General features: G+C 41.1%; 2 long non-coding RNA genes across 2 annotated transcripts; one reads left to right on the top strand and one right to left on the bottom strand.

The window, feature by feature from the left end:
• Positions 1-21,420: 21,420 nt before the first annotated feature.
• On the bottom strand, positions 21,421-38,826 carry LOC121637551. The gene is made up of 3 exons (XR_006009866.1): positions 38,813-38,826; positions 23,184-23,191; positions 21,421-21,494 (listed from the first exon to the last, which is right to left on the bottom strand). It is a non-coding gene; the product is annotated as an uncharacterized LOC121637551 (long non-coding RNA).
• A 31,753-nt stretch (positions 38,827-70,579) lies between these two features.
• Positions 70,580-71,544, top strand: LOC121637548. Its single transcript, XR_006009863.1, has 3 exons — positions 70,580-70,700; positions 70,983-71,044; positions 71,469-71,544. It is a non-coding gene; the product is annotated as an uncharacterized LOC121637548 (long non-coding RNA).
• The last annotated feature ends 545 nt before the right edge of the window (positions 71,545-72,089 follow it).

Raw genomic sequence — 72,089 nt, forward strand, 5'->3', positions numbered from 1 at the left:
TGACATGTTTGTATGAGGAAGTAGGAAATCAATTAATGAAAAAAAGTGAAATATAGAAATAAAAGTTTTCTGTCCAACAGCAATTAGGTATAGCAGCATTGCATCCCTGTCAATGGGAAAGTCTTTTATTAAAAAAACATGCAGAATACACAATGCAATTTTATCAATTTAAGGCCTAACACATCAGACTGAGTACAGTAGTTCTGAAAAACGTGGTGTCAGTGTCCCCAATAGTCTCTGTTCCATTACAATTCATTTCAAACTAAGGGTTAACCCTAACCCAAAAAGTTCAAACTGTTTCAACATCTCACCAACAGAATTTATCTGAATTGTGTCTGACAACGCACACGTCTCCAGCATGTTATGTACATGATGGAGCTGCTAATCAAGGCAGACATACGACAACTTACAACTCAATGTTTGCAACATAGTTATCCCAACAATTTAACCACTACATTGAACTACTAAAAGGAATAATAATAATAATAAAAATAAATGAATAACCGTTTGTATTTATTTTAGGACTTTTAGTGCTTCCCTTACCAAGCAGCCTGTCAAGTTTTTCTTTTCAGCAATATAGAATGTTGGTCAAAATATCATTGAAATTGCTAATTTGCTAATAAAAATAATAATGATAATAACGATAATAAAAAAAAAAATAATAATAATAATAATAATATCATCTTCAGATGTCAAAATAAAGTATAAAATATTAAACAACACCCTGTGAATGGATCATCTTATTAGAGACTGACTTCACTTGATCATGTTGTTCCTTAAATTAAAGTCTTATATTTCCTGCTGTCAAATCCAATTACAGGTCTACCTGCACTTTGACCTTTACACCAACCAATCAAATCATGTGACCCTTCAGAGTTTCATCCATCAGGCAGCTTCCATGGAGGTCATGTTCAGGAGGAAGAAGAAGCTCCGCCTTCGTTATTTCATTCAGGTCCCATCAGTAATCAGGTCTGTGTTGTATTATGGTCTTTTTTAAAAACAAACTCCAATTAACAAACCAACAAAACCAAACCACACTGTCACATCGGATTATCCGAAAAACCTCCCCTCCTCCTCACACATTCACACTTTCCCACATCACATTTTGGTTCGCTCCACCAGCCTATTTACATTTTTATTGGCCAATTATCTTGCTCTCTCTGCAGCCTGTCTGGGAGCAGGATGCTCAGAAACAGGGGATCTCAGCCATTCTCTAATTGAAAGACTTTCTGAGGATTATTGAGAGGTCAGAAATAAATTTGTTTTGAAAAATCATGAACAGAAGCCTTTTCTCTCTCTCTGCTAAAGAATATTATTTTTTCCCCCAGCAGCCATTTATCATTGCAGGAGTTATTTTTTTTCTCTGCTGAAGCAAGAAGACTTAGTATGAATGCTTTAAGTTGGAAGTCTTAAACCATCAGAGAGGGAAAGGTACTCCTACAGACAGTGGGATTTGCAGGAAGAGCCAGGTAGCATGTGGCCGGGCTGCAGCAGTCTACTAAATGTCGTCTTGTCTGATAATATTTGGGGGATGACATGCACAGCTGGAGCTGAATCTGATGAAAAGTATATTTAAAGGGAACATTTTTTCTGTGTTTTTCAGTTACTTATACAGTGAGAAAGTGTAAATGTTTGTTTTTAATACGCAATATTTAATTATAATGAAGGAATAAATTGATAAAATTTATGCATAAATCTCTAAACAGCTAAATGTTCCAGCTCCACATGTGAGTGAACAACCTGGAAAATTGTGGAAAAAAAAGCTTCAGTTTTAGTCCCACCGAATTATAACTGAGAAAGCCACGTATGATGTTCGATGCTAAGATTTGAGCAGTTTAAATCTCATCACGTCTCCAACCTACATTAATTCTGCTCCACTTGTTTTATTTTAAATCTAAACAGCTGAATCTTTTAATCACAGTTTAAACCAGTCTGTATCAGATATAACTTCAATACCAGTATAAACCAGTATGTAGAAGCTGTTAATCCCAGTATAAACCAGTCTGTAGCAGGTGAAGCTTTTAATCCCAGTATAAACCAATTTGTAGCAGCTGAAGCTTTTATTTCAAGTATAAAGCAGTCTGTAGAAGCCGGACTTTTAATCCCAGTATGAACCAATCTGTAGTAGCTGAAGCATTTATTCCCAATATAAAACAGTCTGTAGCAGCTACAGCTTTAATGCCAGTATAAATCAGTATGTAGAAGCTGAAGGTTTTCATCCCAGTATGAACCACTCTGTGGCTGCTCACGCTTTTAATTCCTTTATAAACCAGTCTGGAGTAGCTGAACTTTCTAATCCCAGTATAAACCATTCTCTAGAATCTTGAGCTTTTAATCCCAGTATAAGCCAGTCTGTAGAACCTGAACATGTTAATCCCAATAAAAACCCTTTTTTTAATCCAAGTATAGACCAGTCTGTAGCAGCTGAAGCTTTTAATCCTAATATAACGCAGTATGGAGAAGGTGGAGCTTATAATGACAGTTTGAACGGATCTGTATTAGGTGAAACTTTTCATCCCAATACGAACCAGTCTGTGGCTGCTCACGCTTTTAATTCATTTTTGAACCAGTCTGTTTCAGCTGAAGCTTTTAATCCCAGTGGAAACCAGTCTGTAGCAGCTGAAACTTTATTCCCAGTATAAACCAGTCTGTAGAAGCTGTTAATGCCAGTATAAACCAGTCTGTAGCAGCTAAAGCTTTTAATCCCAGTATAAACCAGTCTGTAGCAGGTGAAGCTTTTAATCCCAGTATAAACCAATTTGTAGCAGCTGAAGCTTTTATTTCAAGTATAAAGCAGTCTGTAGCAGCTACAGCTTTAATGCCAGTATAAATCAGTATGTAGAAGCTGAAGGTTTTCATCCCAGTATGAACCACTCTGTGGCTGCTCACGCTTTTAATTCCTTTATAAACCAGTCTGGAGTAACTGAACTTTCTAATCCCAGTATAAACCATTCTGTAGAATCTTGAGCTTTTAATCCCAGTATAAGCCAGTCTGTAGAACCTGAACATGTTAATCTAAATAAAAACCTTTTTTGTAATCCAAGTATAGACCAGTCTGTAGCAGGTGAAGCTTTTAATCCCAGTATAAACCAGTCTGTAGCAGCAGAAGCTTTGATACTAGCATAAACCAGTCTGTAGTAGGTGGAGCTTTTAATCTCAGCACAACCCAGTCTCTAGTAGCTAAAGCTTTTAATCCCATTAAAACCCAGTTTGTAGCAGCTGAAGCATTTAATTCAAGTATAAACTAGACTGTAGAAGCTGAAGCTTTAATGCCAGTATTAAACAGTCTGTAATAGCTGAAGGTGTTAATCCCAGTGGAAACCAGTTTGTAGCAGCTGAAGCTTTTAATTCAAGTATAGACCATTCTGTAGCAGCTGAAGGTTTTAATCCCAGTATAAACCAGTCTGTTGCAGGTGAAGCTTTTATTCCGAGTATAAACCAGTCTGTAGAAGTTGGAGCTTTGATGCCAGTATAAACCAGTCTGTAGAAGCTGAAGTTTTAATCCCAGTATAAACCAGTTTCAAGCAGCTGAAGCTTTAATGCTAGTATAATCCAGTATGTAGAAGCTGAAGGTTTTCATCCCAGTATGAACCAGTCTGTAGCTGCTCACACTTTTAATCCAAGTATAAACCAGTCTGGAGTAACTGAAGCTTTTAATTCCAGTATAAACATATTTGTAGCAGGTGAAGCTTTTAATCCCAGTAGAAACCAGTCCGTAGCGGCTGAAGCTTTTAATCCCAGTACAAACCAGTATGTAGCAGCTGGATCTTATAATCCTAGTAATATTATTCACTATCCCTTCCAAAATAATCCAAAGTACCTGATGGTATTGTAATGTTCCCTAAATAATACTAAGCTTCTTTTTATCCTTTATAGCAGGGGTTCTTAATCTTATATTCAAAAGTCCATATCTACTCTCCATTGGAAACCAGAGGTCCAGAAACTTTTGCAAAAACACATTTACTCATCAGACTTTTTCACTGTATTTTCTTTCATGTATAACAACATACAAAACTATGATAATATTATTACAATCTTTAGCAGACGCTTTTATCCAAAGCAACTTACAGTGGTTAGGTGGTTAGGCATCAGTGTTAAGGGTCTTGCCTAAGGACCGAACTGGAAGATGTTAATGTTCCTCTCTTTGCGGAATCGAACTCTGGTCTCTCGCATGGGAGATGGATGCTATAACGATGATAACTTCAATAAATATTAAATACAAAATAAATTCACCACATTTTGGTAAAAATTAATTGACAAATAAGAAAGGAACAATGGTCAACATAAACATGAACACCTGAATACTATTTTTATTATTTTTCATATGTTCATATTCATATAATTTAACTTCTTAACTTCTAGTAATCTTTAATTTGGACCTTTCAGACATTCTAAGTTCACATTTCTACTTTCTGTTCATCTATTTTCTAGTGTTGACACAACTTTTCAAAGTAGGAAGTCTCATGAAGCAGTAAAATGTTAAAAATGTAATATCCCCTCTGCTGTTCTGGTGTCGATAAAAATAAGCCTGAGATTTTCTGTCACTATAGATGGCTCTATATGAGGCACTCATTATCTGATTTAGGTTATCCTGTTAGTTTGTCCACTCTAATGTAGCCCCTTTGAGCTGTGATGTACCTCAGAGAACCATACTGGGTCCGTATTGGAGGGAAGCAACAGCAAGCAACAATTGCTACTGTGGTAAAAGAAGGGTGTGATGTGCTGCAGATGGCCAGGGTAAAGACTCTGTCCAGTTATGTGAGTACTGCTCTCGATGCACTGTGTTGCTAAAACATTATTGAGAGAGAACCAGATACTGTCGCCAGCTCACTTTACAGGGCCACCTCAAGGAAGACTCATTGCAGAGCCAGACCGCGTCACCAGTACCTGACAAAATGGTTGATACTCCGAGCCCAGTGGTGCCACACTGTTTTAGCATGACTTTTTAGCATGATTAACAGTACTGTTTTAATGGTTTTAGCAGTCTGGTTGGACTTTTATGGATTTTCTTTTGAACTTTCTTTAGGGGATTTTTTATGTATGGTTTAATACTTTTTTTTAATCCTTCTGTGTCAATAAATTTGGTCAAATAATGTTTTTGCCTCCTCTTGGTATTAAAGTGTTGCTCTCTGCTTGGTCCTTTTAACCTCTGGTTTTAAAATAAGACTTTGTGTGATCCAGTCAGGGTCACAGAAGCAGACACCCTCTGTACCTTTAACACGAAGCTTCAAATCTTCCTTTCTGATCAATTTGATAGTTACATTTGGTTTGGTGACCCTTAAAGCCCATTTATGCTCCCTGCACATACAAAAAATAGGTACGTCTGTTTCAAACATCACTGTTCTCATACTTTCATGCGTCCTGTTCATTGGTTTGGTTGTTAGCCAGCACATCCACCAGAGGGCAGTGGAGGGTTCAGTTTAACGACGAGTTCTGATGTCAGTTTCAGACACCCACAATAACAAGATCATGATGTCCATTCTCAGAAAGAGACAGAAAAAGAGGCAGCACAGTAGACAGCAGTGGTCTGCGCGGCCATTAAATATATAGTAGTATCTCCTGTGTTCCTTTCGCTGGTAGAGCATTACATGGCCCTGATCCATTCTTTGCTCCTGCTGCTATAGGCCGAGGCTGCTGGGCAATGTCCCATGATGCAGTGGGATCGTCTCTGCTCTCTTTACTCTCCATGCAGAAACACATGACAGTGTTGTTCATTCATTTGTGTTTCTCTTCTTCTTTCCCAGCAGGAATCCCTGAATTAGCGTCCTGCTGCTGGTTTACCCCTCTTTCCTGTCCTCTCCCACCCCCAACCTGGTCCAGGAAGATGGCCATCCTTCCTGGTTCTGATTGAGGTGTTCTATCCTGGTACTTGTTCCAATGGACCTAGAAAACCAGGTGGTTACATAAACAATGGCCATATACAGTGTAGATAAACATAGCATCCATTTCTAGATTAAATAAAATTTATTCCTGTTAAACGTTTAGTTGAAAGGGAAGGAAGCGGAATGGTAAAGAAATCGCAGTTTGGATATATTTATTAGCTTTTCCTAGCTTTTATCATCCCACGTTGTGATGCTCTCCCTGGTGAATCTATTAGTATCAGTAAGGAGTGCAGATGGAGAGCCAGAGAGAAGAAAACATGCAAGGCAGTGATAAAGCGCGATTGCTGGCTGTGGAGATAAGTGGACAGAGTTTTCAGCCATGAGAGCAGCACAGACGAGAGGCTCTCGGGGAAAGACGCATGCTGCACTTAAGAGCCAATTACCCACCATGTACACATCTCCTCCTCCTCCTCCCTCTTCCTCCCGCTATCTTTCCTCTCTGCTGTCCAACATGGCACTCATCTTAGTTTAATGACCCAAGGGGGCTCTCACACATGCATCTCTGCATGCACACACACACTCAGCCATATCTGCATGTGTGTGTTTGCCATCCTCTAATTTCTTCTTTACTGTCTCTGTTCTTCAGCTACCTCCTTCACACACACACCGGACACACACTCATCTTATTTTAATGCGTCTGAAGGGGATGCACTCAGCTGCACAGCAGGGGGGCTTCCCAGCAAGTCACGAAAGCTCTGAAAACATACACTTCTGCTCACGCTACCACCACAACACACACACACACTCCTGCAGACATGCCTGCAAGCAGAGAGCAAAGCACAGAATTAACAAAACTCTATCATCCTCATAGATCAATAAGGCACAGGGGCTGATTGGTGGATCATAACGGGGCCAGCCTCTGTCGCAGGATCGCAGTGGAAAGTAGAAATAATCCAAATTCCATGACTGGGAGTCTGAAAACACACTAATAGACCTACCGGTCCCAGACTGGAACCGCTGCCAGAGGCCGCCCCAATCCAACAGCCTTCTCAGGGCACTCTTACCCAGAGCTCTTACCATCACCAACACCTGCTTCAATTATTTACACAATTCTTACTTTTATTCACTTTCTTTTAACAGCAGAATTTTGTCTAAGTGTTGTCTAAGCTAGATTAGCTTTGTCACAATGAAGCCCAGTTTTTCAAATACAAACTGGTTCACGCCCATTCATAACCCTTTACTAGTTTAGTATTTATTTAATAACTAAACCAAATCCACTTCCAGTTTAACAGTTAAAACTTGGACATGACACAATACGATGGAAATCTGATCAATAAAATTTTGAATAAACATTCAAATTAATTAAAAGTTTAAATTAAATGAATTGTAAATAAAATACAATTTATTCAGATAAAACATTAAATAACCACTTGTGTATTAGAATAAACATCCATCCATTTCCTGCCGCTTGTCCAGAGTTGGGTCGCAGGGGCAGCAGGGAAACCCAGACTTCCGTCTCCGGGGCGCTTCCGAGGCTTTCCCAGTTGTACCGAGAGATGTAGTCCCTCCAGTGTGTCCTGGTCTTCCCCTGGGTCTCCTTCCGGTGGGATGTGTCTGGAACACCTCACCAGGGAGGCGTCCAGGAGGCATCCTGACCAGATGCCCGAGCCACCTCATCTGGCTCCACCGTATGTGGAGGAGCAGCGACTCTACTCTGAGCCCCTCCCAGATCACTGAGTTTCTCACCCTATTTCTAAGGGACAGCCTGGCCACTCTGCGGAGAAAACTCATTTCGGCCGCTTGTATTCATAATCTGGTTCTTTCAGGTCACTACCCACAGCTCGTGACCATAGGTGAGGGTAGGAACCTAGATCGACTGGTAAATCCAGAGCTTCTCCTTTTGTCTCAGCTCCTTCTTCACCAAGTCAGACTGATGCAGAGTCTGCATCACTGCAGACGATCCACCTGTTGATCTCCCACTCCATCCTCCCCTGACTTGTGAACAAGACCGCGAGATACTCCTCCACTTGGGGCAGGACATCATTGCCAACCCAGAGAAAACACCCTTTTCCGGCTGAAGACCATCGTCTCGGTTTTGGAGGTGCTGATTCCCATCCCAATCGCTTCACACTCGCTTCAGCTGCAAATCGCTCCAGTGAGAGCTGAAGATCATGGCCCAATGAAGCCAACAGAACCACATCATCCGCAAAGAGCAGACACCCAATCCTGAGGCCACCAAACCGGATCCCCTCAACACTTCGGCTGCGTCTGGAAATTCTGTCCATAAAAGTTATGAACAGGATCGGTAACAAAGGGCAGCCTTGGCGGAGTCCAACCCTCAATGGGAAATGAATCCGATTAACTGCCGGTGATGCGGACCAAGCTATGGCACCGGGACCAGAGAGCTTATACAAGGGGGTCCGGCACTCCATACACCCACAGCACCCCCGAAGGGACATGGTCGAACGTCTTCTCCAAGTCCACAAAGCACATGTAGACTGGTTGAGCGAACTCCCATGCCCCCTCCAAGAACCTGAAGAGGGCGTAGAGCCACTGTTCCACAATTGGGACGAAAACCACACTGCTCCTCCTCAATCCAAGGTTCGTCCACCCAACAGACCTTCCTCTCCAGGACCCCTGAATAGACCTTTGCACGGAGGCTGAGGAGTGTGATCCCCTATAGTTGGAGCACACCCTCCGGTCCTCCTTTTTAAAAGAGGGGGACCACCACCCCAGTCTGCCCGATCCAGGGGAACTGTCCCCGATGTCCACATGATGCTGCAGAGACGCGTCAACCAAGACAGTCGTACAGCATCCAGAGCCTTAAGGAACTCTGGGCAGACCTCATCCACCTCCAGGGCCTTGCCACTGAGGAGCTTGGACCTCAGCCCCAGAGATGAGACAGCCAACACCAGGGTCCCAGACTCTGCTTCCTCATCGGAAGCAGATTGAGGAGGTCTTCAAAGTATCCCCTCCACCAACCCACAATGTCCCAAGTTGAGGTCAGCAGCCCCCCATGTACACAGTGCTGATGGAGCTCTGCTTTCCTCTCCTGAGCTGCTGGGTGGTGGACCAGAATCTCTTCAAAGCCATTCAGGAGTTATTCTCCATGGCCTCTCAAAACTCCAAGTTTTTGCCTTAGCAACTACTGAAGCTGCGTCATTCTTAGCCTGCCGATACCCATCTACTGCCTCTGGAATCCCACAGGCCAACAAGGCCCAATAGGACTCCTTCTTTACCTTGAGGGCATCCCTTACTGCTGGTGTCCACCAACGAGTTCGGGGGTTACCACCACGATAGGCACTGACGACCTTATGGCCACAGCTCCGGTTGGACATCTCAACAATAGAGGCATGAAACACAGCCCACTCGGACTCAATGTCCCCCACCTCACCTGGGACATTGTTGAAGCTCTGCCAGAGATGGTAATCGAAACTCTTTCTGACAGGGGACTCTGCAAGACATTCCCAGCAGACCCTCACAACAAGCTTGAGTGTGCCAGGTCCGTACGGGATCCTTCTCCACCATCTGAGCCAACTCACCACCAGGTGGTGATCAGTTAACAGCTCCGCCCCTCTCTTCATCTGAGTGTCCAAGACATGCGGCTGCAAGTCTGATGATACGACTATAAAATCGATCATTGAACTGCGGCCTAGAGTGTCCTGGTGCCAAGTGCACATGAGGACACTCTTATGCCTAAACATGGTGTTTGTTATGGACAATCCATGATGAGCACAGAAGTCCAATAACAAAACACAACTCTGATTTAGATCAGGGGGTCCACTCCTCCCAATCACGCCCCTGCAGGTCTCGCTGTCATTGCCTATGCGAGCATTGAAGTCCCCCAGCAGAACAAAGGAGTCCACGGAAGGAGTGGTCTCCAACACTCCTTCCAAGGACTCCCAAAAGGGTGGGTACTCTGAAGTGTTGGTCAGTGCATAAGCACAAACAACAGGAAGGACCCATCCCCCCACCTGAAGGCAGCGGGAGGCTACCCTCTCATCCACCGGGGCAAACCCAATGTACAGCACCAAGTCAGGGGGAAATGAGTATGCCCACAAGTTCTGGTGACCCACGTCTAGGCAAGGGAAACCTGGATCCACTGATTTGACTCATCATAGGGGTCTACTGAGCTTTGTCTGGTTCCTCCCCTAGAGACCTGACCCTAGAGCCATGGGTCACCCTACCAGGGACATAAAGCCCCCGACAACATAACTCCTAGGATCTTCAGGATGCACAAACTCCACCACGGGTAGGTGGCTGCTCAGGGAGGAGAAAAGAAAAATAAACTTCTTTTAGAATTTAACAGTTCATAGTCAGTGACACGATGGGCATTTTCTGCACCGGTATCTCACTTTCTTTTCTTTTTCTATGTATTTCTGTGTATTTGTAGCCTTGACTAAATGTGAGTGTGACCGCTGAAACTGTCACATTACCACCACATGTGGCCCACAAGGAAATTACCGCAATCCATGTACACATAGACTTACCGTATTAGGACCACTTCTGGCCCACAAAATACTAGCCATAATCAATGTCCAGGCCAAAAACTGACATTTGGCCCATGTGTGGTCCACTGGAGACTTGATATAATCCAAGACAGACTGGGAAGGGCCATCTGGACCATTTCTGGTAACTGATTAGTTATGGAGAATGCCAGGGTTAGGTTTAGGTAAACCTCCTAACCCTAATGTGATTATTAGCATTTTCTCCACAATGCTGAGATAGTAAAACACAAAAGTTTTGTTGGGTTCTGGCTTCTTGTTTCCATGGTAACAGAGTTTTGGGTGGATAAAACTGCAATGAATTGCCAAAGGTCTCCAGGGTGAAATTTCTGACAATGCAGGATGAGTCCTGTCAGTGTGAACAGTAAGTGGAATCTTTTGGCAACAATGACATATTTCATGTCATCTTGTACTTGCACACTCAGACCCTCTTTAACCCACAAAAAGCACAACAACAACAATGGCGGATCTCCGTGTAGTGTTTGAGCTGCTACATCTTTTTCCTTTCTTTGTTCTGTTGAAGCAGAACCGGTGTCTGGTGGAGTATTTACACCAGCAGAAAAGACATAGAGGTTACACACTCGGGATAACTAGTGGTTGACACGTAAAGCTTCTGTTGTTTTGTTTTCTATTCTTATGAGGATGCTGTGAACACCTGGCTATGCTGTTGCAAAGTTTTACTGCCCACTAGAGGCCTGGCATTCAAACTACATGGTTTCTGGTCCTCTTTGCGTTTTCTCCTGCACGCGGATGGTTTCCATTCAGCTGTTGTGAAAATGCTTTTTTAAAATTTTTTTCAACAATGCAAAGAAAAGTATTTGTGCTTCTTGTGGAAATGTTATACAATCAGAATCTTAGAGATGCTGCTAATTCTAACTGAGATTGAATGAGCCATTAAACACTTGGCAAACAGCTGCTTCCTCCAACACAAACACAGGTTTGTCTAATTGACATAGATGTCTACCTTCTAGTACCAGGTCGTCCTCTTCATCAGGACCGCCTTCTAGTATCGGGTTGTCCTCTTCATCAGGACTGCCTTCTAGTACCGGGTCGTGCTCTTCATCAGGACCGCCTTCTAGTACCGGGTTGTCCTCTTCATCAGGTGATCTTATCAGATCTGTTTCCATACCAACATTAAACTGTGACTGACCTATATCTAGAACATCATGAGACACCAGAATTCTGTCTTTTTAAACTTGACTGAATGACCTCGTCACAAATGTTCATCATTTCTTCCTTTGGCGGTGCATCCTCCCTTCATTAACATTTCATTGATTGTTAAATAAATAAATAAAAATAGCAGAATCGTAGGATTTTTGCTTTTCATGCTGGTAGAAACTAAACTAAAAAACAAAAATACTTAAAAGAATCTTAGATTTTTAAAGCCAATATATATATATATATATCTTCTTGGATTTTCATTCACTTCATGAAACTTATCAAACGTGTCAGTGAAAAAAAACACTTTTATACAAGGAAACTTCTTGATGCAGAGGCATAGACTCACCATTTCCAAATGAGATGAAGGTGGAGATGGAGGTTCCAAATTGTGTTTCTTGGAGAAATCCTTTACTTTAATCTTTTAAGGTTTCCAAGATCTGGAAACATTCTGTAAATGTTCCTGAAAGTGCAGCTGCCCTGTTGGTTTAAATGATCTTAGATCTGTAGTGTTGACCTCTCCTGTGATGAAATCTTTTGAAAAGATCATTAAGAAAGAAATTTCATCCCAGGTAGAAAAGTAGGTGTGGAGAGGTTACTCTTACATTTGTTGTTAAAACACATGGAAGGCACCAAAACTCATGCCAGAGTTTTGTTTGTGGATTTTTCATCCGCATTTAACACTATGCAACACTGTTTATTGGTCGAAAGGCTTACTGACTTCAAGATTCACCCTAATTTGATTGGCTGGATTCTGGATTTTCTTACTAATAGGTCCCAATGTGTGAAGGTGAATGGCACGTTTTCTAATGTGCTTCCATCTTCCACGGGTTCTCCACAGGGTTGTTGTCGCTCTCCACTTCTATACATTCTGTACACTGACGAGTGTCGCAGTAATGTTAATAACAGATATATTCTAAAGTTGGGTGACGACTCGGCCATCGTTAGCCTTCTTGATGAAGGTGAGACAGCACATGGGCAGGTTGTGGATGATTTTGTGAGCTGGTGTGAAAACTCTTTCCTCCATATAAATGTGTCCAAAGCCAAAGATATGGTTAACGATTTCAGAAAGTCTCCGTCAAACCCCCCGTCTACTTTTATTAAAGCAGCTGCCATCGAGGAGGTAGACAGTTATAAATATTTAGGTGTGGTTCTTGACAATAAATTATATGTTGAGTCTCACATTGACTTAACCTCAGAAAAGGTTCATAGGAGGTTTTTCTTTTTAAGAAAGACGAGGTCTTTTAATGTTTGCACTAAAATGTCTCTTTTATGAAAGTGTCATTGAATCGGTTTTATCTTTTTGTATTATTGCTGGTTCGGGAGTTTGGCAAATAAAAACCTCTTGGGTCGTTTAGTGAAAGCTCCTGGCAAATTTTCTGGATCCCAACAGGAGGCCTTCTGGCCTTTTTTAACAAAACTATGGTGAGGAAAGCTCATCTATATTAAACTTCCCTCTCCAGAATGAGTTTATTTTATTACCTTCGGGCCGTCGCTTCAAGGCCTCTTTTGGGAGGAAAAAGAGACTTAAAGTGTCGTTTGTCTCTACTGCTGTTCATCTACTTAACAGTAATGGCCTAAAGTGACAGAGTTGTTTGTTTTTAGCTGTGATTTTATTTAACTTGTTTTAAGCTCTTTTATTGTTTTGAATCGTGTGAAACTCTTTTTGACACATGCTGCTGGTTCTGATTTTGTTTTTTGATGTTTTGATGTGATGTCTCTCCTATGTGTGTGTTCTGGCTGCAAAATCAATTTCCCGCTGGGGACAATAAAGGAATTGAATTGAATTGAATTGAATTGAATTGAATTGAATTGTTCAGGCCTGCATGTGTACAGAGTCACAGCTAGGCCAGTACAACTTGTCCATAATCCTGATTGGACACTGTAAACAAACTGGCTGGATTTAGATTTATATTATACCAAAATCTAAAGGTTATCAGCTGTGGACAATAAAGAAACAAATGAATAATTAAATAAATAAAAAATGGTTCTTGGAGTTGCCAGAAACATTTGAGTCACTTAAAAAGGGAGAAATCATCCATGTCCAAGAGACTAAAGGGGAGTACGACCTCCGTCATGCTCTGTTTTATATCAAATCCTCCAACTGCCTCAGAAAGTTTTGTGGCGTTTTTAAAGCAGAATAGAATGCTGATTTGTGATGCTGGCGGCGGCATCATGGCCCAGAGCTGCAGTAACAGCTGTTTTATCACGAACACCCGGGGTGCATGATGAGATGCTTAAAGGTCACTGTTATTCTGTAATAACAAGCAGTTCCCCAGAGTTCCACCACACTGGATCTGTCAGCAAACACCAGACTTGGGCTGTTCAGGAGAACAGAAGCAAGGCTTAAATAGCTTAAATAGGTCAGTGGGCCTTTATCAACCTGATGCAAACAAAGCTGGATATTAGATATTACAGGTAATCATTCTCCTTATCAGATGCTAACCGCTTGTTATTGCTGTCGGCTAAACAGCAGGAGTAGTGCAAAGGATGTCATTAAGTTCTGGAAGAAATTGTCTGTATTCATACCATGAAACTTTATTCTAATTGTCCCCTAATAATCAGTAACAATCACCCACAAACACCAAGTAAACATGAGAAGAAGCACTTGCTTGCTTGCAGAGAAGAAAACAAAGAATCAGAAGCGAGTAAAGCCAGAGCTGTGCTGTGTGAAGACACTGTTTTCTGGTGGAACTTCTATGTGTTTTTACAAAAGCTTTTATAAAGTGTTTTAATGATTCTTGTAAAGGATTTGCTCATTTTGGATGATTGTGTATTTATCAGGACATTTCCCAGCAGCCTTGGACTGTATGGTATTTTAAAAATAGATGTTGCCTACATGACATTATCCAGTTGTGCCCTAACTGGCGTTTCAAACATATAGAGTTTAGGATCTAGCTGCTGCTGTCTTGGTCTTTTACTGGCATGGAAAATACCTCTAAATAATATAACATAACCATGGATATGTGATAATACACTGCTTAAGTCTTTACATTTTGCAATGGTGGATCCTAACCAAGTTGTAAAAAGGGTGACCAGATCCCAACTCACCAAATGTGAGATGACAACTACATAAATGTGGAAGTGAGACTTCAATGTATCAAGATAGTCTAAAATAATTTAAAAAAAGAAAAAAAAAACCTTTTAAATCTGCCCTTTAGCTCTAACAATTCTATCAAAATGAAATAAATATAATATATATATTTGATTTAAATTCTATTTTCTAAAATTAGCAAAGAGCAATACCTTTAATACTGTTTCACAGTTTCTCTCAACTTACCACACCTTTACTACCAGTGCTCCTGCCGGCGAGACGTTCTGACAAATCTGACAGTTGTAATGTTTTTACGGATTTTTACAAATCTTTTACTTCTTTTTACCAGCACTAAAGCCTTTTTAAAACATTGCATTTTAAGCTATTGTTACTTTTAAGCGTGATTTTAATTCAGAAAAAGGTTTTATCTGGCTCAAGTCCTCGACTGACCTGAAATGGCTGCCTCAGCGCCTGTTCACTACGACATGGAATCTACAAACACTGACAAGCAAATTACTCACCTGAAAGAGGATATCCGCAAGCTTACTGATGAACTTCGATCCAAAAAAGATGAGCTGCTTGATAGTCTACTGGACCTGGCCCACCAACAGCGCTCCATACATATTGCCTCATTAAAGGCGGCTCTCCACGATACCGTGCAACGGGACCCAAACACATCACCACGTCCCTCTTTGAGCTCCACACCAAAATAACTTTGGTTCGAGGTGGTCTGCCGCAGAAAGAAGGACGAAGGTGGACTTGCTCTCTCCAACCGCTTCAACACAGGAAGGGCTGATCGCTCCTCCACCCAGCTGTGATCCAGTGAAACAAACAGATTGATAAACACTGCATCATCTCTGGTCCACTTCCTTCACACCATTATGGAGACATCAAGTTCAGCCGCATCCACCAACTTCACATCTGGTTACTGTCACTCCATGAGTATCCCATACATCCACAACTTCACCACATTCTACAACAGACCACATCTTTTCAAACCAAACTGCTTACACCCAAATCATACAGGTTCTCATACATTGATCTCACCCTCCGCTCCAGCAAAGCTTTTTCAGATTGACGGTCCAGCCAGTATCCACCTCTGCCAGTTAAAACTTATTCTCCGATTCATCACATACCAGTACACATCACCAGCAGACAGTACAGACATGTTCATCCACATCCACATACTTCTACCGTCAGATGTATACGTCCCATAAATACAGTTCCTAGTACAGAACACATGTCCACAACTTCACAACCAAACTTTCCTGCAACGCTCAACATGACTCTTTTAAACATCAGATCACTGTCAAACAAATCTTTTATCATTAAAGATCTGATTTTAGAAAATAATATTGACTGTCTCTTTTTAATGGAAACCTGGCTTTAATTTTTTATTTTCTATCAGGGGAGGTAAAAAAAAAAGCAGTGGAACAGCTTTAATTGCTCAACAATCAATATCAGCACAAATAATCTCATTGAAAAACTATTCTTCATTTGAGCATCATTTGTTTGTAACAACCCACTTGTTTTATCCAGTACAATTTATAAACCAGCAATCCCTCCTTCCTGTTTTAATAAAGAGTTTTCAGAGTTTTTATCAACCATACAAATTAAATCAAATAAGATTTTAATAACTGGTGATTTTAACCTTCACACTGATTACAGTGGTGATTCGTATGCCAGCAAGTTTTTAAACATTTTAAATAGTATGGGTTTTAAACAGCATGTTATACAGCCTACTCAAAACAGAGGACACACCCTGGACCTGGTCATTACCTATGGCCTGTCCGCTGGTGTGTCCTCTGTTGACCTGGCTGTGTCAGACCACTACTGTGTGTTTTTTAACATCACCAGGTTTATCCACCAGGAGGCCCTAGTGAGAACTGTGAAGAAGGAATGTGTTACTTCTGAAGTGGTTGCACATTTTATTGACATTTTAAACCAAACTCCTGCTCAGATTTTACCTTTATGATTTTATTGTTGACCATTTTAACAACAAACTAAAATCAGCCATTGACTCAGCAGCTCCACTTAAAACAAAAACATTAGGAGTTAAAACAAAAACACCGTGGCGAGGCCAAGAAATTGAGTTAAAAAGAAGCTGCAGGAGAGCAGAGAGGAAATGTTGAAAAACAAAATGAACAGTCCATCATGAAATTTTAAAAGAACAACTCAAAATGTACAATAATTCAGTAAAACAGTCAAGAAAACTCTACTTCTCAAACCTCACAGATTTTAACACCTCCATACCTGCATCAGACGCTGCATGTGACGACTTTGCAGAGCACTTGAGAAGTAAGATCAATGTTATTAGATCCAGTCTTTTATCTAAATGAATTGTTGATTTTAACAGTTCTAAGGAATTGTCTTACACTGGAGAGTTTTCTCCTTGTTGATGCAAAGGTGCTTGGTCGAGTTTTACTGTCCTTCTAAGATGAAACATTTGGCTGCTGCAATAGAAAATTATTATAGAGATGTGTAACGGGGAGGCTGTGGACTCAAATGCAACACAATAAGTCGGGAATAAAGGAAGAACATCTTTTATTCATTTCTCCGGGTGAGGTGGGTGGGCTGCAACCGCTGTGGGTTGGTATCGAACCCCAGTCACCCGCTTGCCAGGTGAACAGGATTTCCTCTGGATAAACAGGACTGATATGATAGCTTGTCCTTCCAGACCTGATTGAGGTTGATCCAGAGATTGAGCAGGGCTGAGACGAAAGGCAAGGTCAGAAACAGGTGGGGTCGGTAGCGGGGAATCAGAGACGACTTTAGACAGATCCAGGACAGGGCTGGGCTGCGAGGCGGTGGTCAGGAGCAGGCAGAGTCGGCAACAGGGAATCCGGCCAGAAAAGAACACTGGAGAATCAGGCATGGGAGCAAAAACAATCTGGCAACTATGAAGTGAAACAGGACAGGTTATATAGGAACACTGATTGGTAATTGGCAGGTGGCACCAGCAGGTGGACGTGGTTGAGCTGATGAGGGAATGGCAGAGCCAGAGAGCTGGAAGCCACAGCAGAATGTGACAGAGATGTACAAGGTCATTGTGTAAATGTTCTTGAGATGTGTTCAGTGGCTGCTGTATAGACTTATAGGATTAAAAGGTGCAGTAGATCGGCAAAGTATGTTCTGCTCAAAGTGTTCCTGGGCTAGTTTTTAGCCTCTTAACAAAACAACTCAAGGCCATTTTAAAAAATTCATATTTTTGGGCAATAAAAAAAGAAAATGTCAGAATTTTGAATAACATTTTACGTTTTAAGGTAAACCTTAAACTGTCTCATTGGGCCTTTCTTGATAAAAAGATTTATTTAAAAGCTGCATTTAAGGTCAAAGAGGCTATTCATCAGCTGATCAAATGTTTAAGACCATAACATAAAAAAAACAAACAAAACAGAACTAAAAGTATCAAAAAGAACTCAGTAGTGAGCAGCTCTACCATTGTTGCTGATTATTTCAACAATTCTACCATCTACCATTTATTACCATGTGACATATTAAAAATATTATAATATGGTTTTCTGCTTCTGGTTATCTATTAGCGGACAGACGAAGAGTATCGGATTGTATTCAACAGGATTTTGAGATAAGTTTTATACCCTAAATTGAAGCAAAATATCTCAGAAACTGTGTGTGACAAATATGTCACGTTGGGCTTTTATGGGTTAAGCTGGAAAAAAAAAAAAAAAGCCTATAAGAGCTACATAACACAAATGTATCTCTGTCATATCAAAGTAGTTCTACGTAACAAAAAATGCAGCTGTAAGTAATATAAGTGTAGCTTTACATCATATAAATGTTGCTCTAGGTAATATAAATGCAGCTTTATGTATTATAAATGTACTTCTATGTAGTATCAATGTAGCTCCATGCAGGGGCATTTCCTGGACCTGGGAACATTGAGGGCTGAGCCTACACCCTCACAGAGGAATCTCGGTGAACCTTTGGAGTAAAAAAGGCTTTTTATTTAAGCTTTCTTGAGCATTGTGGCACCATGTTTAAAGCCATACACTGCAATATGTGTTTCAGTATGTATTTATTTTCAAAGTTATGGGCTGGACACACGGGAGGCGGCATTACTCCTTCTCCATCATTTTCTATGTAACTTGAGTAAAGAGGTGGAAATCGCTGCCCTCCAGCCAAGTGACAGGCGACATTCATGCATGTGAAATGTTGCGCTCATTCACGTAAACGTGCACACGGGGGCTTGCGACGCTGTCACTTTTGATGCCTTGCTTGTCTTGGTTTGCTGTTTAACCTACAAACAAAGCAGAATGCTGCATTACCAGGTACAGGGTATTCCAGCCACTCAAAAGTTGCGAACCAAGTTGAGTGAAATGCTTTTTTTTTGCTTGTCAAACATGCTTGATGGAAAGCCGTGATGGTTCAGCTGCTGTGACCCTGTGTCTGCAGTCCTCAAATCACTGACTTCAGTTGGGATACTACCTGTTGCCTCTTGTTCTGATCTTCCTCATTGTAGTTATTTTCAACTCTTCCGTCTGTCTCCTTTTATTTGGTGTCTGTCGTTGGCATCTCCTCATTCTCTGTCCCGGTCATCTGTAAACTGAGTATAACATCAGATTTGTTTTATCATAATGTTACAAACGGTAATCTTAAAAGGGAACTGACCTTGACATCATGATCAGCCCTCAAGTGTCATTTATTGGGGGAAATTGGCTCAATTATATAGTTTTAATTATGAAATGTGTTTCTCAAAGGTTTAAATGTATTAAATTTCTCATATCTAGATATTTAATACATTTATGCCTGCATGCAAATATTTGTATATATGATCACTCTAGAATGCAAACATAATAAAAAAAATTTATTTTCCTGAGTAAATCAATGGAAATTGCAAACAGACAGGATAGGTCATTCAATTATATGGCAGCTAAGCATTCAAAGGTAATCATTAAAGGTGAAATAAGTAGCATTAACACCTAGTGTTTCAAATCAGAACTGCAGTTGAAAGAGAAAAACACAAAGAGCGTTTTTCCACCACCTCAGACAGTTTTGCCAGGTTGGCGGTTTGTGAGAGGACGGTTCTTTTATACAGTCTATGGAGGACGGAGAACATAGCGCCAGCAAACATGACGACGAGCGAAGATGATTCACACACACAGGAAGTTGCTATGCTTTACAATGCTAGCGCTATCTTCATGAGCTAATTTACATTAGCATACAAAAGAGTGTAAACAAAAGCTACATTAATCAACAGATGCCACGCACCGGCTGTTTTCCTTAGTCTCACTTAATAAATGAATTTGATAGTAATTTCATAAGTTTATAAGGACAAACACAGTATTCACTTGGCCCAAACATCATTACATTTGTTGTTGTAAACTAACAGGCCACCAGTTTACTCCACTACTACGTCCATACAGTCACACACATTCATTTGAGTGCTGAGAAATAAATTAGATTAAAATCTTTGTAAAATCAAGGTAAGGTTTTTGGTTAATTTAAGCAAAATTCCTGCAGGCTGCTGCTCTTTTGCCGACATAAAATACCAAACACTGTGTTGTCTGGCAACCGTAGGGAGTCGCATATGATTGGTTAAGGCACCAGGAAGTAGGAAAAAGCTATACAGTGCACCGAGTAATTCTGTCACGCAACTCTTGCTTTGAAAGGAGAAAAACTTGACAAAAACATTGTTAATGTAGAGAGACAGATTAGAAGCTTCCCTATATGGCTTGAGCCTTCTTTTGAAGTATTAAGTACTGTCATGAATGATCTGCCTAATGTTCATTTAATTTTTAAGACAGACAGGGTTTAACTTACTTATTGTTTACCTGTTTCATGTGTTGGCCCAGGGTCTTGCTGCCCATTGGCAGCAACCAAAACTGAAGAGTCTCTCTTCTTTAAATAAAAAACTGTCTGATGTCCAATTTTTACTGCTGATGATGACCGCTCGAAATAACATCAGAGTTCAGATTAGGGAGAAAACACTGGCCTGTCAGTCAATAAAACACGGAGGATTCCCCACTTCCATAAAATTCCTCTATGATTGGTCATTTTGTTGTACCTGTGTTGCAGGTCAGAAAATTACAAAACTACCATCTTCTTTAATGTCATAAGGTGGCTGAGGGAATGTAAACTTATTCCTTCTGGGGTGAAAAGCTGAGATACTGAGTATCACATAGTAAAGGTCTCTACACCCATCACTGCATACGTTCTGGTCATTTACCGCCTCCGGGTGGCAGTATAGATGAGTTTGTCCCTGAAATGGACATGATTCTCTCTGACATTCCTGATGATGGCACACCACAAATTGTCATGGCAGACATGAACATTCACATTGGCAAGCCACAGCAACTGACTTTCTGGCTCTCATCCACTCTTTCAATCTCAAACTGGTTCAGACTCCTCCACACAAAGCTGGTAATACTCTTGGCTTGGCACTGACCAGAAACTGCTCCACAGCCGACCTGTCCGTCACCCCGCTGCACCTCTCAGACCCAGGGCTCCAGACTGCAACCAAATGGTCACATTTTGCGACTAAAATGTGAGACAGTATGAGTGAATTCTACTCACGCTATGGCGAACGATACATTTTTTGGTCTTTTTCTTGTAGTAGTTATAACTGAATGTATTTTGTCACTAACAAACTTCTGCTCCCCTCTTCAGCCCAGTAGTTTACAGTTATGCACAAATCAGCATCATGCTGGTTTGCCGACTAAAACTAACTTTAATACGAAAAAGACGGCAGCCAATATGCGTGTGAGCCAGGACGAACGACCAGTGTGACTGATTGGCTAATGTGTGGAAAGAGGCTGGTCTTGGGGGAATTTATTATTCCTCCGTGTTGCCAACTTAGCAACTTTGTCGCTATTTTTAGCGAGTTCTCAGACCCCTCTAGCGACTTTCTTTTTAAAAAAGCAACTACTGACAAGTCTAGCGAGTTTTTCTGGTATTATTGGAGACTTTTGGAGACTGAGGTGAATGAAGGTAGTTTATCTTCCCAATGAGGAGCATCTGTTAATTAAGAGTGTGGACAAAATATTTAAAAAGTTAAGTGTTTTGGCATGTTCCAGACACCTAATTAAAAAACAAAATACTCTTAAAAAAAACTGAAATAAAAATATAGAAAATGTTCACAAAATTATTATTGATTGATTGATTGATTGATTTTCATTTTTAGGCTGTCTTCTTATCAATTTCTGCCTTTCCCTCTACATCCCTCTTTATGGCAGCATCCATTACAACTATATGTACCAGGCTGATTATGCTAATTAGCCACTTTTAGCGACTTCTAGGACAGCCAATAGCTGCTGTTCTTACTGAGGAATGGGAACAGTGGCTGGAGAGCTACATGGACAAAGTGAAAATCAAATCAAATAAAATCATCAAATCTGATTTGAGAAGTTCTATGTCTACTTGTTTTGTATTAGTGCGGCCAGTAAGATGTTTTTTTTTTATGGTTGTTTTTTTTTTTTTTTTTTTTTTTGTCATGTCAACTGCAAAAAATGTGACTGTAAACATTGTAATTTCTGAATTTATTGTTCAAGTATTTATTACTTATTACAGTGAAAATGAGAGGGAATGTGAATATTTGCTATTCAAGGCGATTTCAGTGTGCACCCCTAACTTTTCTGCTTGCGCTCCTAAAAATTTAAGTTAGGGGCTGCTGTGCTCCTTGTGAAAGAAGATAGTCTGGAGCCCCTCGACCACTTCCTGGTTAAATTCTATGTCTTCCTTCCTCATGTCACTAAAGCTCCTCCAAAGATGGCATCCTACTGCAGAAACTTGACATCCCTCAGACCTACACAGCTGTCTGATGAGGTTTACTCTACCCTCCCTTCCCACTCAGACTTCTCCTTACTGTCTGTTAATGAGGCTACAGAAACACTCTGCTCCTCTCTCGCCTCCTCTCTAGACAAACTCTGTTCTCTGGTGTCAAAACCAGCTAGACAAAATCCTCCCAGCCCATGGCTCACAGAGGTTCTAAGGGAGCACAGAGCCGGACTCAGGGCTGCAGAAAGAAAGTGGTGCAAATCAAAAGAACACACTGACTTGTCTGAGTACCAGCAAAAACTTGAAACTTTCACATTCAGCCTAAAGGCGGCCAAGATAGCCTTTTATCAGAACAAGATCGGCAATGCTCCCACCACACGACAACTGTTCATGGTGTTTAACTCTCTTCTATCTTCACTTCACTGCCTTGGTTGGTCCAACTCAGCCTTACCAAACCAGCTACTGGTGCCTCACTCTGCTCCTTCCACTCTCTAAATGAAGACCAAGTCTCAAAACTTCTAGTCAACTCAAAACCCACGACCTGTCCTCTTGATCCTGTTCTCTCTGACATCCTGCAGAGCATTTTACCTACAATCAAACCTGCAGTAACCCATATTATCACCTCCTTTCTTAAATCCGGTGTCTTTCCCTCTGCCTTCAAGCAAGCTCGGGTTCCCCCGCTGCTGAAGAAACCCACACTCAACCCAGCCCAGGTTGGAAAATACCGGCCGGTCTCACTGCTTCCATTCATGTCTAAACTACTAGAGCGTGCCGTCTTCAGTCAGGTCTCACAGTTCCTCCAAGACAAGAACCTGTTGGATCCATATCAGTCTGGCTATAGGCAAGGCCGCTCTACTGAAACTGCTCTCCTGTCAGTTACTGATTCCCTACGGGTTGCCAGATCCGCTGGTCAATCCTCAGTCCTTATACTGCTGGACCTGTCTGCTGCCTTTGACACAGTCAACCATCATATACTGTTCTCCACACTCTCGGAGCTTGGTATCTCAAGATCTGTCCTCTCGTGGTTCATGTCCTACCTCACAGGAAGATCCTTCAAAGTATCTTGGCAAGGGGGCGTGTCCAGATCACATGGGCTGACAACAGGGGCTGGGTGCTTGGCCCTCTTCTCTTTTCACTATACACCTCCTCACTTGGTGTAGTCATTAGCTCTCATGGTTTCTCCTACCACTGCTATGCAGATGACACTCAGCTTTTCCTTTCTTTCCCACCTGACGTCACGACCATCTCAATGTGAATATCAGCATGTCTTGCTGATATCTCCGCATGGATGAAGGATCGCCACCTTCAGCTAAATCTGTCCAAGACCGAGCTTATTGTCTTTCCAGCCAATCCTTCCTTACCGCCACAGATAAGCATGCAGCTTCACTCTATCACGCTTGTGTCTACGTCTTCTTTTTTTTATACCCTGTCCTGTCCAGCATCCTAACATACAGAACAATGGTCTGTGTGCCATATTTAGCTGGACAGATTTCCTCTACCAAGGCAAACATGTTATATAAATGACTGCCCTTGATGTTTGGTATATTTTTATTATTTTTATTATAATCTTATTTTCTGTAGTTTTTTTTTTTTTTTTAACCTGTCTTGTCCAGCATCGTTGCAAACAGAATGATTGTCTGGCTGCTGTCTGGTGCTGGGCAATTTTACTCTATCAAGCAGGGATTTATACTACATGTATAAAGTCCCTCTTGATGAAAAACTTTATTAAATCAGACTCTTAATGCTGGACTCGACCGGAGGGGACAGAGAGAGAGAGAGAGAAAAGAAAGTAGAGAGAAGAGGGAGGGGAGAGAGAGGGACAGAAAGGGTGTGGGGAGTGCGGGTGGGGACTTGAAACATCATACAGAAGACCATGTAATCCATACTACTTACAACATATATAGCTACGATCATCCTAGCCAGTAGGTCATTACATAACTAGTTGATAATAGTAACAATAATAATAATAAGAGTAAGAGTAATAATAATAATAAGAACAGAAATAATTAAAAAAAGAAACAAAATATGATAATAGATATAAGTGAAACTGCTGTATTCAAGAACACGCGCAGAGAAACCTGTGTGGATGTGTTGGAGAACTCGGCCACACGGCGACGCAAAGACTGTGTGGAGACGTTCAGGAAGGAGTGACCATGCAGAGTGATCATGCAGATGCCACCTCACTTGAACAGAGGCCAGAGTCAGGCCAGCGGTCCCGAGACCCAGGCCACCAGCCCCCCCGCAGGCAACAGATCCCGACCGGTCCACAGAGACGACCACTCGCCCGCCCAGGAAGGCAGCAGCAGGAGACCCCAGCAGGAGCCGCCCCGCGGACCCAGGGCACCGGCCCCGGCGGGCCGAGGCCAGCAGTCCCCGACCCCCCCGGGCACCGGCCGCCCGGGACAGACGGGGCAGAGGGCCCGGGCCCAGGAGCCCCCTCCCCCACAGGCCGAGGGCCAGCACGCCACCCGGGGGGACCCGGCCCGCCCAGACGGCCACCACCAGAGGCCAGCCCCACACCCCAGCGCCCAGCCGCACACCCCGAGAACCAGTCCTGCCCCCCCCCAGACCAACACACACACACACAAACACACACACTCTCCTTCCACTCCTCCATTTATCCTCCCACACATACACCACTCAGGGGCGCTTGAAGACCCCATCCCCCCTCCCTCCCCCACTAGTGATGGAATATATTATGTGCTGTTTGCAATTAAAAAAAAGAGGGTTAAAATTGGGGGGCAGTAACTGCATTGAGGAGGGGGTGGGGCCACCTGAGCAGTCCCACCCACCTGACCTCGCATGTTCCACCCCCCAAAACGTGTTTGTATGTTGCAAATGTTATTTGTGCTCAGTGACTAAGTGGAATTAAAAGCTGGGAGGCATGCTGCTGGGAGGCATGCTGCCGCTCGGCGAAGCAACAGGGCCACTATGATGACCCCCCTGCCCCGCCCAGCGCAACAAGCACACCTCCCACAGCCCTACCTGTGTATGTAGTGAAGAGTGGGGGAGGGGAGGGGTCAGGAGATGTAGGTCCAGAGGGGAGTAAGCCTCCCCCCTGGAAGACGACCCGCCAGTGGCTTAGGGCGCCCCCGTCCCCCGCCGGCCCCGAAGGGCGTCACAGGCCCGGAGCAGGCACCCCAACCCAGGCACGCCACGAACCCCCCCAGGGGCCAGCCACCAGCCCAAGGGGCCACTTTCCTCTTTCTGAGTGGGAGGGGGGCGAGGCAAAGGAAGGGAACCCCAGGCCCACGCCCCCAACACCCGGCCAAGGCGCCCCCCAGAGGACACGTCCTAACCCCCTGCAAACGCACACACTTTTTTTTTTTTTTTTTTACCCCAGCCACTCACACACCCTCTCACACACCTCTATACACCAACACCTCAATACGTGCACATACCTCCACACACACACTTCACGCACATACCTATAAACACACACACCGGTGCCCACATACACACACACTCTCATACCCCTCCATACACATACACCACTACACACGCACTCACATACATACCTGCATATACACACAAGCACCTCCATACATACTCACGCCTCCACCCACTCCTTCACTCCTCCACACACACCTCGACCTCCACGTGCACACACTCATATATACACACCTTCACACACACCCACACACACATCCCACATAGACCTCCACACACACACCCGCACACCACTCACACACACATACACGCACACACCTAGACCTTCATACACACCCACACACACATACAGCACACACATCCCTCTACACCCACCCACACACCCGCATACCTACAGACACACACACACACACACACCCACCTATATACAAACACACCCCCACCCAGGTTCCGGGGCTGCGACCAAACACCAGGGCACGGACCAACACCCGGCACGGCACATCCGGACGGGCCCAGCCCCCCCCAGCAGCGGCAGACCCCCCACCCCCAGGAGAGGGGGGAGACCCGACACCCCAGAGCCCGGGGCCCCCACCCGGCCCACCCCGGGCCCGACCGGCCACCCGGCCAGGGGCCGACGGACACCGACCCAGGCACCCCGGCAGCCACCCCCCACCGCCACGAGGCAGTCCCACCCCGGGGCCCACCCAATGCCGCCCGCCCAGACCGGAACCCCCAGCCGACCCAGCAGCGGAGCAGCCGAGATCCCCACCCAGGAGACAACCGGAGACCCGAAGCCACCAGGGACCCCCCACCCATATCCACCCCCATCCCAGCGAAGCCGCAATCCTCCACCTACATTAGGTGATGTAGCCAGTCACAGGGGACCAGAGGGAATGAAAGTCATCTGATTGGTTCCTGGAGGAGGCAGACATTGTCTCAATGCTGATGTGATCTAACAGGAGATTTCTAAACTGCTGGATAGACAAATTATTCTTATCTTTCCAGTTCACAAGGATAGTTTTCTTTGCGATGCATAAGACTGCGAGGACCAAGTTTATGGAGTGTATTCCTATGTAAGTGTCACCCAGGTCGCCCAGTAGGCAAAGTGTGGGGTTTGCAGAAAAACTGGTTTTAAACCATTTTGAGAGATCTTCGCACACCTTAATCCAGAACCTTTGGACAGGTGTGCAGGACCACAGCGCATGGATGTAGCTATCAGAAGTGTTCTCAGAGCAGTGTGGGCAGATATCTGATGGTGAAAGGCCCATCCTGAACATCCTGTGTCCTGTATAATGAGTTCTATGGAGAATTTTGAATTGTATTAGTTGTATATTTGAAGTCTGAGTCATTTTAAACGTGTTTAAACATATTTGTGACCATCTTTTCTGATCAAAGTTATTAGATAAATCATCTTCCCATTTTGAAGTTGGGAGAGATATCCTGTCTTCTAGCTTTGCAAGTAATCTATATATTTTTGATAATAATTTTGGAGTATTAAGATTCAAGAATTCTGCTATTCTGACAGGAAGCTGCAAGTCTAACTGTACAGGGGTATACTTCTTATATATAATTGATTTTAGTTGGTGGTACTCTAAGAATTTATTGCTGTTGATTCCATACTGTGAGACAATTGTGTTGAAAGATACAAAGTTTCCATTTTCTATTATCTGTCCTAACTGTTGTATTCCTTTAGTCTTCCATTGAGTGAAGTTTATCATCTTTTTGTTCTGCAGGATGTCAGGGTTGTTCCAGATGGGTGTAAGTCTACATGGAAAGAGGGAAGATCTGGTTATCTTACAGAATTCCCACCAAGCCATTAAGGAAAAACGGATGTTAAGGCTTTTAAAGCACTTATATGGTTTAATGGTTGAGCTGATGAACGGCAGGTCAGAGATGACTAAGTCCTCACACAAAGCCTGCTCCCCATCTAGCCACGGCTCATCCAGATAACTGGGTTTGAGCCACATTGAGATGTACTGCAGCCTGTTAGCTATAAAGTAGTGATTAAAGTTTGGTAGATCCAGTCCTCCTCTATCTTTAGTCTGCTGTAAGGTTTTAAGACTGATACGTGACGGCTTGTTTTTCCAAAGAAACTTGGATATGAAAGAGTCCAGAGATTTAAACCAACTGGTGGAGGGTTTAGTGGGTATCATTGAAAATAAATAATTAACTTTAGGTAGAATCATCATCTTAATGGTGGCAACTCTCCCCATTAGTGAGATGGGTAAGCGCCTCCACCGTAAGAGATCATCTTCTATTGTTTTTAGTAGCTGAACATAGTTTAATTTTGTTAAATCTGATAATCTGGGGGAAATATTTATACCTAAATATCTAATGTTTCCTGTCTGTATTTTGATATTAGGGATGTTTTGTAGGTCACAGTTGATGGACATGGCTGTAGTCTTAGACCAGTTAATAGAATAATCAGATATTGATGAGAACTTATTAATAACTGTGATTGTCTCAGAGAGTGATGTTTGTGAGTTCTGAAGGAAAAGTAATATATCATCTGCATAAAGACTTATTTTATGTTCTATGTTTTTGCCCTGGATTCCTTTAATTTCTATATTTTGTCTAATAGCAGCTGCTAACGGCTCTATGAAAATGGCAAAAAGTGAGGGGGAGAGTGGGCAGCCCTGTCTGGTGCCTCTCTGTAAGTGGAAGCTTGGAGAAGTTTGATCGTTGGTTTTCACACATGCATTTGGGTTATTATATCATATTTTAATCCACTCTATGAAAGCAGGTCCAAACCCAAATTTGTCTAGTGTTGCAAATAGAAACTTCCAGTTTACCCTGTCGAAGGCTTTTTCTGCATGTAGAGAAATGATTGTGGATTCTAGATTATGTAAAGTAGAGTAATCTATGAGGTTAATTAGTCTACGCGTGTTAGTAGATGAATGTCGACCTTTTATGAAACCTGTCTGGTCAGGATGTATTATAAGAGGGGTTATTTTTTCTATCCTTCTGGCAAGAGCTTTATTAATTATTTTCAGGTCTACATTTATTAAAGATATGGGACGGTAATTGGATGGAAGTGTGGGGTCTTTGCCTGGTTTTAGCAATAGTGTTATATTAGCTAAGTTCATATTTTGCGGTGTTTTTTGTTTTTCCTGTATTTCTAACAACATATTATAAAATGTAGGAGCTAGCGTTGTCCAGAATTCCTTGTAAAATTCTGCTGAGTAACCATCTGGACCCGGGGCTTTATTGTTCGGCATATGTTGGAGAGTTTTGTGGAGTTCATCTACAGTAATAGGTGCATCTAAATTTATTTTATTTTCATTTTTTAGTTTTGGTAGATTAATGTTATTTAAAAATTGTTCAATATGTTCATCTGTTGGATTAATCTGTGATTCATATAATGTTTTATAGAAGCTTCTAAACGTGTCATTTATCTTGTCTGGGTCATGGCTGATGTTTCCGTCTTGATCTTTAACAGAGGAGATTGTTGTTTTCTCCTTGTTTGTTTTTAGTTGATTTGCTAAAAACTTTCCAGATTTGTTACTATGTTCAAAGTTCTCCAAGCGAAGTCTTTGCACTAAAAATTGTGTTTTTTTATCTATAATTTCTTTAAGTTGCAATTTAGTTTTCCTTATATTATTCATTGTGTGCTCTTCAGGGGAAATGCGGTAAGCCTCCTCCAATGATTTAATCCTGAGTTCTAATTCTAAAACTCTTGCTGTTTCCTTCTTCTTCTTATGTGAGGAGAAGGAAATTATTTTCCCTCGCATTACTGCTTTTCCTGCTTCCCAAAGGAGACACGCTGAAGTTTCAGGCATGTCATTTTTTTCTATATAAATTGACCATTCTTTTTTAAAATAATCAATAAACTCAGGATCTTTCAATAAAGAGGTGTTAAATCTCCAGCTTTTACCAATCGGTTTATTATTTTTGATTCTCAGACTGAATGAAACTGGTGCGTGATCGCTGATGCTGATTGGATGTATCTGAGTCTCTGAAATGTCGCCCATTAGTGAATTACTATTTAAAATATAATCTAGTCTAGAGAAGGAGTGGTGAACTGAAGAGAAGAAGGTGTATTCTCTTAGTTTAGGATGGTGAGAGCGCCAAGCATCGCAAAGACCAAAATCCTTCATGTACTGTTTGATAGTTTCTGACGACTGCCAGACTCGATGACTACCTGATGTGCTGCAGCGATCTTGTTCAGTCAAGACTACATTAAAATCACCAGCTAGCACTATTCTGTTATCTGAATAATTCTGGAGTGTAGCAAACAGGGAGTGGGAAAAGGAGGGATCATCTGCATTGGGGCCGTACACATTGGTAATACATAATTTGATATTACAAATAGATAATAAAGTTATCAGAAATCTGCCTTCCGGATCCACTACTGTGCTATCTATGTTAAAATTTAGTCTCTTATTAATAAGAGTAGCTACTCCTCTCTGCCTAGAATTGTAACAAGCTGAGTAAACATGAGGAAACTGAGCTGTTTTAAGAAGATCTATGGTTGAGTTTGTTAAATGAGTCTCTTGTAGTAAGACAATGTCAGCCTGCAGCTCCTGTAATTTATTAAAGATCTTCAACCTCTTCTCCCTGGAACCGGCTCCATGTACATTCCAACAGACGATTTTTAACATGGTTATTGTGAACGGTTTAATGCTTCATGCGTGTTACTGACGCATGTGTCTTTGTGCGCCCCTCTTGCGTGTTCGCGCGTGTTTGCATGCAGCCTGATTGCGCGCGTTTGTCCGTATGTTAAATGTCCGTATATGTAGTCTACCTTAATGCGTGTTCTCTCATACATAAAACGCGAGTGTTTATAAGTATCATGTATGGTGCGGCTGTGCGTCCTGACGGTGTTGCGTGCGCTGCTGATATTACGAGCTGGATTACAATTAACAGTGAAGACTTGATATAGAAAGATAGTGAAAAGTGAAAAGTGAGAAGAGTGGTGAAACAGAAAAAAATACATCGATCTAGGTGTAGAGGCTGTGGTGAGACGAGCAGTGTGTTCTACTGTCAGTGATCTATAATGGCGAGTTAAGAGTGATCATTTGGAGAGATTGACTTACAGCACCTGGGATCAGAAGAGCCACGGAGTGATGTCCGGGTCGCGGTACAGTTGTCCATTAATAAACAGTTTATCCACCGCGATGACAGCGCGAGCGCCATTAGCCATAGATTTCCTTCTGATGGGAAACAGGACTCTCCGTCGGTCCAGAATCTCTCTCGGATATTGGTCGTTTACTCCGAAGTTGGTCCCCTTCAGTTCGCGGCCCTGGTTCTTCACCTGCTCCTTCTGTTTGAAGCTGACGAATTTCGCTACTATGGGTCTTGGTCTGCTGGACCCGGGTTTCCTCCCGCCGAGCCGATGGACTCTGTGAAAGGAGATGTTTTTCACCGTTTCCTCCGGGAGCTTCAGGTGGGTTTTGATGAAGTTTTTCACCGTGGTCTCGGGGTCCTCCTCCGTCTGCTCTGGAATCCCTGCAAACACCAGGTTCTCTCTCATGCTCCGCGCCTGCAGATCGATCACCGTTTCCTTAATCTTCTTATTTTCATCTGAGAGACGGGTCAAGCCCTCGGTGAGGGATTTTACCGTCTCTCTGAGACCGGCATTTTCTGCAGCCAGACTTTCCACCTGCTTCTGGCTGAATTCTAATGATTCACGTAGCGCCTGGAACTCCTTGTGGAGAATTTCTACCAGACTCAAACGCGCATCAAAACTACTGAGTTTCTTATCTATGGAGATCAGAACATCTGTTGAGTCGTTCCCCGTTGGTGAAATAGCTCCAGGTGAATCCTCATTTCGCTGTCTCTTGGACTTAGATGCGGTGGAGGGGGTTGACGTGTTGTTTGGTTTCCCCATGACGATTCTGTCGTAACAACGATCTATAAAATCTGTCAGGCTGGCCAAATCCTCCCCGCTGTGCTCTAGAGTGTACCTTTTAAAGACACTATAGTCCTACTTTAAAGAATATTTTGATTAAGTTGGCACAAAATACAATCGAATGAAAGTAGAAATGTTTGGGCGCGCCTAGTTTGAATCTGCCATCTCCCCCGGAACTACGTCACCTACAGCATTAGCGTCACTTACCTGCCACCAGCGCTCACTTACCTGCCACCTATCCCTAATATCAAAATACAGACAGGAAACATTTTCTGTAGTTTTGATATGTGGGTGCCGAACCTGACAGGGAGACAGAGGAAGAGAGAAAAAGGACAGAATTGAAATGTGGAAATAAAAGTTGTCTAGGCTGCCTAAATCAAATCAGTATTCACAAAAACAATATAAACTAACACAGTGCTACATGATACATAAAGAAAATAGGATAATGATGAAATCAAACAGTCATGAAACATACCTGTTGAGAAACGTACCAACACACAAACATCAGCAACATCTAGAGAGACGAGCACGTTTGTGAGCATGCATGTGTGAACGTGAACATGCATGTGTGACCATGGAACAAGGATGAAATGTATGCTTGCAAGAAGGCCGTGACCCCGCCACACCCTGAAGCATCTGGGGGAGACGAGGGGGAGCCCGAGGCCCCAAACGCCCAGCAAGTCCATAGAGCACAGAGCCCAGGACAGCCAAAGCAGAGAGAGCAGTGGCTCTACGCAGCCTAAAGCAGAAAGGCCCCAGACCGGAGCCTCCTGGCACAATGGGGCAGGGGCACCGAGCAGCCCAGGGCGATGGTGAAAAGGCCCAGTGGGCACCGGGCACTTCGGCGTGGGCCGCACGGAGGGCAGGCATCCCACAGATCCAAGCAGAGCCCTGCCCGGGAACTTGACGGAACCCGACCGCCCCAGGCAAAACCACCATGGGCCACGTCAACCCAGCACCAAGGCTAGGTACCCCAGAGACAAGGACATGTCCGCAGTTCCCCCACACTCGATCCCCAAGGAACGACAAGACCCCAGCATCCTTTCCCACTATGTGGCGTGACTAATCAGCGGGGTCCAGGGAGACTGAGAGTTAACTAATTGGTGTTTAATGGATGCCGGTGCAGTCTCTAGACTGATGTGATCCAACAGGAGATTTCTGTACTGGTTAACACTTAGATTGTTTTTAGACTTCCAGTTCACTAGAATAGTTTTCTTTGCGATACATAAGGCTGTGAGGACCATGTGTGCTTTGTTAGTGTCTATGTTGATGTCACTTGGTTCACCCAGTAAACAAAGTTTAGGACATGCAGGAATGTTACATCTAACCCATATGGATAAATCCTCACAAACCTTGTTCCAGAACTTTTGGACAGGTGCACAGAGCCATAAAGCGTGTAAGTAATCATCTGCTGTGTTACCTGTGCACTGTGTGCAGATATCTGAGTGATTAAGACCCATCTTGAACATCCTTTGTCCTGTGTAATGCGTTCTATGGAGGACTTTGTATTGTATGAGTTGTAAATTTGGGTAAATTTGGCATATTAAAGGCATTAAGACATATTTGTAGCCAAAATGGTTGATTGATGGATAAATCTATCTCCCATTTTGAAGTAGGTAAGTATTTTTTACATTAAACATTTTACATCATTGAAATTAATTTTGGGGTACAGAGGTCCATAAAATCTGCTACCATTGGAGGACGTTCCAGGTCTTTTTGGAATTTTGTGTGTATTATGATTTTGAGTTGTTGATATTCTAAGAATCTGTTGCTGTTAATCCCATATTGTGATGAGAGTGTATTAAAAGATAAAAAGTTTCTGTTGTGTTCAAATATGTTCAAAGTATTTAATTCCTTTGTTAATCCATTGGTTAAAATTTAGCATATTTTTGTTTAGTAGAATATCATGCGTGCGTGTACTTACGCTCAATATGATGTTGTGTGATGAAATCATGATCTCATACTTAAACAAAAGACTGATTGTAAGGAGGGGAAGGGGAAAAAACAGCCCTGCCTTTAGCACTATGCGACAGCACCTGGGTCTACCTGGGTCCACCTGGACTCCCAGCAGTCTGACTGCCACTTAATGATCACGTCCCTCTGGTTGGTTTCTGCTTGTGTTTTTCTTCCTCTCAGATATAAGTAGCTGTGGAGAAAAGCTTCTGCTAAATGACTGTAGAATAGATAGATATATAAATGTAGCTCTGCATAATATAAATGCAACCCAAGTGATATAAATTTTGTTCTATGTAATTTAAAATTTAAATCTCCCTGTTTTCTCACTAGATCATGTTATATCCATAAAACTGCCATAAAGATAATTTGGTTAACAGTAAATCCACAGCCCATCTCCACTAAAATGCTTTCAACACAGATGTGTTTTTAAATTACTTTTTTCTTTTGGCACTGTCAGCCCTTTCACTCTTCACACTTCTTCTTTCAGGTCATTTCATGGTTAATAGTAATCTTACCTGTTATTATATTATATACACATCAGCACTTTTCATGACTTACATGAACGCACACACAGAACAGCACAAGCACACATACATCCCTGTTACGACCAGCTGGCAGATACACATGCACGTGGAGAAGCAGTGGGATGCACACACACAAACTTCAGTAATATGCATATAGCCTCATCTCTGGTTGGTTCATGAACGAACTCGCATTTGTCACTTGGAATGTGCGTGGAGTTGGGATGAGGGAAAAAAGTTAAAAAAAAATTTAATTGTCTGCATGAATTGAAAGCAGATATAGTATTACTTCAAGAAAGTCATTTGTCAAACTCAACAATAGATTTTCTCTCAATAGCCCAGTTTCCACTTGTGTACTCAGCTTATTTTAATTCTAGGCAAAATTGCAAATACATCTGGTCCACAAGTTGATGACCCTCCTTCTTTCACTCTCTCTTCACCTCACTCTATGGTAATATAAATGTAGCTCTATGTAAAACCATTGTAGCTTTATGTAATATAAATGTGGCTGTACACATTCTAAATTTATATCTATGTAGTATAAACAGGGCTGCCAGCTTTTCAATAATCCTTGGAGTGACATTTGGTGGAACCAACCAAAATTTTGTTGCATACACAGAAGCAAGACATAAGAATCATTTTGTCTCATTTTGTGCAATTTTATGCTGGGCTCACACAAAATGATTTTCATGGTCACAGACTAAAAACAGAAGTCTTTAGGAAATCTTAGGAGTTTCACTGGAGTCACAGCGCTCCCGTTATCTCGGTCGTTAGGTTTAAGCTGGTAATCTGCACTGTTTAATGTCAGTCTTTCTCTAGTCTTGGATCTGCAACAATATCAAACATGTTTGATATTATCACAAGTTGCAGTGATGAAACATGATCAACAACCAATAGATGAGCTCTGACAAAAGCAGAAACATGAATCCTGACAGTCAGAACACCAGCAAAAATGGGCAAAAAAAAAAAAAAAAAAAAAAAAGACAAACAATGGTAGACCGTCCAGAAAGGGGAGCGGATGGGTATTAAGGAGTAAACGTCTGCTGTGGATCATTTATGTGTTACAGTATAATGATCTAACAAATGAGAGAAGAATAGAAACTCATTCTTCCTCCAGATTCTGATGAGTCAGTGTAACACCTGGTGGAGATGCAAAGCCACACTTAACAATGATGTGTAATTCCCTAAAGGGAAACTCTCCCCCTGTTTGCTGTGGGCAGATCAGCTCTGTTCCTTATCAACTGTCCAACATATCACAAAAAATGCTAAAAGAATCTAGTTTAGATTAGATTAGATTAGACTTTATTAATCTCACAGTGGAGAAATTCACTCGTTACAGCAGCTCTTGTTACAGAATAAAGTGCAGAAAGACAGAATAAGGTGAACATGCATCACAGCAAGAAGGTGCAATATAAATTATTTACAAGAAAAGAAGTCTAAGAAAAGCAAAAAATATGTAGCATTATAAATATATATATATATATATAATTGACAGTGCAAAAGAAAACAACCTCACAGACTATATACATATTTACATGGTGATGGTGGGATATGAAGAATATGATGATATTGATAATGGGGGGGGTATTGCACAGTAAAATATAAATAAATATTACACAGTATTATGACTATACAGATAAGTTGTACAGTCTGACAGCAGTTGGAATGAAGGACCTGCGGTAGAGCTCCTTCCTACACTGAGGGTGTCTCAGTCTGCTGCTGAAGGAGCTGCTCAGCCCCTCCACAGTCTGGTGCAGCGGGTGAGAGGTGTTGTCCATGATGGATGTGAGCTTGGCCAACATCCTCCTCTCACCCACCTCCTCCACAGAGTCCAGCGGGCAGCCCAGGACAGAGCTGGCCCTCCTGACCAGCTTGTTCAGTCTCTTCCTGTCCCGGTCAGTGCTGCTCGCTCCCCAGCAGACAACAGCGTAGAGGACAGCAGAGGCCTCTTGTCGTGTAAATAGTGATTCGCAGTCTTTGTCAAATCTCAGCCTGAGACTTAAAACTCTAAACATTTGTCTTTAGATGTGAGCTGGTGTGAGCTGGTAGTTTTGCAAATCTTTTAAAAAGTTTTTTGGTGTAAGCCCAGCATTAATCGTAAATATAGCACTCAGGAGTAACAACATGTAAAAGAAAGTATATAAATAGGTATTCAAAGTACCAACAGAAACTTCAAACTAAAACAGGAAACAACTCAACTAAACAAAGGATGTGACACTAAGACATGACACAGGGCATTTCACAACAATAATTTCTCAAGATCTGTGTGCCTTGCTGGACTGTCTTAGTTGATAGCTGATCCAGGTGGTGAGAAAGTATGAAAATTAATACAGCACATGAAAAATAAAGACAGGGACACCGCTGCATGCTCAGACCCACCCGCCATGGACAGAGTTTCTCACTAAATATGAAATCACCAGGTCAGCTTATGACTGCACATAAAAACACAGACCTCCCCCACCTTGTCACGGAGGAAGCTTCTTGTGGAGGATGAAATTACTGGACCAATACAAACTTTTCTCTTGTTCTTGCAGCCTCAAGAGCAAGAACAAAGTTCTCACTTCTCACAGAGTCTGTAACAGACTTTACAAGCTTTTCTACAAGGAGGACAGCTCAAACTCTGTTTTAGTTCAGGTGCTGCTCGCCTCTCTCCTCTAAGAAATGAATTAGAAGCTGCCCCTCACTTCATTTCTTCATTTATGTGATTTGCTTTTAAATAATAAACTTCTACCCTAGTCAGGCAGTTCCCAGTCAGAGAGTCAGACATTATTATTTATTACATTGGATGCCACACACTAAAAACTGTGCACTGGACATTAGTTTTGTCTTTGCCGTTTTAAAAGCAGGTCTGGGCTTTCGTGTGGTTTGGTCCATTGTGTGAAAACTGGTCTCATTTGTGGTGATGCTGATATCTGTTGCCCTAATGGCCAAATGTTTGTTTTGATGTTGTTGTAGAATTGCAACCAGAGCGAAAGCACGTCTTCGACGTCCATTCTTCTTGAAAGAGGAAAACTCGAACTTCATCAAGTTCTCCAAGTTTAAACTCACCCAATATTAATATAATGTGTGATATACTAGATGATAGAATTCATGGGATTTGCTTTAGAAACAAAGTGTTTTTGGTTTTTTTTAATAATCAACTTCAGTACTCACTTAGGCACCCACTAGACCAGCAGTGGCCAACATCGGTCCTCGAGAGCCACAATCCTGCAGGTTTTACATGCATCCCTGCACCGACACACCTGACTTAAACTAATGAGTCATTGTGCAGATCCTTATAGGCTGTTGGATCCATTTAATTTGAGTCAGGTGTGTTGGAGCAGTGATGCATGAAAAACATGCAGAATTGTGGCTCTTGAGGACCGATGTTGGCCCCCCCTGCACTAGACTGTGGCATGTAGATCTGTGGAGTTCCTTCCCTCTGGCTGTGTTTGGTTATTGGTTTGGCTGGCGCTCAAATGTCAGAAGAATGGACCACATCACAACATAACTCTGCAGGCCAACACCTATTATACCATACAAGATAATCTTGCTGAATGCTTGTGGTAAACAAGTGTGTGCTCTATTAAACTTTAGACCACTGACTCTGTGGAGGAACCAGCAGTGTGGAACAGCATGGATGTTGGCCTGCTGATCACCATAGAGCAAACTGCGGAGATGGTGGCCCGATCAAAGATCATAGATGTTACTTTGTTACGTCCCGTTTCAAGGGGTATGTTTGGGCATAACATTGAACAAAGATAATAAAAACGTTGAGGACAGGTAGTAAAGGAAGCACGATTTTATTGACATACCGTGAGACAACGAATAAAACCTGTGACGAAAATACACAATAAAACAAGTGTTGGGGTTCGAGGACCTGCTGAAAGAAATATATAAAACATACACCAAAAACCACCGAGTGAAAGAAAAGAATGACCGTACAGAACTCGGTGAAACTAAAACCAAACAAAAGAGCAACAGATCCATAAACTAAAGTGACCATAGTCACAACAAAACCAAACACTAATCTAGCCCAACACCAAACTAAACACAAAACTCCCACTATGACAGAACAAAATAAAAGTGTAGCAAAGCTTAAACGAAACTGAGTGTAGAACGGTGAATCCAAACTAAAACAGAACCATAACCGAGTCCCCACACCGGACTCCACAAAATGGTCTGCAACCAAACGGATCACCCACACAAAGCACAGCGAACACCCAGTTAGCCCTACTACCGAAACTCCTGTCAAAATAAGGATGAGACCACCTGCGCCAACCAGTCTCACCCTGATGCCACAAACACACGCCCAGTGCACAACATGAGGGGAAAGTGGCCTGAGCCATTCCGGCTGTGATTCTGGAGGAGCACATTGTTTTGCATGAGCTGCGAGATGTACCAAATGGTTTTGCAGTGCTGATTGGACTACTTTGCTGCCTCAACATCAATTATCCTAAGGGACTGAAGTACATCTTTGAGGTAATTCGGAAGGTAATTCTGCTCGGGTTCATAGACTGCACAACAAATAGCTTCAGAGTAAAGTGTAGATGTTCCTTGTACCAAGGAAGCCACCATGTCATTTCTACTCTTGCACCTGTTCATACATTCCTGTTCTGGGATATTTGCAAGGATTTATATTTTTGCCTTTGTTAACTGTGTGAAGTGTTCTGGTTACACCAGATGACCCACACATGGATGGTTCTGCACAGTCAGGTTATTTCAGTCCTGAATAGTTTCCCGTTGACATTACATACAAGGATTGTGAATTCTCAAGTGTTCTGTTAACATGGAAAAAACTATTGTTTGTTCAGTTTTACGATAAGCTGTCATAATATGCTGCATTTACATATTGCAGAGACAAACCCTCTTACGTCAAAGTTCGACGGTCATATTACCGCATCTGCCTCATCTAGCAAGTTATTAGGGGTGCACACTTAGTACTTTGCAATGTTTACTGGGTATGTGGCGTTTGTTGGTTACTTACCATCCTCTTCCTGTCACTGCCATGGCTTTGTTTAAGCCTGAGGCAATGTCCAATCCGCTGTTAAGAAGCCAACCTGGCCGACATGCGTAAGTGACATCACAATCATGTGATCACTCCAGTTCGTGCCAAACATTTTTATTTTAAAAACAGTTATTACTTTGGTATTTATGCTACTGTGATGCATATGAATGTCCTAAATGAATGTGTAGAACTTGTGTTATTTCTGTATTTATTTTACTTGTGGAAACTTAAGAGAATCTTGATAAAAGTGATTTGTTTGTAAAAGTCAGGAAGTATTAAGTCCAAGGGGAGGGGCTTAGAGTATTTAATGGACACCTGAGAAGTGCAGAGTTTTTTTTTTTTTTTTTTTTTTTTAGTTGCATTGCTGGCAACTAGAAGGAGGCTCTGAGGTCTGAGTACTGGATTATTTTTTGGCTGGTCTAAGAACAGACAAAAGGTATATCTTTTTCTGTTTTTGTAAATATGTAAATATAAACCTGGCACTGGAGTTTTTGGACTGAGACATATCACCGCTTAAAAGGACTCTTCCCCCGCTGGATTCAGCCAGAGCAACAGACCAAAGAGCAGATCAGGGAGACCATCATCCTGAAGCAACTTCTTCGCTACGGACTACGGAATTGGCCAGGTTTTGATGACAACCTAATCCAAACCCGTTCTAGGCAACCTGTCTGACGGTTGGGCCTGGAATTGGATTGACCCCCTCCGCTCTGGTTGGGCTGGTAGGAGGCTCCCTTTGTGCAACCGGGTTTTCTTCTCATTGTTTTCCTCTTTGCAACTCAAGTAGTAACAGCCCAACGACTTCATTCAGCTTCACGTACATTCCCTCCCAACACACCTGGACTCCCTCTGGACACTCAGTGTTGGGCTTTGTTGAATCGGGTTGCGCTCCTTCATTTTAGTAAGCAGATTTGGACTTTTCTGCATACGACTGTATGCACAGGATCTCGAATCAGATATCTGACTGCACAGAGACTTCAATGATTCATTTGTATGGGTATACATATGCTGGACTTATGAATAATTATTCACATTGTTTTCCCTGAATGTCAGCAATGTTTTCTGGTTTTATATAAAAACATAGTACTAAATAACTTTGTCAGATTTCTTTACTCTCCTCTCCTGGAGTTGAACTGGCTCTTCTGAAACTAACCTGAACAACCTAATTAGTATTACAAGTATTGTTGTCCCAAAATAGCAATACAAAGGTTACATGTGGCACCTCTGGTATGCAAACCCCAGCTCCAGACCCAAGTGTCTGAGTGGCTGAAACCGACACACCTCCGTCTCCTCCCCTCGGAGTGGCCAAGCACCCGACCAATCACGCTGCAAGCTGCCCACCACCCAGAAATAAAGGACAGCAGCTGTGATCATTTGGGGGGGGGGAAGCTGTTTGCCTCAGACAGTTTTTCCCCCTCAGTTCGGTGGTTTAATGGTGGCTTAGTGACTGTGTGTATGCCCTCTGTGGTTTAGTGGTGGAAATATCTTGTATAGATTAGTGTGTGATTTCAGTAGGGTTAAACCTGACTGGTGCTTATGTTTAGCGTCTAGAGCTATATGAGTAGTCCCGGACTTGAGGTTGGAATCAGATTGTGCTCAGCTCTTGTGGCTGCTCTTTAAGTTCCTCTTTGTTATCCCTGATTTGTTGGGTCATTTTTGTGTTATTAGTTAAGGTTAGCATATGTTGGGCTAGGATAGCGTAAACAAGTAAAGACATTTGTATTAGGTTTGGATTACCCATTTTTAGTTTATTGGAACTGCTTCATTTTGTTTAGAGAAACCGTGAACTGTGAATAAGATGCCAGTTTAAGTCCCTGTTGTTTCCTTTGTTTGGCTGGGAGGACTTCCTTTTGTTCTAATTGTTTGGGTTTTGTTTCTTTCAGCAGACCCACTAACCCCGACACAGGTTTGAGGGGACCATCTTTTGCATTGCTGTTTCCATCACAACAATAAGGCCTTTTTAATCTACCCGTTTGTTGCGCCCTTCTTTCCCCTAGACAAGGTCGTAACACTGAGCAACCAGCAACCGGTAAGACACTGATTTGCTATTACAGTGGTCCCTCTCTTAACACACTAATTATGGGAGGTGATTTTAACATTTTACTGGACAAACATAGAACCACAGGAGCTCATCGAGTCTGGTAATCCTCAGAAACTGTAAAACATGAAGGATTTTGGTCTCTGTGATGCTTGGAGCTCTCACCATCCCACACTAAGAGAATACACTTTCTTCTCTTCAGTTGGCGAACTCCATGAAGCTCTCCAGCATATGCTCAACAATAAAGCTCCAGGTCCAGATGGTTACCCAGCAGAATTCTACAAAGAATTCTGGACAATGCTGGCACCCACTTTCTACAATATGATATTAGAAATAAGGGAAAAACAAAAAATACCTTCAAATATGAACCTAGCCAATATTACTCTGCTATTAAAACCAGGTAAAGACCCGACACTTCCATCCAGTTACCGTCCAATTTCATTAATAAATGTAGATCTCAAAATAATTAGCAAAGCTTTGGCCAGAAGGACATCCTGACCAAACAGGCTTTAATAAAGGTAGACATTCCTCTACTAACATGCGTACATTAATTAACATCATAGATTATTCTACTCTACATAACCTGGAATCCACAGTCATTTCTTTAGACGCAGAAAAAGCATTTGACCGAGTAAACTGGAAATTTCTATTTGCAACTGAGGTATCTAAGCATAGTACATATAAGGACAGTAAACATGGACAGTGAATCCTGAATGTCAACGCGATGACATCTGCGGACTGAAACATCATCACCATATAGGTTTACCCATCTGGAGGTTTCGGAGCCATATATTTTTGTTTGCCTTATTTTGTTTTGATGTTTACTCATATACTGTATTAATCTGAGCGTTAATCTGAATTTGTTGTGATGTTATATGTGCTATTGCTATGCATTTCTTTTTTAGGTAGACATAGACGGGGTTTACCATTAGGCGAATAGGTAATATTTTGTGACTCTTATTATGTGGATACATATGGGTGACCTCGAGTGCTTATTTTTTGTTTCGGGAGGTGAGAATTGCTAGGCAGGATTTAGGCCCGGAGGGGTCCGATGGGTCGACTAGCCTCTTTTGGGCGTTTTATGATTTCTTTTGGGGCTCTCATATGTGTTTATTTAATTTGAGTCTTATATAGTTCGTTTTTTTTTTTTCGGGACTGTTAATTCCAGTCCCGAAGGGGGGAATTATGAGGTATCTAAGCATAGCATTTGTATGGTACACACTTAAGTCTTTACCATATAAGGTTCTCTGTCCCACAGACTGGATTGACACAAGAACATGCATTCCATGCAAATGAGCATCCTATAGGCAAACTCTATGATTGGAGGACACAGGACTGAGGAATTTTCTTTGTTTAAACCCTATATAAGACAGAACGACACATCAGGTCTGGAGGTCTTCGTTCTGGCTTTGGGACCTCCAGATTTTGCTGCAGAAATCTGTTTTGATGTCTGAACTTTTGTAATAAACTTCTTTTTATTATTCAAGTCAGAGTCCAGAGACGTTTTTGCCTGAAAGCCAATTTTTCCACATCTCCTGATCAAGATACATCACAACATTAAACAAATTTGGGTTTGGGTCATCTTTCATAGATTGGATAAAAATATTATATAACAACCCAAATGCATGTGTGAAGACCAGTGATCAAACTTCTCCAAGCTTCTGTTTGCAGAGAGGAACCAGACAGGGCTGCCCGCTTTCTCCATCACTCTTTGCTATTTTTATTGAACTGTTGGGGAAATTTCATATTATTCCCTTTATTATATTGTGTCTACTGATCACTCTCAGGGTAAACAGATTGTTTAAGTTCTTGGTAATTGAGTTTAATACTGAGTAGCCTGTTGATATAGTAAAAGTGGATGCATTCTTTAGAACAGTTCGCTCTGATCTGTGTGACTTATCTGATACCAGCCAGACACTCCAGGATGACCCAGCAGGGCATCCTGTCTTAATGTCACTGGGGTTGTTTATGTGCGTCAATAAATTTCAAAAACTCATTAGGTTTGCTGAAGTGTCTTATCCTGTGTTACCCCTAGCTGCTGCCATAAGACAAAATAAAGAGATTAAAGGAATCCATGCCAAAAATATAGAACACAAGATAAGTCTTTATGCTGATGATGTATTACTTTTCCTCCAGAACTCACCGACATCTCTCCCCCAGACAAACACACTTATTAACACATTCTCATCAATATCTGACTACTCTATTAACCTGTTAAGCCCCACGGACCCACCGGTGGGTCCAACAGGTGTAAACACAAGTTCATGTGTGTAAAAAAGTTACTTTAGTGATGTTAGGACATTTTATTTATAATGTGTCTTAAAGAAGAATACCTAATGCCACTAAATCAACTCTTCAAGTGCATTTGGTCAACAAAGAATTTGTTTAATAACAACTTTAAAATATGTATGCCACAAACAACAGCGCCACCATAACCAGTAACACCCGAAACAAAATGCAACACAACGCGTGATCCGTTCACTCCACCCCAACATGTTGGGTATCAAATGAAACTAGAAAAGCTGCACTTTCATATGATACCAAGCATAAAAAGTTATTCGCCAAGCACCTCACGTCAGTCTCAAAACAAACACAACGCTAACCTTCGCATATCACAGCAGAGTTATCAGTTAGCATGTTTATCAACAAATACACCAAATACCAAAGCTATTCTCACAAACAGCCACATATTTTCTTTCCTTACCTTTTTGTGGTCATTTTCAGTCTATCCACATTGTTCTTTGACCAAAACTCACAGCGTAGTAATCCATAATGGTGAAAGTGCGTCATGCGCTAACATGTCATATGCTCCCATTCACAGCCATTTTGTTGTCTTGTTGTGGGTCTTGGCAGTGTAAATAAAGTTTGGTCGAATTCTACATCTTACAAGCTTTCCGACGATATCTTACACTTGAACGTCACTTTATCTGTCAGGTATAAATACTTGCGCATAAACAAAGGAGCATCATTGCCATTTTGCAGCAGTTACGCACGTGGGCGCACCGGAAAGAGCGAATATCGAACAGCGTTCATTTCTTTGCTTCATTATAACGTTTTATCCATTTAGAACGAAGGATAAAAGCAATGAACATATCCAAGAAATTACAAAGAACCAAATACACCGTGTTGGAAGTTCTGGAGGAAATATAGACACAGCACAATTTGGCATAGTTTGCATATCCAAGTGGCCAAATAGAGAGTCCGCCTGGTACTATCCACACTAAAACCTGCATGAAAGCTATGAGCTTTGTTCTATTCTCATGAAACTTTGTACAGTTGTAGTCAAGGAGTTGCTGAATCCATGCAGTGGTATCTTTATGCACAGAATGATTTCTGTCATGATGTTTTCATCTGTGTACAAAAAAAACAAAAAAAAAATTGCCAAGGATATATTTTTATTTACCTATGGTTTATGACAATTTGCACAGGCATATTAACATTCACAATGTTTCTAGATTTATATTTCATAGGGTCTTACCTATCCATTGAGACCACGCTTATGTATATTGACCTAAAAATTACAGAGTTACTGTTGATTTAATTTGGGTAGGTCTGTTCAGGCAAACCACACCTCCAAAAACTATTGTTATGCCCATTAACGGTGACCTACAAAACACACCCAATACTACAATACAGTCTGGAAACATCAGATATCTAGGCATAAACATTTTGCCCAGGTTATCAGAACTAACAAAGCTAAATTATGTCTAGCTACTTAAAGCAATAGAGGATGATCTCTCACGGTGGAGGCGCTTACCCATATCACTCATGGGGAGGGTTGCCACAGTTAAAATGATGGTTCTATCTAAAGTAAACTACCTGTTTTCAATGATACCCACTAAACCATCCTCCAGCTGGTTTAAGTCACTGGATTCACATATATCTAAATTTTTATGGAAAAATAAGCCATCACGTATCAGTCTAAAAACTTTACAACAGACTAAAGATAGAGGCGGATTGGAGCTACCCGACTTTAATCATGTTTTCTTAGCTAACAAGCTGCAGTATATCTCCAAATGGCTTAAACCTAGCAGTCTGGATGAATCATGGTTAGATGTAGAGCAAGCATTGTGTGAGGATCTGTTTATCTCTGACCTGCCATTCATCAGCTCAACCATCAAAACACATAAGTGTTTTAAAAGCATCAACTGTGACCTCGTTGCTATGGGGGCTGGAAAATGGCCAGGAGTGACTGGTGGTTGCGGGTTCTTTGTGGTTGTCCGTGGTGCGGGACCGGGCTGCTCTGCAATGGGGGTGGCTCTGGGCCAGCGGATGGAGTCGCCTTGTGGTGGGGGGTGAGGCCACTGGTGACGCCTGGGTCGGTAGGCATCGGTACTGGGCCGGGCGGCCGGGCTATTCTGGGGCGGGCTGGGCGGGGGGTTCTGGGCTCTGGTGCTTGGGGATGGTCCTCCTCCCTCCGGGGTGGTGGGGTCCGTATTTGCCGGGGGTCTGGGCCTGCCTGGATGTGCTGCCGTGGTGTTGGTTGGTGCATGCCCTGGTGTCTGGCTGACGCCCTGGGACCCAGGGTATGGCCCGGGGGCGGGGGGGTGCAGGGGTTTGAAGGAGGGCTGATTGGGATTCGGGGGATTATAGGGGGAGGTGCTGGGGTGTGAGACAGGGATGCTTGTATGTTGTGTGTCTGTCTATGCTGTTGCCGTGGGTCTGCCGCTGTCCCCATCCTCTCATTCCCCGTTAGGGATGTGGGGGGGTGGGTACCTTCTAGGGTTGGTGACGGCTCACTGGCTGTGGTCCCTGAATGGCCCGGTCGTGGGGGCCTCTCCTGGCCTGTCTTGCCCTGGGGGACCTCCTGGGGAGCGCTGGTGCCTAATGCCACTAGAGGCTCAACATCCAGAGGGAAGTTAGCTTGAGATTGCGAGAGATGAAGTGCAGTGAAGAGACACCATGAAAAAAATATTTAACAGGGATGAAAGGAAAGGCGGAGAGAGATAAACGAAAGTCACCCGAAAGCTAAGATGAGGAAATATGATGAAACGTATGTAGCGCTTGGCTTCGTGTTTACTGTGTCTAAAAATGTTGGCAGCAGACACCATGAAACCAAATAAATTAAGGCGTCACTTAAAGACATTACACCCCAATCACGCTGATAAGCCACTTGAGTTTTTTCAGCGAAAATGTGCCGAATATTGCCAACAATCATCTCGCTTTGTGAATTCTACTTTATTAAACCAGCGAGCACTGTTAGCATCATATAAGGTGGCATACCAAATTGCTCAGTGCAAAGAAAACCACACCATAGCAGAGGAGCTGATACTGCAGCATTAGACATTGAGTGTGTCTCAAACCGTGCACTTACATGCGTGCACTAGAAGGTAGTGTGTAGTGCGCATTAAGCTCTACCTTCTGTAGTGACACTATCGTGGGTAAGTCCTGAGCCAAATTGAGCACTAACGTTTTGCACTTACCGGTAGGAACGTACCAGCTTAGCAGCGCCGCTCCGTTAATATACTTTTTTTTTTCATCCAAAATCAGGTTAACATACGTGTTTGCATGTCATCATACATTTATGCTATTAAATCCTTTTAAAAGGATCATTAGGGAAACAAAGAACCATGGCCTCCACTGTATTTATCTCAGTAGATAACAATAGAAACCATCAGCACACGCTCATGTGTCTTTGCATGTCTCCCCCATACTTGTTAGTATAAAGTGCAATTTAAAACACTAAAAAACAGCTTTTAAATAAGCAAAGATATCTTCAGTGAATGAAAGTACTTTACATTATACATCTGTTTCATTGGTGTTTACACTGATACCGTTCACGTCTGCAACAGGAAACCGATTTTACTAGAAACCATTTAAAATATGAAATACAGTAATGAAGACACTAAAACAGGGATGCAGAAAACATTTTATTTAAACTTTTTATTAAAACATTTCTCTCTTCCCGCCTCCTCTTCTCCACAGCAGCGTCCTAGCCCGCAGGTGGTAAACGCCTCAGTGCCACTGCTGGCTCGGTAGTTTGATGCCACAGTGACCTATGGTGAACACAGAATGGCAGTTTATATAAAAGCAAACATTATTATGTACTTTATGGGTACTTTGTACATCACTTTAGATAAGCGTCTGCAATCAGCTACAGCTTCGTCAGCGTTACCATGGAAACGGGCCGGTTCTCTAACCAGCGGTGTTTCTAAATAAGTTTTCAGATCAAGGACCATTTTGTTTACGCCAGAGACCCCGCAGTGCTTCATCTGGAGGTTAGATATAGCATTAATCATTTTTAACACTTATAGCCCATCTAGATCTGTGAAATCGGCTGTAAAAGAGCTAACATTTACGTTGCTAACTCTGCTGCAGCCTCCAACAAATGATCAGATCCATAACTGTCACCAGGGATAGAAGAGATAAGAAGCATGCTGCAGTTTATATTAGAATTATGATCAAATATCTTCATACTTACAACAGTAGAAAATCCGCCTGCATCGGTACCGCTGAGTCGGTGGCTGCTAGCTCTGAAAAACTGGTTGAAAGTCCCTCCCCTTCCACTACGTCAGCAAGATGGTGTCCGTTTAGTGTGTGTAGTGTCTATCGTTTCGCACTAGATTTTTGGCCGAGTTTAGGGCAGCATCCGGGTACTTTCAGTGTTTTTACTGAGGTTTCTGTGTCAGCGCACTAAGCACTTAAATGTAGTGTTGGAAGTATAGAAGTGCATGGATTGGGACACACCCATGGTCTCTGTCATGATGGATGAAGCAAGTGCTACAAAAATAAAAACAGTCCCTCTGTCCAATGACAGCGTCACCAGACGTATAAATGACATTGCTAACGATCTTCAAGAACAGCTGGTAGATAACCTCAAAGACAAACATTTTGCGATGAAGCAACTGACAGCAACAAAGACTGTTTTTTTTGTTTATGTGCGTTTTGAAATGGTGTGAGGATCTATTTCTTTTTTTTTTTTTTTTTTAACTTGTCCTGTCCAGCATCATAGCAAGCAAGATGACAATCTGGTTGCTGTATCATGCTGAACAAATTTGCTCTGCCAAGTGGAGGCCTATGGGTAAGGCTCCTCTTGATAATGTGATTCATTTATTTATTTATTTACTTTGAATCACAGAATCTATGTAATCTTGCTGGACCTGACCGGAGGGGACAGAAAAAGATTGAAAATAGCAAAAAGAGCAAAAGGGAAAGATGAAAGGAGACAAGAAGATCACAGACAGAAGGAAACGACCCTTCAATCCACACCATCACCAGACAACAAACTGTTACACCTGAACATGAACACACCAGAAAATTTCCTACAACTTTTACAAAAGCAGAAACACACACACAGAAAAAACAGGGCTGCCAGTCATTAAGAGTTTTTAAATAATAACCAAATCAAAAAGACATAACAGCGACCAGATACTAACTCACAGGAAAAATACAAAAAATAAAAAAAAAAATTTATAATTATCGCTTAGTATTAAAACCCACTGGACAACTCAGTGACTGTGTCAGCATGCAGAGCATGAGAAACAAGGAGTGATCAGTGATGAAGAGTGGTGAGTGACATCATGCAAATGCGACCATGCCTCCACGGAGGCCAGAGGCAGACCAGGGCCTGAGCCGGGCCCTCAGCAGCAGACCCGGAGCACCAACCCAAGCCACCCCACCACAAAGACGACTCCAGCCCCACCCAAAGGGCGGCAGAGGAGAGCCCCCCACGGTCCCGGGGCACAGGCCCCAGTGGGCCAAGATCAGCAGCCACCGGCCCCGCCAGGGACCGGCCACCCAGGGCAGCCCAAGCGAAGGGCCCAGGGCCCCAGGAGCCCAGAGGCGGCCGCCCCACCCCCCAAAGGCAGAGGGCACGCAACATGCCTAGGAGGACCAGGCCCCCCTAGACAGCCACCCGGCATAGGCCAGCACACACCCCGATGTTCCAGCCGCACACCCCGGGAACCAGGGTGCTATCGGCCCCCTCCCCCCACTCCCCACCTACTTCGATCTGCACCCCATATAACCCCACACTCACACCCTCCCCCGTGCCGCACCCACAATCACTCACCACCACACAGTCACGCCACACACAACCCACCCACCATGCCCCGTGGGGGACACCCCAGGCGGACCAGCGGACAGCGAGCCCCAAGCACCCCCCCTTGACCCAACCCCCCTCCCCCCCACCGCCCGCCCGCCCCCAGCCACACACAGGGGGAGCAGGGGTGTGAGAGGTCCCCAATACCCTCTCCCTCCCCGCTCCTGACTGTTTATGTAGTGTGTGTTGTGTGCAATTAAAATTGAGGGGCAGTGACTGCAATGAGCCGGGAGCCGGGCCACTCGCCCGCCATGCACCGCATGCCATGCCCCCCAGGTGTTGTTTGTGTGTTGTGTTTCTTGTGTTTTGGTGTCTAGGTGCAATTAAAACTGAGAGGCGAGTCGCCACGGGGTGCATCCAAGGAGACCACGGATCTACTTTTTTGTAAATATGTCAGAGACAGAGCCACAGCTGAAGAGCTAATCAAAATGCTGGACTGCTTCCTGACTGAGAATGGGCTAAAGTGGGAGGACTGCATTGTTGTTTGCAGTGGTGGTGCGTAGACCATGTCAGGATTGAGAAACGGACTTCGGACACTCATCAAGAAGGTCTCACCTAGTGCTGAGTTGACACACTGTGTAATACATCGAGAAGCACCAGCATCAAGGCATCTTTCCTCTGAATTAAATGAGGTTATGACTAACATTGTAGGTGTAGTCATTTTCACTAAAACAAGAGTCTTCTCTGCTATCTGTGAGGAGATGGGAGCTAAACATCAAGCTGTGCTGTTTCACAGTGAAGCAAGGTGGCTGTCACGAGTAAAAGTCTTGTCCTGAGTTTTTGAGTTCAGAGAGGAGATAAAAATGTTTTTGGAGCAGGAGCACAAGTATGAAGTTGCAGAAATATTTAGTGATGAGAACTTCCTGGCAAAATTGGCCTACTTGAGTGACATATTTGGAAAGCTAAATGAACTAAATCTACAGCTCCAAGGGAAAGATAAACACCTCCCTCAAGTCACAGACAGGATCAGCTCTTTTAATCAAAAGCTTTCAATGTGGGGCAGGCGACTTGATGAAGGAAACACTGAGTCATTCGAGAACCTGCATGAATTTGTTGACACTAATGATTATGATGCCACCTCAGTGGTTCCACATTTTAAGCAGCATGTTTCATCGCTGGTGGTATTCTTTAAAAAGTACTTCCCTCGAAACAGTTCCCAGTGTGACTGGGTAAGAGGTCCTTTTGGTCCACCAGCTCCAACTAGTTTCAGTTCTGCAGAGGACCAGTTCATTGACATGATGTATCCACTCTTGGGGCAGCATGCTATGGGCATTCTTCTTCCTATTGCAACATCTTATCTTTGTGAGTCTGGTTTCTCTGCTGTTGCTGCACTGAAGACCAAGTACAGGTCCCAGCTAAACATTGAGCAGGAGCTGAGAGTTGCAGTATCATGCTTCAAACCCTGTTTTGAAAAGCTGTGCACTGCTAAACGAGCTCATTGTAGCCATGAAGCCTGTACACCTGGCAAAGAAACCATGTAAGCTACACAAATGCAGTTCCACAGGTTGAGGGGTGGTCATGTGAATCCATGAAATGCTATTGTTAGCTTTGGCTAACAGGATATATTTTGGATGCTGTGTGCAGCATGAAAGACACTCCGGACCAGGAATATAACGTTTAGCTTCCTTTTACTGGAGATGACAACACTTTACAATCTGCGGGACAGTCACAGACTGTTGAACGCTCTAGCACCAGTGCAGACGAACTTTTTATGTCCACACCAGGGCCAGCGAGCGATCAAAAACAATTCCCCCCGGAACAACTAAACAACTCCTACAAAGTTCCACTTACAGGTAAAGCTGTACTATTAAAACACAAACGGTCTTTCTGTACTATGAAATATAATTGACAACCCAAATACTAAGCAATATAAGAACATAAACATTGTCTGTACTAGTTCTACACTATTTTCTCTTTTGAAATATTGACTTCCTCATTTTGATAAAAAAAAAAAAAAGAAAAAAAAATCAGCACAAATTGTTTTATTTTTATTTGTGAAAATGTTTTATGTATTATGCTCCTGAGTTAATGTTGCTGATCAATTTGAATTTATTATTGTTTATTGACTTTATTTCATTTTATTTTTCTAGTATCAAATGGTTCAAGTCAGGCTAAAATGTTAATAGTTTACATAGGGATAAAATTTTTCTTTTAATTTAAGGTAAACTGATGCACTTTAAATCCTTTCTGTTACAGACTAATAAGACAATGTTAATGAAGTTGATCATTGTTGTGAGTTGATCTATATTTTTTTCTTTTTTCTTTTCTTTTAGGATACAATGTTATGGGGTGTACTTATTAATACACTATTTATAGTTGCGGCGGAGTGTGTGTGTGTGTGTGTGTGTGTGTGTGTGGGGGGGGGGGGGCATGAAATGTTTTCTTCTTCCGGGGGGTGGGGGGGGGAGTCTGTGCGTAACAGAAAATAGTTGAGAAGCACTGGTATAACTGAACACACTGTACAAGGTTTAAACAGACAAAATGTGGGAGACACCTGACAGTACTGTTGACTTACAAAAACAAGACAGCACATTAAACCTCCTGTTTGCCAAGGTGATTGATGTTGGGAATGCTAATCCTGTCGGGAATGATTATTTTTAGTTAAAAACGGTGTATTGCAGGAGTGCCCAACCAGTCGATCGCGATCTACTGGTAGACCGCGGACTGATCCCAAGTCGACCGCAAGGAGTGTGGGGGAAAAAATAAAAAAATATATATTTATATATATTTTTTGTGTGTGTGTGTGTGTTTGTATGTGTGTGGAGTTTATATAAATATAAAATGTCGTCTACAACCTGTTATAAGTCATGTCCACAATTTTTTTTTTAGAGAAAAAAATAGGTCACGTTTAGTTTGTAATGCGTGACAGGAAGTTAGCTAGCTGCTTGCGATCAAACCGCTTACCACTCCATAACGTTAATATGGCTGAGGCGAAGCGAACCAAAACCTACCATTTTCACCCTGAATGGGAGGAGGATTATTTTTTTGTTTATTCTCATTCAAAGCCAGTTTGTTTGATTTGTAATGCAACAGTGGCGCTGGCAAAGAAAGGAAATCTGGAGCGACATTTTAAAACTGTACACGGGAGCTACGACAGGGATTTCCCTGCAAAAACGCCTTTACGCACCACAAAAGTGCGGGATTTGAAAGCACAGCTTGCAGCACGGCAGTCAATTTTCACAAAACCGAAGACTCAGGGTAAGGCTGCAACTATTGCTTCCTATCGTGTCTGTCGCGTCCTTGCTAAACATAAAAAGCCATTTAAAGACGGCGAAGTTGTGAAAGAAGCCTTTCTCGAAGCAGCGGATAGTCTTTTTGACAACTTTAAAAATAAAATAGAGATCGTGAAGGCCATTAAAGAAGTGCAACTCTCCCGCAACACCACTACAAAACGGTGTGAGGGAATGGCTGTGGATGTGAAGGAGCAGCTGAGCAGGGATATTGACGCATGTGAGTGTTTTTCCCTCCAATTTGACGAATCAACAGATATTGTGGACGTGGCACAATTGTGCATTTTCATCAGAATGGTCTTTGAAGACATGAGTGCCAAGGAAGAGCTACTAACCATTTTGCCATTAAAAGGACACACCAGAGGGGAGGATATTTTTAACGCTTTCATGGGATTTGTTAGCGAGACAAAACTGCCGCTGTTCAAGCTGATCTCCATCACAACTGATGGGGCGCCTGCAATGATAGGGCGCACCAATGGGTTCATTGCACTGTGCAAAGAAAGTGAATCTTTCCCAGATATCCTGAATTATCATTGTATAATTCACCAGCAAGCCTTGTGTGGAAAAATTTTAAACATGAAAGAAGTGATGGACATTGCAATGAAGATAGTCTGTTCGGTTCGGGCCAGGAGTCTGCAGAGAAGGCTTTTCCGTTCTCACTTGGAGGAGAATGATGCTGAGCACACAGACTTGCTGCTTCACACGGATGTTAGGTGGTTAAGCAGAGGTAAATTTTTGGCCAGATTTATGGAACTGTTGCCAGAAATCAAGGACTTCCTGAAGCTTTCAAAACATGTGGATTACCATGCAAAGCTAGACGACCACCAGTGGCTTTTAGATTTATCTTTCCTCACTGATCTCACTGGCGAGCTCAATGAGTTGAATTTAGAGCTGCAGGGTAAGGATAAAGATGTAATCAACATGATAAGTACAGTGAAGACATTCAAAAGCAAGCTACAGCTAATGTCAAGCAGGCTGCAGCATGGTAACCTGAGCAACTTCCCTCACATGCAAGCAGAACTACAACGGCAAGGTAAAGACGTGACACAGCTTTACAGTGCACGTTATGAGGTGCATGTTCAGAGTATCTTGTCAGAATTTGAGAAGCGGTTTACTGACTTTGCATCCATCGAGCCTGTAGCCAGCTACATGTTATATCCATTCGGTGCAAGTATTGATGTTGGTGACATTGCTGCCAAACTCAAATCACTTTTTGACTTGGAAAGTTCCACTCTTGAGGATGAGATCCTGACACTACAAAATGACATTGAGATCAAAGCAAGATCAACATCCACTCACTCTGGAGAGCATGCTGTGTTCTGGAAACTAATAGTGGAGGAAAAGTATCCCAATCTGAGAAGATGTGCCTTGAACCTGACAGCTCTTTTTGGATCAACCTATTTGTGTGAGTCTGCTTTCTCGCACATGAAAATCATCAAATCTAAGTACAGATCAACAATGACTGATGACCACCTAGCAGCCTGCCTACGCCTTGCAACCAGCTCCTACACTCCTGACTATGAGAAGCTAGCCTCCTCCTCCCAGTGCCAGGTCTCCCACTAAGGTAGGAATGGGTTTCCTTTTTGCAAACTCAGATATCTATGCTCTGTATCTGGGTTATTTTTCCGTTTGTTATGGTCAGTTATGGCTGCTCTTGCAGATTGTTGTTGGTGTGTGTGTATAAGAGAGAGAGAGAGAGAGGGAGAGAGGAGCAGAGAAGCAGCTCTGTGCTCCACAAACTGGTAACTGTGTCTGAGGAATTTGTGTGATTGAGAGAGGGAAGGTTAGTAATATAATATGTAGTGGTTATGTGACAAGAAAAAGTGTTGTGAGGTTGGTTACTACGGTCTGTAAACTGTGTGTGTGGGATGCAATGTTGACACTGGTAGCTCTCAGGAGGGTGGCTACTTGAAAAGTAGACCTTGAGTCAAAAAAGGTTGGGCACCCCTGGTGTATTGCATACAAGAATTGACAAACACAAACACCTTGCACTGGACAAAAACACCTAAGATCCGGAGAGATCCAAGAGGATACAAGTCTCCGTATCCGCGGCATATCCTGACTGTTTCCGGGGATATACGGGAAGATCGGTCTGTAACAGATCCTTTTATAGGATACCCTCCGTATACACATCTATTGCAAATCCTAGTATAGGATATGCCATGGATACACATCTGTCACAGATCCTAGCATTGTATACCCTCCATATACACAACTTTAAGAAATCCTAGTGTATGATATTCTCCGCACACACATCTGTCACAGATCCTACGTCATATTCTCCGCATTCGTTTCTGTGACAGATCCTATGAGATATCATCCATACATACGGCTGGAACAAATTCCATAACCCAACATTTTTTTTAATTTTTTTATTCTATTTATATTATTTTTAGGTTATTTCCCCAGTGTTTCCTCGGAGGGGGCTCTCTGCAACGGTGGCTTTCATCGGCTGTGGCTGCTGCGGCTCTGTCCTGCGGGTTCTTCAGTCTGGTTGGGTGGCTCCTCTGCCTCTCAATTGGCCATGTGCCCTGGGTCGGTGTCCTGGCGGTCGTGGCCTGTGAGCGGCTCCCGGTGCAGACGGCTCCCTGTGATAGTGTTTCCTTACCAGGCTCACCTGTGCTCAACCTCACATTAGTCTTTTAATATGTGCAAGTATGTGTGTGTGTACGTGTATGTGTGTGCTTGCTTGTACACAAGCGGGGAGGGAGGGGGTTGTGTGTGGTGGTGGTGGGGGGGGGGGGGGTATGGTGGGCATTGTTTCAACCATGGAAAGCACTTTGTGCTGCATTTATGTATGAAAAGTGCTCTATAAATAAAGATTGATTGATTGATTGATTGAACTCATACACAACTTAATTTTGTCCTCTCTGGTGACCCTCGTCCATTTTTACCCCTTTAAATGACATGGATATGTCTAAGATAAGCAAAATAAATAAATAAATGGAAAAAAATTTTTTCATTGTATATTTACTGTAGTATCAAATGCTTATTGTTCAGACTTTTGGCTAAAACTGTTCCATTGATTTTGATTAGAACGATATATTTAAATTTATTTGTAATTACAGTTTAAAACTATTCATTATTTAATGTTAGCATTTCATTTGTAAAAAAGGCTGTGATATTTGACATTTTTCATTTTCACCAGATTCAACTATTTTTACATTGTTGGCAGATGCAGGAAATCCTGGTATTTTCCACAGTGATGTTATGGCATCATGGACCCACCAGGGGACGCTAATAGTGATTTCTTTGCTTGTGTTATTGTATTATTTCAGATTATCAACATGTTGATTTAGATGTTAGTTACGAACTTGTTTCACACATATACTGGAAAAAAATCTTGGTGTTCACATGTGGTCCCAAAGCTCCATAATACAACTCTTCATGAGACGAAGCATCTATTAAAGCAGAGGTGGAAAGTAACTAATTATATTTACTCAAATTACTGTAACTGAGTAGTTTTTGGGAGTAATTTGTAATTTTTTAAGTAGTTTTTAAAATGGGTAATTTTACTTTTACTCAAGTGCATTTTGACCCAGGTATTTTCTTTCATTACATTGGAAACCTCCTGTTACTGAGTAAAAATGCAGGGAAAAAAACATCAGCCTGAGCAGACATTATACTGAACGTCACGAATTGTCCATCTCTACTCCCAATCTACCTCGGTCACGTTCCACGCCCACTGAATGGAAAATGCGCAAGCATGCACGAACATGCATGGACGTGCGCGAACATGCATGGACGTGTGCGTGTTTGTGCAGGCAGAATTCTCACTGATGATGGCTAGTGCCGAGGACGCTGATGCTGAGGATTGCCAAGCAGAGACATGGAATGCCTGGGGAAGAGAAGAATCGGAAAGGGAAGGAAATCCTTGGCCATATCTCAGCCAGCTCTTTGTGCTCAAATGCAGATTATCATTTTGCTGCTATGATGCTGGACAGGACAAATTAATAAAAACAAAAAAAAAACTATCGTTGTCAACTTTGTGTAGAATATTAAAAATACAATGCTACAAACGCTACAAATGCTACAAACGCTACAAACGCTACAAATACAAATACTACAAACGCTACAAACGCTACAAATGCTACAAACACTACAAATGCTACAAACGCTACAAATACAAATACTACAAATGCTACAAAAGCTACAAATGCTACAAATGCTACAAACGCTACAAATACAAATACTAAAAACGCTACAAACGCTACAAACGCTACAAATGCTACAAATGCTACGAACGCTACAAACGCTACAAATACAAATAGTATAAACGCTACAAACGCTACAAATGCTACAAACGCTACAAATGCTATAAACGCTACAAATACAAATACTACAAATGCTACAAACGCTACAAATGCTACAAATGCTACAAAAGCTACAAATACAAATACTACAAACGCTACAAACGCTACAAATGCTACAAACACTACAAATGCTAGAAACGCTACAAATACTACAAACACTACAAACGCTACAAATGCTACAAATGCTACAAACGCTACAAATACAAATACTACAAACGCTACAAACGCTACAAATACAAATACTACAAACGCTACAAATACAAATACTACAAACGCTACAAACGCTACAAATGCTACAAACGCTACAAATGCTACAAACGCTACAAATACAAATACTACAAAACTACAAATACTACAAATGCTACAAATACAAATACTACAAACGCTACAAATACTACAAACACTACAAATGCTACAAATGCTACAAATGCTACAAACGCTACAAATACAAATACTACAAACACTACAAATGCTACAAACGCTACAAATACAAACGCTACAAATACAAACGCTACAAATGCTACAAACACTACAAATGCTGCAAATGCTACAAATGCTACAAACACTACAAATACTACAAACGCTACAAACGCTACAAATACTACAAACGCTACAAATACAAATACTATAAGTGCTACAAATGCTACAAACGCTACAAATACAAATACTAGAAATGCTGCAAACGCTATAAATGCTACAAACGCTACAAACACTACAAACACTATAAATGCTACAAACGCTACAAACACTACAAACTGGGCTCTTTGGTGTTTACTGTTATTTTTATTTAAAAATTTTGTTGTTTATATTCACAAACACTACAAATGCTACAAACGCTACAAATGCTACAAACGCTACAAATACAAATACTACAAACGCTACAAACGGTACAAATGCTACAAATGCTACAAACGCTACAAATACAAATACTACAAACGCTACAAATGCTACAAATGCTACAAATGCTACAAACGCTACAAACGCTACAAATACAAATAGTATAAAAGCTACAAACGCTACAAACGCTACAAATGCTACAAACGCTACAAATGCTATAAACGCTACAAATACAAATTATACAAATGCTACAAACGCTACAAATGCTACAAATGCTACAAAAGCTACAAATACAAATACTACAAACGCTACAAACGCTACAAATGCTACAAATGCTACAAACGCTACAAATACAAATACTACAAACGCTACAAATGCTACAAATGCTACAAACGCTACAAATACAAATACTAGAAATGCTGCAAACGCTATAAATGCTGCAAACGCTACAAACACTACAAACACTATAAATGCTACAAACGCTACAAACACTACAAACTGGGCTCTTTGGTGTTTACTGTTATTTTTATTTAAAAATTTTGTTTATATTCACAAACACTACAAATGCTACAAACGCTACAAATGCTACAAATGCTACAAATACAAGAACTACAAACGCTACAAACGCTACAAATGCTACAAATGCTACAAAAGCTACAAATACAAATACTACAAACGCTACAAACGCTACAAATGCTACAAACACTACAAACACTACAAACGCTACAAATGCTACAAATGCTACAAACGCTACAAATACAAATACTACAAACGCTATAAACGCTACAAATGCTACAAATGCTACAAACGCTACAAATACAAATGCTACAAACGCTACAAATGCTACAAATGCTACAAAAGCTACAAATACAAATACTACAAACGCTACAAACGCTACAAATGCTACAAATGCTACAAACGCTACAAATACAAATACTACAAACGCTACAAATGCTACAAATGCTACAAACGCTACAAATACAAATACTAGAAATGCTGCAAACGCTATAAATGCTACAAACGCTACAAACACTACAAACACTATAAATGCTACAAACGCTACAAACACTACAAACTGGGCTCTTTGGTGTTTACTGTTATTTTTATTTAAAAATTTTGTTTATATTCACAAACACTACAAATGCTACAAACGCTACAAATGCTACAAACGCTACAAATACAAAAACTACAAACGCTACAAACGCTACAAATGCTACAAATGCTACAAACGCTACAAATACAAATACTACTAACACTACAAATGCTACAAACGCTACAAATACAAACGCTACAAATAGAAACGCTACAAACGCTACAGATGCTACAAACACTACAAATGCTGCAAATGCTACAAATGCTACAAATACAAATACTACAAACGCTACAAACGCTACAAATGCTACAAACACTACAAATACTACAAACGCTACAAACGCTACAAATGCTACAAACGCTACAAATACAAATACTACAAACGCTACAAACGCTACAAATGCTACAAATGCTACAAACGCTACAAATACAAATACTACAAACGCTACAAATGCTACAAATGCTACAAACGCTACAAATACAAATACTAGAAATGCTGCAAACGCTATAAATGCTACAAACGCTACAAACACTACAAACACTATAAATGCTACAAACGCTACAAACACTACAAACTGGGCTCTTTGGTGTTTACTGTTATTTTTATTTAAAAATTTTGTTTATATTCACAAACACTACAAATGCTACAAACGCTACAAATGCTACAAATACAAGAACTACAAACGCTACAAACGCTACAAATGCTACAAATGCTACAAAAGCTACAAATACAAATACTACAAACGCTACAAACGCTACAAATGCTACAAACACTACAAATGCTACAAACGCTACAAATACAAATACTACAAACACTACAAACGCTACAAATGCTACAAATGCTACAAACGCTACAAATACAAATACTACAAACGCTATAAACGCTACAAATGCTACAAATGCTACAAACGCTACAAATACAAATGCTACAAACGCTACAAATGCTACAAATGCTACAAAAGCTACAAATACAAATACTACAAACGCTACAAACGCTACAAATGCTACAAATGCTACAAACGCTACAAATACAAATACTACAAACGCTACAAATGCTACAAATGCTACAAACGCTACAAATACAAATACTAGAAATGCTGCAAACGCTATAAATGCTACAAACGCTACAAACACTACAAACACTATAAATGCTACAAACGTTACAAACACTACAAACTGGGCTCTTTGGTGTTTACTGTTATTTTTATTTAAAAATTTTGTTTATATTCACAAACACTACAAATGCTACAAACGCTACAAATGCTACAAACGCTACAAATACAAAAACTACAAACGCTACAAACGCTACAAATGCTACAAACGCTACAAATACAAATACTACTAACACTACAAATGCTACAAACGCTACAAATACAAACGCTACAAATAGAAACGCTACAAACGCTACAGATGCTACAAACACTACAAATGCTGCAAATGCTACAAATGCTACAAATACAAATACTACAAACGCTACAAACGCTACAAATGCTACAAACACTACAAATACTACAAACGCTACAAACGCTACAAATGCTACAAACGCTACAAATACAAATACTATAAGTGCTATAAATGCTACAAACGCTACAAATACAAATACTAGAAATGCTGCAAATGCTATAAATGCTACAAACGCTACAAACACTACAAACACTATAAATGCTACAAACGCTACAAACACTACAAACTGGGCTCTTTGGTGTTTACTGTTATTTTTATTTAAAAATTTTGTTGTTTATATTCACAAACACTACAAATGCTACAAACGCTACAAATGCTACAAACGCTACAAATACAAAAACTACAAACGCTACAAACGCTACAAATGCTACAAATGCTACAAACGCTACAAATGCTACAAACGCTACAAATACAAAAACTACAAACGCTACAAACGCTACAAATGCTACAAATGCTACAAACGCTACAAATACAAATACTACAAACGCTACAAACGCTACAAATGCTACAAATGCTACAAATGCTACAAACGCTACAAACGCTACAAATACAAATAGTATAAAAGCTACAAACGCTACAAATGCTACAAACGCTACAAATGCTATAAATGCTACAAATACAAATACTATAAATGCTACAAACGCTACAAATGCTACAAAGGCTACAAAAGCTACAAATACAAATACTACAAACGCTACAAACGCTACAAATGCTACAAACACTACAAATGCTACAAACGCTACAAATACAAATACTACAAACACTACAAACGCTACAAATGCTACAAATGCTACAAACGCTACAAATACAAATACTACAAACGCTACAAACACTACAAATGCTACAAATGCTACAAACGCTACAAATACAAATACTACAAACGCTACAAATGCTACAAATGCTACAAATGCTACAAACGCTACAAATACAATTACTACAAAACTACAAATGCTACAAATGCTACAAATGCTACAAATACAAATACTACAAACGCTACAAATACTACAAATGCTAAAAATGCTACAAATGGTACAAATGCTACAAACGCTACAAATACAAATACTACAAACACTACAAATGCTACAAACCCTACAAACGCTACAAACGCTACAAACGCTACAAATACAAATACTACAAACACTACAAATGCTACAAATGCTACAAATATAAACGCTACAAATACAAACGCTACAACGCTACAAATGCTACAAACACTACAAATGCTGCAAATGCTACAAATGCTACAAATACAAATACTACAAACGCTACAAACGCTACAAATGCTACAAACACTACAAATACTACAAACGCTACAAACGCTACAAATACTACAAACGCTACAAATACAAATACTATAAGTGCCACAAATGCTACAAACGCTACAAATACAAATACTAGAAATGCTGCAAACGCTATAAATGCTACAAACGCTACAAACACTACAAACACTATAAATGCTACAAACGCTACAAACACTACAAACTGGGCTCTTTGGTGTTTACTGTTATTTTTATTTAAAAATTTTGTTTATATTCACAAACACTACAAATGCTACAAACGCTACAAATGCTACAAACGCTACAAATACAAAAACTACAAACAATCTTGTAGAAACATTGTGAACTTCGGCTTGCCGTCGGCCCTTTTCCTTTTATGAATGTGAAATTTCCCTGAGCAACTAACAGCAGGTCTCCGCTCACTCTCCTGTGGGGTCCTACTCCTCAACTGTCGCACATCGTGTGATGTCATCAATCAGCGCCAATGTAATTCTGCGCTGCGCTTCTCTTTATTGTCGTGTTTTCAATTACAGTTCACGTCAATAAATTGTAAAAGTATTCTTCGGACAAAGCAAACGACTCTTCTTCACCCTTTCTTCAGACTCAGAGGACACCGAGATAATTTCGATGCCAACGGACGATGAAAACTTTAATTCTCATATTTGGCGCCCAGCTGGTGCCAGTAGCAGAGCCTGCCGTCCAGTCACATCGGACATTATGTGGAAGTAAGTTGATACTTGTATTTTTAGGCCTTTAAATGGTTTCAGTTGTTATAGATAGTGAGTTACTTAAGTTTAGCTTAGCAGACAAACTTACTGTTATACCCATGTCCGTGAAACTGCAGTAACTTTATTTTAAACTAAGATGTTAAACGCTAGCTTTTATGGGTTCATTCATAGACATAAGGCCCATCGGCCATTGTTGCGACACGTCCACGTGATTGCCATCTTGGACCTGGCAAGTAAGCTCCTCATTGGATTAAATACAAAGCGTTTGTAAAATTTATTTTGTGTTTTATTTTATGGTTGAATCAGTTAAAACTGTTTCTAAATTGTTCAGTAACCACTGACAGACGATTAATCGAGTGTTTATTGGGATTAAAGTAAGTTAAATACATAATGGGTGGACAAAATTACTGTCAAAAGTAAAACTGGGAGTAAATTTGGGTGGCTTCTTTTTTGTTTTTTTTTTTTTGTTTTTTTTATCGTTTGTTTTTTTCCTGTGTAACACAATAGATATTTATATTGTAATTCTCTGGTTTAAAAGGTGTCCCTATATAAAGTAGCAAAGCCTAATTTGTTGTACATCAATACATCCATATTTTTTATTATAATGTAGATAAAAAATGGCACAGAATGTAGATTTTACTCAGTATTTTGATAGCCATTGTCATTTTAAAACACCAAACAACAAAAACTAACACGATCACAGACTGAGACCTGCGTTTGTAACTATAAGAGAGTAATGATGGAATTAAGCTTTGTTCCAATCCTGCATATTTACATTATAAATGTATATTAATATACACCGTGCCTTTTTAAAAAAGAAACTCAAAAATCAAATGTAGAAACAAACGTTCCCGATCCTCTGCTAAGTCTGCAGGTCAGTGGAGAAATAGAATCTACACGGCTTTGGTTTCTGTAAGGATTTTGTTCTAATTTTCACAATCAATACCTAAAACATATCTGAACATGTTTCAGGGCATTGTGCAGTATACACCAAAACATGGACAAGATGATGGTGAAACTGGACGTGACTGAAGCTGGAGAACTGGAGGTGAACTGGTGGTGGTAGAAGTAACAGAGGAGCTGTGGAACCACACACTTCACAGCATTTTCCTACAGCCAACCTGTCAGCTGTTTACTAAACCTTCTTGTTATTGTTGTTGCTTATATGGGAAAATATTGCATGTTTACTGGCGATTTATCAATCTGAAGTTCTCTTAGATAAAATGAGGTGTAGATTTATTTATTGATCTTCTTCCTCTTTTTACAGAAAGTTTCTAGAACTGTCAGCATGATGAGGATCGCGAGGAGACCAGAATGCCTGTAAACCCTGAGGTGGTTGGATATGTACACACCAAAAACATTATTTTAAGCAGCTCAGTACAACTATGCTTGGTAGAGAAAACTGTTACTTGGTAAGATGTTTTCTGTATGTTGTGCAATGAGCAGTATGTATCTAAGTGTGTGTGTGTGTATAAATATATCGCTTACAGGTAGTACAGAATTATTACAGTACAGAGTACAAGTATGACGGCTACGTCCCACAATGCACCACACAGGATGACGTGTTTTCCCAAGTTCTCTTAATTGTTTGATCAACACCATCTTGTCCTTTTTGTCTTTTGTTGACAGGAGTGAAATTAATGTTCATGTAAAGAAAATGTTTTTCTGAAGTGGTTTAAACAATAAGTGACTAAAGATGGAAATTAGCTTTGCTAAAGTCATTCATAACTACATTATAAATGTATATTAATATGCAACGTCCCATTAAAATTAAAAAAAGAGAAAAACTCAGTAGAAACAAGCATTGTTCCCAATCCTTGTTCCCTCCATTGTTCCCTTCAATGACTTAGAAACATGGGATTCATATCCTTTGATTACTGTAATGATGTTCCAATGTTTAAAATCAAAAACTGACATGTTGGAAAACACACTTGTAAATGTTTCAGGCTGTGTGCAGAGCACACACTGTAAACCCAGATTTTGATTTGACTTAAACATATCAAGTTCAAATTACTTAAAATTGCCTAATACGGGAACATTTCTTGTTAATTCTCAGTAAGCTGGGCTGTTTTATGTCCTTTGTTAATTGTAATTGTGTTTTTAATTCTAATCGGCAGCTTCTACTAACATAAACTGAGTTTGTCCTTTGCATGATCGGAGTTCAGTGAAAAACGGTAGGTTAAAATCTACACTGGTTGCATGACAACTGATAAGTGATGTAATGAGCCTAATTGATAAAATTTTATCAAGTTAGTTAAGGTGCTAGCTTTGCCAACCACGTTCCTAACTAACTTTAATTCGCTGCTAACGTTAGTAACTTTTTTTTTCTTTGACTCAGTTCAACTTTCGTTAGCAGGTGCAAACACCTGGAGCAGCATTTGGAAAGTCTGAAAAGTTTTAAATGATCCTTTTCAGAAGTTTTACGCGATTTACTGTCATGTTCCTTAGTATATGTCTTGTATCTTCAGCTAACTGAAGATAGAGTGGAAGTGTAAATATTGTGGTTTTATTAGTGAGAAGAGGGCACAGCTATTTAAGTACTACCAGTTAAAACATGGAAGTTACACACGAACAGTACCATTTTCCTGTTTGCACCAGGACTGTTTGTGTACATTTAAGTCTTTAAACAGTCTTAAAGCACACATATCCCCGTGTTCACTCTAAAACTCACGAGGAGAAACCAAGAGAAAACAATGTCAAATTAAGCTGCCAGTTGTGTGAATTCATAGAGCCCTGCTCTGAAACTGAATTTTTTAGCCACCTAAGAAGCAGGCACTTGAAAGTTAACCAAAAGGTTCAGTGCCCATATGCAGGCTGTGGATTTGAAAGTAGTGTATATTCAACTTTTAAAGCACATAAAAGCAAGGCACATAGAGAAGAGAACTGGAAGATGTTCAAGAAAGAAATAGTCAGTGTTGACTTATGTGATGAAAACAAAGACAGTGATGTTGCAGATGAGCAAATGACATTTGAAGATGCAGGGGACCTAGACAATGCCAGTGAAGAAGCTTGTGAGACAGATCTTCATTGTTTAGAAAACCAGTTAGAGCATAACTTGGCTGCACTTTTTAAAAAAATGCAAACTATCCTCCACATACCTGAGCGCTCTGTACAGGAAGTTATCAAACAGCTTTGTGATATACAGTATTTGTCAGCACCACTGCTGCATCACAAAGTGAACATGATTCTAAAGGACTATAATTCTGAGATTGATGAGTCCATTGTGAAACAGGTGAGCAGTGCTTTTTCAGAGACCAACATATTGACCAAATGTTATGGCAAAAATGGTTCCTTAGCAACCACAAAAAAGAGAGCATCGTATGTGTCCAAACAATTTCCGCAGGTAATGCCTGTGGAGTATGTGGTTGAAAAAGACAGGAAATCTGTTGTATATGTTCCCATAGAGCAAATGCTACAGAAGTTGCTAAGCAGAGCAGATGTATTAGATAAAGCAATGACAGAAGAAAAACATGTTCCAAATGAATATAAAACTCATGTAGATGGTGTACACTTTAGAGAAAATGCCCTTCTTAATAGTGATGAGTTCACAATTGCCATTGGGCTGTACATCGATGACTTTGAAGTGGCCAATCCATTCAACATCAAGGAAGAAGCACAAGATGTGTGCTATGTGCTGGGTGATCGCCAATATGCCTGCAAAGCAGAATGTGGTTGTGCTAAAGTGTTGGACCCACTTATACAAGATCTAATGTCACTAGAAAAATATGGTGTTTACATAGAAGCGCTAGGTGCAAGTGTGAACGGAACTGTTTTGTATGTAGCTGCTGACAACCTAGCTGCTCATGCACTGGCAGGATGCTATGAGAGCTTCTCTGTTGATAAATTCTGCAGAGTCTGCATGGCAAGTAAAAGTGACATTCAAGAACAAGAAGTACGCTCCGGCACCTTTGAGGTCAGAGACAAAGACAGGCATGATATACAAGTGCAGGAGGTTTTGGAAGACAAAGAACTTGGTAGAACATATGGTGTTAAAAAAGAGTGCCCTTTGACTGCAAAACTGGAGCACTTCCATGTAGTAAAAGGTTACCCCCCTGACCTTCTACATGATCTTCTGGAGGGCATAGTCCCGGTTGAGTTGTCTTTGTGCCTTTCAGATCTGATTTCCAAAGGATATTTTAATTTAGAAACAATCAATCAGCTCATCAGGTCCTTTGCATACACCTTTACTGACAAAACTGGCCAGCCACAGCCTATTACAAAAGGCTTCTTCACAAAAGGCACAACTGGGGGAAATGCACATGAGAACTGGTGTCTTATTAGACTTCTTCCATTTATTGTTGGTCAGTATGTTCCCCCAGGAGAAAAGGCATGGGAAATTCTCATGCTTGTCAAAGACATTGTGGAGTTAGTAGTTGCCCCCAGGTTTACTGAAGAGACACTTGAATTCTTGGAGTGCAAGTTAGCAGAACATAGAGAACTACTGCGTTCTTCATTCCCAGAGTTTAGATTACGACCAAAGCACCACTACATTGAGCATTATCCTCAACTTATTAAGGCATTTGGTCCACTCTGGGATGTCTGGACTATGCGCTTTGAGGGGAAACACAAATTTTTCAAAAAGGTTATCCGTGATGCTCAGAACCACAAGAATGTAGCCCTTACACTTGCCACGAAGCACCAGAAAGCAGTTAGCTATCATTTGGACTCAAGTTAATTTTTCAAACCTCCAGTTGAGATGGAGAAGGTCACTACAGTCTCAATATCCTCTTTTCCTGAGAACATCCAAAGAGTTCTCAGTCAGAAAAGCCACAAGCCAACAGCAGTTCTTGTAGCATCATCGATCTGTCTGGATGGGGTTCCATACAAAGCAGATATGGTAGTCTGTGCTGGATCTTGCTCAGGCCTCCCAGAGTTTAGACAGATCACACAGATTGTTGCAGTTCATACAGAAATCATGTTTGTATGCAGAGTAATGAGTGCATGGTACCATGAGCACCTTAGGTCGTATGAAGCTACACTGATATAACTCCAACCCATTGTATGGTCCTGCTGTCAGAGCTTAATGAGAATGCTTATGAGAGTTATCATTGTTGAAGCAGACATAAGAAAGGTGGAACTGGCGAAAAAACCTGACACAGTTGAACTTTTGATTGGCTCCCTTAGAGATGTGCTTCAAATAAACTATAACTTCACCTTACAATTTAAAGATCCCAACTTCGAGAATGAACTCTGCAATTTAACAGAGATATCAGAGCTGCCTAAGCGATCTACGGTCAAAATCATCCCATTGCTTTCTCTCGAAGAGGTGCCCATCCAACAGTCAAGAACAACCGAAGAACTAAGTGACATGCCAAGCCAGGCCGACACTGAAATCCTCTCATATTCCCCTTAGGAAAGACATCAGTGGCCAGAGGTATTTGATATGTATATACCAAAGTTCACTGTTGATGTCAAATATCGACTGCGTCAAGCAAACCTGCTCCATCCCAGGGATGGAACACATCTTAATCCGTCAAAGGAGCTCAAACACGACATCCTTGAGAGGCTCGCTGAGACTATATATGCCCTGAAAGCATACCCAACAAATACAGAATTTGAAGCTGTTGCCTCAGCACTGGTGCGAGTACACCCATGTCTCAAAGAACAAGGATCGGTGTCTGGCTGGAGTGGTTGGAAAAACAGCTTGAAATTCGAGATGGGGAATTACAGAACAAAAATGCGTCAGCGGGGTCACCTTGATGTCGCCGTAAACGGTGGTAAACATGGAAAGCATTCTCCTTGTGGAGACCCACCAAACAAGAGAATCAGGAAGCCAAAGAGAGGTGAAGTCAATTACTTACCAGATTTTCCAGAGGGACAAGATGACTCCAGCCTTGAAGATGCTCGACAGCTCGTGGTAGAAGAAATGAGGAAGAAAACTCCAAATGGAGCCCTGATCAAGCAAAAGATGGATCTGACATTTGCTCTAAGAAGGAATGAAGTTGTGAAGGACAAGCCTGCCATCATCCAGATATGTCAGCGTTGGCCTGCTCTCTTTAGTGAAAACCAGGTAGGTCTATATATATTTGTTTCCTATGGTGTATTCTACGTAAAACCTCTGGTGACACTGGATTGAAAAAAGCTTGGCCAAGAAATTTTGTTGTCACTTCTGTGCAGACTGTTTATTGTTGCTTTAGCCAACAAACATGTACAAATTGAAATTGAATGTATTGTATAGGTATGACGTGAAATTAATCAAACTTGTCCATTTGTTGGCTAAAGCAATATTCGAGCATCTGCACAGAGATGATAACAGTAATAATCTATGGCCACAAGTTTAAGGATTTTTTATCCATTTTCACCAGAGGGCTACGTAGTACTTAACACTGTATTAAAGAGCAAGAGTGCAGTCTGTGTTGATACACAAAAAATTACATCATTGTCAACTAATTTGAACATTAACATGTTTTCTTTTGACATATTTTAGGTGTGTCTGGAGTTCAGCAGAGTGGTTGGCAAGAGCCTTTGTTCTACGGAGCCCTTGACCATCATAGTCCCAGGCTCATGGAAATCTTTAAAGCAAAGAGAGGTCTCACAGGGCAGGTCCTGGCTGACATTATGCGACAAACAAAGGTTAGTTTATTTTCAATTCTATATTTATGACAAAAATCACATGTTAAAAAAAATACTGGTAATGTGATCTATGCTGTTTTTCAATGCTATTTTTATCTTAGAGAAGCATATCTGAAATGATGTTGAATTGGCTAAACTAAATTCTTATAGTAATCACTTACCACCCATTACATTACCAAGGTTTCCAAGTTGATCTTTGAATGAAGTCTGCACATACCTACCTGTATGAAAAATGTTAAACATTGGGTGTGCATAGGTTCCAGTATATAAATAGCTATGCTTTTTTATGTGTACACACATAATGTTCAGGATGAAATATTGACCATATTCTAAATGTGTGATCTCCTGTCTCCTTCGCTACACCAGGCTTCAGATGTGATGGGGGTCAGAAACCTTGTCCTCAAGGGGCTTCCTGTTTTTCTTGGTGATGATCTATCTGCCTTTTTCAAGACCTGTTTTGTAAGGAACTTGATTTTTTTTTCTTTCTCCTATCCCCAATTCTCCCATCCCATACAAAACATATTATTTTAAGGTTTGTTTACATTCATAGTTAATTTTTTGATGTTATTGTTGTGACTGACAACCCTGAGGGATTTTCTGTAGCATTTACTGCCCTGGGCAGTGGGTGGACACTAAACAGAGCAGACTTATCTGTTGTGTACATATAGAGCCTGTTTGTAGCACTGTTTTCATACTGACGTGATCATACTGTATTACTTTTGTCAGGATACTGATGATGAGGAACGTCTGTACAGTGATGTACCAGTGGGGATCCTCTGCCATGAGCAGGACAAGTGTCCACACATGCAGTCCCTTCACCATGATGCATCCTCGGTGGGAATCATCTTGGAGGGAAATATTGTGATCACTGCTGAGAATCTGCCCCAGGCCAAGTACATAGTCTTTGGACTCACCTATGCACTGCATCTCAACTACCCAAAGTACATGAAGAACACTTTAGATTTTTTTCAACAAGTCCTTCTGAACTTATTTAAGACAGAACTTAAGCCTAAACTTCAAACACTCAAGAATCAACTTGCAGTGTAAGGTCCAGAATATCCTCTTCCCAAGTTGTCAAATGTTGTTGTTTTTTTGTTTAGTGTTTTTTTTAATTAACTTTTATAAAATATGTTTTTTACAAATTTGTTTAAACTGTCAATTGTCCTGACAGTATAACTTGGAAGGAGAAAGAGAAGTGCAGATTTTTTTTTTTTTTTTTTTTTTTTCACAGATTATCTGTCTCATGTTATACTGACAGGATTAGTTTTAAAAAATATGTAAAAAAATTTTTAAATAAAAGTTACCTTATGCCACTTTAGTTTTTAGAAAATTAACAATTACAGTTTTATTCTTTACCTTTGTTCTCTCACGCTGGCTTTTTTTTATATTTAATTTAGAAAATCATTTAAACTTGAGTTCAAAATTGTGAAGAGGTTGAACAGAGAGTATGGGCTCTCCACATATTTTATTATATACATATATATATATATATATATATATATATATGGTTCTCTACTTTTACATTTTTCCCCTTTTCCATGGACAGAGATGTTGTTGGTAAATGTCGATGTTCTGCAGGGCTAAGTTTGACCATGTTCATACCTGAAAATGATAAAGAATGTATTTTTGTTACTTTTGTTGTTGGAAAAAAATATGCTAAATAAAAAAAGTATAGTTTATTTACCTGGCTCTGTTGACTGAAATATATATTTTGATTTTTAAGAACTATAAAAGTTAAGTTTGGTCAATTAGAATATACAGATTTGTTAAATTGGTAATAGAGTAATGCTTACTCAACAAACTGAGTTAAACAAATGGGTGGTGGATAATTGTTAAGCTAAGTAACTTCAGTTTCTGTAACTGTTATTAGTACATTTACCTTAAATCTTTAATTTCATTCCAATAGGCACTCAAGTACATTGAACATAGTCCACTGCACTTATTCAACTAATACTTCATTACTTAAAAAATTTAAGGCAACGAGTTACCTTGATTTTTTTAAGTAGATTAAACTTATCTGGGTTTACAGTGCACACCTGAGAGTTGACAAGGTGATGGAGAAACTGGTTGAACTGACTGAAGCTGTGGAGAACAGACTGGCTGCAGGAGCAGTAACATCAGCGACTCTGCAGCAGATTCCTACAACCCATCTGTAAGTTATTCACTAAGCCTTTATTGTTGTTTTCATAGATGTGAGTAAAACAGATCTAACATGCATCTTCATATACTGTTACTACTGTTACAACCTGGGATCCAGGACCCGCCCACCCGGAGGCTTTAAACATTCAGAGCCTTAGTCAAAATATGTCTGCAAACACAGACACAAACAAAAAACAGCTGTACAAGCCGCTGTAATGAGGTGTTTCAAAAGTTTGTCAAAATATTTTTCTCACATGATCTAAATTTGATCGGTTTGGGATATTGGCTGTTTTAGCGGGAGGTAAAAAGGATCCACAGGAGTCTGGAGGACGGGCACAAATACAGAGGAAATGAGAGGTAAGACATCTAATACCATTTAATAGTCTGTACGTTGATTACAAGATATGTATTTTCTATGCGGCATCACTTCAGTAGTTATATATTCATCAGATCACAGACTAATGATGCTTTAGTCCATCTTAAATTGACTCAGGTAAAAAAAAAATAATGGCACTTTGATTTTACATAGTCACTAACGAATTTTCAGAGTAGATTTAGTATTTGTCATGTTTCATGTTGCTTTGTTGTGTTTTCTGTGATGTAATCTGCAAGTTCACGTCTGAGCACAACTCCGGTTACAGATGAAGAGGAACATGACACCTCTTTGATCAGAAGTTATGACTCTAAAACTTGTTCTAAAAATAATGCTTATCTCTCCAAAGAAAGACTATTTGTTGAAAAGATCTTTCACATATTAATGTGTCACTTTTTGTGTTCGTAGGAGCAACAGATACTTTGAGAATCGAAGTTGTCAGAAGACAAAGTGGAAGAGGATCAGAGGGCCAAAGTGCTCAACAACCGAAGACATAGAGTGAGTTGAATCATTAAAAATGTTCTCATTTACCTATAAATGTCATTCTCCATTGAGAGTAATATCTAATGTTTCCTGTTAAAGCTTTTAAATTCATGCCGATCTGCAGCTCGCTCCATCTTAACCAATGAGGAGTACAGACACCTGGAACGGGCGCCTGCATGCATGATGAGCGACAAGAAGACGGACACTGAAGACAAAGACGTGTGGAAAGCGAATCCACCTGAATGGAGGACAACAAGACTCACGGACATGTTAGAAAGGTGTCAGCGCCACCTCGTTGACCTACAAAAGATGTCCTCCAGGATGGTGCACCAGAGAGCGCCCAGTGGTGTATATAGCCAGAGGCAGCCGCTGAGAGGGACCAGATCCATTTATTTGAAATGAAACTGTGTGCTTTAATTAAGAAAAAAAGAAAAACATTGGTCTGTTTTTCATGTCTGACATGTTTTCATTCAGCAGTGCAGTTATGTACCTGATTTATTAGACTGCTTCATTCTGTTCTGTTCCCACTGTTCAGTTAATATTGCT

This window comes from Melanotaenia boesemani, chromosome 3 (genome assembly GCF_017639745.1).
Source record: "Melanotaenia boesemani isolate fMelBoe1 chromosome 3, fMelBoe1.pri, whole genome shotgun sequence".
Taxonomy (NCBI): domain Eukaryota; kingdom Metazoa; phylum Chordata; class Actinopteri; order Atheriniformes; family Melanotaeniidae; genus Melanotaenia; species Melanotaenia boesemani.